The sequence below is a fragment of the Cupressus sempervirens genome, chromosome 1, assembly GCF_028749045.1.
Source record: "Cupressus sempervirens isolate cs-2001-9-10 chromosome 1, ASM2874904v1, whole genome shotgun sequence".
Classification (NCBI taxonomy): domain Eukaryota; kingdom Viridiplantae; phylum Streptophyta; class Pinopsida; order Cupressales; family Cupressaceae; genus Cupressus; species Cupressus sempervirens.
In genome coordinates this window covers 330,957,950-331,029,559 of record NC_143118.1, presented here as the reverse complement: position 1 = coordinate 331,029,559, position 71,610 = coordinate 330,957,950, and the positions used below count along the sequence as shown (strand labels likewise).

The window sequence follows — 71,610 nt, the reverse complement described above, 5'->3', positions numbered from 1 at the left end:
AGTGAAAAATGTAAAAATTGCACTTTTTGTGCAAAGTTGCATTGTTGAAAGTTGTAAAAGTTGCTCAAATTTGCAACTTAGTGGAAAAAAGGTCGTGGGATCGAACTGTCTACTCCATTAGCTCCGGGTGGCTAGGTAAACCCTGTCCTCAACCTTGTCCTATCCACTTTAGCACTTGAACGTTCTCGGGCACACTGAACTGAAATGTCCCCAAGGGTCACTAAATGCTAGAGGGCTGCGATCTTTGACAGGGCATATCTCAAAGCTTGTATGAGATATGGATGTGATTCTAGTTCCTACAAGACTGTGTTGTAGAGACCTACAATAACCTCTCTCACTTTTTGGATATCACATTCCATTTTCATTTTACAATGCCATCTCGGGTGATGTTGAAACTTGCAGTGTTGGCTAGTACAAAGTTGCCAACTACCAAATCTCTCTCACCTTTCGTCATGGGATCGAACTATCTACTCTATTAGCTTCGAGTGGTTGGGAAAACCCTATACTCAACCTTTTCCTATCCGCTTCAGCGCTCGAATGTTCTCAGGCATGCCGAACCCGAATGTACCCAAGGATCACTAAATGCTAGAGGGCTGCGATCTTTGACGGGGGATATCTCGGAGCTCGTGTGAGGTATGGATGCAATTCTAGTTCCTACAGGACCATGTTGCAGAGACCTACAATAAACTCTCTCGCTTTTTGGAGATCACCTTCTATTTTCATTTTACAACACCATCTCAGGTGATGTTGAAACTTGCAATGTTGGCTAGTACAAAGTTGCCAACTGCCAAATCTCTCTCACCTTTCATCGTGGGATCGAACTGTCTAATCTATTAGCTCCAGGTGGTCAATTAAACCCTATCCTTAACCTTTTCCTATCTGCTTCAGCACTCAAACGTTCTCGGGCGCGCCGAACTGGAATGTCCCTAAGGGTCACTAAATGCTAGAGGGCTGCAATCTTTGATGGGACATATCTCAGAGTTCGTACAAGGTATGGATGCAATTCTAGTTCCTACAGGACCATGTTCCAAAGACCTACAATAACCTCTCTCACTTTTTGGAGATCACATTCCATTTTCATTTTACAACGCCATCTCGGGTGATGTTGAAACTTGCAGTGTTGGCTAGTACAAAGTTGCCAACTGCCAAATCTCTCTCACCTTTCGTTGTGGGATCAAACTGTCTGCTCTGTTAGGTTTGGGTGGCCAGGAAAACCCTATCCTCAACCTCTTCCTATCTGCTTCAGTGCTTGAACATTCTCAAGCACGCCGAACGGGAATGTCCCCAAGGGTCACTAAATGCTAGAGGGTTGTGATCTTTGATGGGGCATATCTCAGAACTCGTGTGAGGTATGGAAGCAATTCTAGTTCCTAAAAGACTGTGTTGTAGAGACCTACAATAACCTCTCTCACTTTTTGTAGATCACATTTCATTTTCATTTTACAACGCCATCTCGGGTGATGCTGAAACTTGCAGTGTTGGCTAGTACAAAGTTGCCAACTGCGAAATCTCTCTCACCTTTCATCATGGGATCGAACTGTCTACTTCATTAGCTCCAGGTGGCTAGGTAAACCCTATCCTAGACTTCCTCCTATCCACTTCAGCGCTCAAACATTCTCAGGCACACCGAACCAGAATGTCCCTAAGGGTCACTAAATGCCATGGGGCTATGATCTTTGATGGGTCATATCTCAGAGTGTGTGTGAGGTATGGATGTTATTCTAGTTCCTAAAAGACCATGTTATAGAGATCTACAATAACCTCTCTCACTTTTTGGAGATCACATTCTATTTTCATTTTACAATGCCATCTCGGGTGATGTTGAAACTTGCAATGTTGGCTAGTACAAAGTTGCCAACTGCCAAATCTCTCTCACCTTTTATTGTGGGATCGAACTATCTGCTATGTTAGCTCCGGGTGGTCAGGTAAACCATATTCTCAACCTCCTCTTGTCCACTTTAGTGCTCGAATATTCTCGGGCACACTGAGCCAGAATGTCCCCAAGGGTCACTAAATGCCACGGGGTTGCGATCTTTGACGGGGCATATCTCAGAGCTTGTGTGAGGTATGGATGCAATTCTAGTTCCTACAGGACTGTGTTGCAGAGATCTACAATAACCTCTCTCACTTTTTGGAGATCACATTCCATTTTCATTTTACAACGCCATCTCGGGTGATGCTAAAACTTGTAGTGTTGGCTAGTACAAAGTTGCCAACTGCCAAATCTCTCTCACCTTTCATTATGGGATCGAACTATCTACTCTGTTAGCTCTAAGTGTCTGGGTAAACCCTATCCTCAACCTCGTCCTGTCCCCTTCAACACTCAAACATTCTTAGGCACACCAAACCAATTGTGTCTCCAAGGGTCACTAAATCCCATAGGGCTGCGATCTTTGACAGGGCATATCTCAGAGCTCGTGTGAGGTATGGATGCAATTCTAGTTCCTATAGGACCATGTTGCAGAGATCTACAATAACCTCTCTCACTTTTTGGAGATCACATTCTGTTTTCATTTTACAATGCCATCTCGGGTGATGCTAAAACTTATAGTGTTGGCTAGTACAAAGTTGCCAATTTCCTCAACCTCTTCCTATCCCCTTCAGCGCTCGAACATTCTCGGGAACGCCAAACCAAAATGTCCCCAAGAGTCACTAAATCCCATAGGGCTACGATCTTTGATGGGGCATATCTCAGAGCTTGTGCGAGGTATGGATGCGATTCCAGTTCCTAGAGGATCATGTTGCAGAGACCTACAATAACCTCTCTCACTTTTTGAAGATCACATTCTATTTTCATTTTACAACGCCATCTCGAGTGATGCTAAAACTTACGGTGTTGGCTAGTATAAAGTTGTCAATTGCCAAATCTCTCTCACCTTTCATCATGGGATCGAATTGTCTGCTTCGTTAGCTCCAGGTAGCTGGGTAAACCCTATCTAAGCTTCATGTGAAGCTAATACATTCTAGATTCCTTGACAAAAGGAGCAGACACCCAACATTGGTTGAGTAGTGACAAGAAATCCAAGTGCCTAAACCACATATGCTTAAACTTAAAAAATGGTTTACTACCACTGGAACTCCCCTTAGATTCAATACATAGAGAAATGGAAAAATGATCTGAAGCAACCAAACTAAGGATTTCTAAATTAATATTAATATTTCAAAGGAATCAATCATGAGAAATAAGAAACCTATCAAGTCTCTAATAATTTGGTAAAATTCTTGTCCCTTATTGGTCCATGTAAATGCCCCATTAGAAGGAGGGATATCAATGAGGGTGTTATTATTCACAAAATCAAAAAAATTATCATTTTATGAAGAGGGGGAATATACCTTCAATTTTCTCATCCTGAGATAGAATGCCATTGAAATGCCCAGGCACAATAAATTTATCATCTTGAATGCTGGAAATAGCCTAAGAATAGGAATCCAAAAGTTTTGTCTTATCATCACATGTAGAAGTAGGGCCATATATATTGAGCACTGTGAATGACATACCAAAATTAGTAACAACTACTTGCCACTAGTTAGGAAAAGATTGAATATATAGTAGTGCAAGATTTATGGTTCCAAAGAATACATGAACCACTCGAAGCACCTACAACATGAACATGAAATGAGTTCCACTTAGTCAAATTTGCAATTATAGAAGAATATGATTATTGAGACAATTTTGTTTTTTGAAGAAAAATTACATCAACACCACCCGTATCAAGTTAGATTAGAGAGCAGATCTTTTGTCTGACACTTCATGAAAGGTCCCTCATTCTTCTAAGGAGTGCCTTTTGCACTCCTTTTCCTTTTTCTATCTATCAAATTTTTTTCTAGAGTAGCTTGAATACCAAGGTCAATTTTCTCCTTAATCTTTTAAGCATTAGGTTTTCTTTGTTGTCTCTTACAAGTAGACACTTGAATTGAATCAGGCATGGGAGTTTGATGTGGAGAATAGCTTTGCAAAGGATCAAAATTCTTCTTAGAGTCCTTATTTGCAAAATAAGACTTACTAATAGGCACCTTATGCACAACCAAGTCAGAATTAGTTAAATCCTTATAGAAATTATCAACTATTATAGGACTGTAATGAATAAAAGGAAACATTATTGGGGTTACATGGATTAGTAACTATCACTATTCCCTTAAATAATAATGAACACTGTTGTATACGCATAGCCAAAAAAAAACAAAATTGTTGTTTCAAATGTTGTTATAGGGACACTAGCTAAATAGCCTAATATTTTCACAACAAAAAGTGGGTAAAGTAAGACAAACCTTTAATTGATGAGAAAAATAAGAAATCTAAGGAGGAGATGGCTTTAGTGCAACCAATTATATCACCAAGTACAAGATCAATCACATTACAAGACAAGAAAAAGATAAAAAAGAGTAGAAGAGATTAGGTAATATTAGATGAAGCTATCATACTTTCAATCTATGATCATACAAAATTGGATTCTGATGCTATGATAAATTATGGAGAATTGTGAAAGGGAAAGATGCAAAATAGAAATATAGGAAGTGAAGTACAAACAAGTATTATAAGATGTGAAGGACATCTTATTAAAAATTGTTCTAGATGCACCAGCCAATGACAAACCTCCAATGATTGATCAATTAAGTTTACTTGTAAAATAGGTAAATGCACCTGATGTTGATGTTAATGAAAATTTGATACAATTAGAAGAGAAAAGAATAGAGAAGAAGATTATGGAGAAACTAAATGAGTCCATTACTGCTCAACAAGTTGAACTTGGTGGTATTACAACCGAGCTAGAAAATATTCTTAAGGAGATAATCCACCTACTCCAATAGTTATGTGATGTACTACATTTGACACAATATATTTTAAAGAAAGTTGAAAAATATTGATGAAGATTTAAAGAATAGTGTTTCTAAGTTAACTGAGGTACCTTAGTTAATCCAGGTTGATTTAAGTAAAGACATGGACAAGATGAGGAGACAAAGTCTTTAATTTCAAGCACTCTTGATACCTTACTTGGAACTCATACAAAAGAATGTTAATAAGGTTAGATAACTTATTCTTACTCCTAAAATGTCTATTATTTAACATGTGATTGAACTTTGAATGGAGATACATCCATAACACTTAGCATTGGATGGCCACTTGGTAAATATTAAATCTATCTCTCTAATATTTGTAGACCACTATTTTGTTGGATAGAGTAATTTCAAACTACTGATTTCTTTAATGGAGTTCCTAATAAATCTCAAGGTTCTCATTTAGGTGACCAATTGCCAAGAGGTCCACGAATATTGCCTGATAAAGTCTATTGCCAATGAATATTGTATCAAAAATTCAAACTAATTAGGTATTTAATTAAACTTGATAAAAAATGATAGAGAAGGAAAACTTTAAACATGAACAAGATCATAAATCATATGACGATGACATATTGCAAATGATTAACTTATGCTTAAACAATGATAAAGTTTATTGTTAATCAATATTCTATCAAAGTTTTGAATAGATTAGGTATTGAATTTAATTTCATACATGCACATATCTAATTTAATGTCATACAGGAACATATCTAATTTAATGTCATACATGAACAAACATATCATATCATATGTCATATATGAACAAACATATCATATATTAACCAATAATGTGATAAGTCGAATAATGTAATACATCAAATAAATGTCATACATCAAATATAGAATGACATATACATCAAATATGTATCGAATATATCCATTAATGCCTATATATATACATGTCTAGATCAACTACATATTTTCCTTCCCACAAGGGGAAGGAAACAAGTCTCTCGACATCCTTTGTTGTCATGTGGAGGGAGACAGTGGAGATGATAGGGCCCTCCTGACACGCTCACTCAACCTCTTGTTGAGGCTCTTCTCTAGGTCCAATTGATACAAAGAAAGTAGATATGAATCAATATTTATTATACATTGAAATCAAATATATGTACACACAAAATCAATTATTTTCTTACTGCCAACAAATAGTCACTTTGTAAGTTCACCTCAAATGCTCATGGATGATCAGGCATGACGAGACCCTACAACAATTCAATAAATATAATCACTTATAAATACACATATCACCAACAAAAATATTGTACCCAAGTAAATATCACCAAAGTCATCTTATACCCACCAATTCCAACCCAAGTTTTGATTGTGGGTCCAAGATATTTAGAGCGTGTGAAATTTGATCTAACAACTTATTTTTGGGTTTAGAGAGAAAATACATGTCATAAATGGTAAGATAAGGTCCAATAAATGAAAGGAATTATTTGATTGAAGTTGAAATAGAGAAGCACACTTATAGATAAGGGTAACCTTGAGTTTTTAAAGAAAATGAATCAATATAGGACTTAAATAATAATTTGAAGGTCCAATGAGTGTTAGGAGAGTGTGAAATCAATGTAGGAACCCATAATGTATATTAAAATGGGGCTAAAATTAATACCAAATAAGTGTTCTTACTTTTTCAAATGATGCATGTAGTCCCCACTTTATTGGAAGCATGTGTCCACCTCATGCACACAATAAAGTAGAAGAAAAAAAGAGAAAGAGGTAAAGATTTTGGGAAAACTACAAGGAGATTAAATATCACCAAGCTGAAGGACAAAAGCTCCCAAACCAAGAATATTAACTATTACATTCATTTGCAAGGATACATAAAAGAACAACAAAATCCTAAAGCTTACTAAGATTCCAAGTCAAGTAGTTGAAGAGACATCATCAAGAAAATGTCTCAATCTCAAGCATCGTGTTGAAAAAGCTATAGCAAAAGCTTAAGTGGTCACTTGAGAAAAGAAAGAGCAAAAATAAAAGATAAGAAAATACTCAATGATTTATCCCACTAGCATAGCTATATGAGTATGAAAAGAAGAGAGAAGGACCATGAATGCAAAAGTATAGTAAGTTATCTTATCCATGTTTATTTTGTATGAGAGGAGGAGGAGGATGAAAATAAAAGAATGTAGAATTTTGTTATGCTAGTTCCATTCATCCCAAAGAAATAGTGAAGGAGAGTTGATGGTGTTGATTCCAAAAACTATAGTTTCTTTGAATCCTAAGGATATGCCTAGTTCTATTATCAAGTTCAACATTTGACTTTGGCCTATGAATAATATTAATTTAAAACACAAATTCTCCTGCACTTATGACTCTACTAGACCTAGGTGAGTATATCTAATCAGCAATAATATCTTTAAACTTGACTATTATTTATAGAAAACATATAACTTCCATCTTGTAGGTCCTACTCCTAGTTGCAATCAACTTGGAATACAACTAATCTTCTTTTCCTATCTTTACTTTTAATTTCATTATCTCCTACTCTTAGTCCTCATACCTTTATTTGATTTTCCTACTTCTTCTCTACTTCTAACTTCAATATGTGCTCCTAGTTCTTCTTTATCTAATTCTTTCACTGCCACTTCTACCTTCACTCCTAGTTTTTTGAATTAAAAGTAGCCAAAACTAGGGGGCTGACCCTTTAACAACAAACTGACCTACTATTAGCAAATAACCATTAAACAAAACTACCCCTTACCACTTAGTAAAACAAAAACAAGGTTTCGATCCATAATTAAAAGAGTATCAGTACGCCTAACATACATACTGCTTGTGTAAAAACCATAAAAGCTATAGTAATATATAAAAAAAGGTTAAAATTAGAAATTTTGAGATTAAATATTATAAACAACAACTAAAACGAAGAAAATTCTTTCATACCTCCATCAGTGGCTGTGAGCTAGCCACAACTGCAACCACTCCACTATCAACAGACTGTTGCAGATGAGGAGGTGTGTCCGACATCATGAGCTGCATGTCATACAATACACGTTACATCTAACATGAAACATAAAATAAATATAATCAAATGAATTAAATTAACATGAAACAACTGTACCTATGTGAAGCTCGTATGATGTCTATGCTCCGAGTTTGTGGTAAAGGTTGAGGGCCCTGTGGAGAACTAATGCACATGCATATTTTTTTTTGTCAATCCTTAATATGATTACGTAATAAATATATGTATTAATTAAAATGATTAAATTGATACATACCTCAGGACTCGTGGAAGGGACAAGAAATGGGCCTGGAGGATCACTACTAGGCCCAACAACACTCTGACCCTGAATTTTGAACAATGTCAATAGATGCTAATTAATTAATCATTCACTATATATATGAAATGTGACCAAATTAGTAAATTATAATTGTAATTTACCTGTGTGTCAATGCCAAATTTGTCGTTCAGGAACTAATCGGTGGCAAGCCCATCATTTGCACCACCTCTAGCATGAGTGCCAAATGTGCATAGGGATCCACATGAAGTGCACATGTGACCACGATGCAAAGAAGGATTCCCCTCAACTAATGGGCTCTTGGAATGGATGAGGGTCTATGTCAAAGCATTAATGGTCCCTAGAGTGTTGGCCTCTACATTTTCCTTCACAACTAAAGGAATAGTCACATGCTCACATTGTGGCTTGACCACAAGTGCCCTAACTACATTAGGGTCATGACATGCTCCCGACCTCTCAAATGATGACTCCTCACCTCTACCCTGGGAGTCTAATATATCAAAATAATTGGGGACCTCCCCAAGGAAAAACTCACAATATAATTTCTACAAAAAATACATGGGGACCTCGTGATTGTTGCAAGGAGGGGCATCAAAAACCATCCACCTTCTATACCAAAAATTATTTCTAATAGCATCATGTATGCACCAAGGGATGGGGAATCGTTTAGTACCCTCTCTAATAGTATTTTGCTCATCGAGTTTTCTAAATAATGCACATATACTACCTTTTGGTATTTCTTCTTTTTTAACATATTCATATGACAATTTATTTGCATAAAATCTTTTTTGTTCATCCCTCTTAACCCGCCAAATATCTAATTGACCACTAACTGAGGCTATCTGGGTGTTAATGGATTCGAGGGATGATGCCAATTGAGCCCTCATTGGATTGGTTTGTCTGGATTCTTTCAACCGAGCAATGAGTCTTTCTAATTAAATTTTGCCTCTCACTATTTCATTTATTATATTTTCTTGTGTGCCTGGCAGAGGTCTTGCAATTGGTTTGGGTTGTGGAATTTGTTGTTCTTCTTGAGGAGGGTTTTTGTTTTGAGGTTCTTGAGGTTTTTGATGTTCTTGTGGATTTTCTGGTTGATTATGGATATTTCTTGATAAAAAATCAATTGAAATCCAAATAAATAAACAAATCTAAATGAAATTTGCAAAAACCCTACAAAACAATATAAAAAACCTACAAAACAATATGAAAAACATATCAAACAATGCAAAGTTAGGTTTATATCACTTACGGCATTATCATGGGTGTGCTTGTGGTCTTGGATTTCATCGACGAGGAGGCATTTTGGCAAATGGTGGTGAAAATGTTAAGTTTTCAACTCGTGTACGCATTGCTCGTTGTAGGAGTAGAAGAAAATAATGATGAAAATGATGGGTTGTAGGTCTGCAACCCATCATATATACTTTTTATGTTTTGCTAATAGCACGTATGTGCTATAGCGCACACGCACTATGGCTTGGGTTACCCAAGCCATAGCGCGTGCGTGCTATAGTGCGTGCGCGCTATAGTGCGCACGCGCTATTTAAAATAGGAAAAAAAAACTACTTGTCACCTTTTTGGCACCACAACTCGGTGCATATGCCTGTACCTTGCCACTTATAATATCTTGCTAAAAAAATTTGATGATTTTCATCTTCTTGATCCTCTAATATTTTTTGTGCATACTTATTTGCTCTTTTTTCTTTATTTCCCATTCCCAATTCTTCTTCCAAAATTTGAAAATAAAGAAGCTGAAAATATTTCTTCCCTCCCAATTGAAATGTGAATTATTCATTTTTATTCTAAAATTAAATAAATGAATTATTTTATATATGAGATTTTTTATTTTTTAAACCCCAAAAAGATTGACTTAAGTTTTGATAGAAACTAGTTTGTCCTGCACCCACTTAACTCAATGCTTACTAGGCCTTATAGTTTTGATAGAAACTAATTGAAATAGTTTCAATCAAAACTATGTAAAAAATTTTCATATAAAGTTAGATTCTATCAAAACTAGCAAACTAGATGGCTTTTATAAAGTCTATAATATTTTTATTTGTTTTCATGGCTTCCAAGCCCAATCGCTAGGTTCAGATGGAGCACTGAAGACATTTTAGTTTGCATGACACAAGTACATAGAATGAGCTTTCTAATGACTATGGATTTGATACATTTTGAATTGTTAAGGTATAATTTTTTTTTTTACATTAATTGAATAGAGATTCAAAATAAAAAACAAACCTCTATATTGGATGCTCATGGAAAAATAGTAACTAAGAGAATAAAAAAATTGAAAAAATAATTATGGTCTTTGTATTTGTGTCCTCTTCCAATTTTTTTTTAAAAATGAAATTTTGAAATCCAGTAAATATATAATAAGTTGCATGTGTCAAGATCCATGTATGTCCAAGTTAGTGTTAGGTCAGCTTTAAACTCTGATAAAGTATGAAATTCTAAGGATAAAGACATCAAACCACCTCCACGATTTTGGTATGAATGTTAAAAAACTAAATTTCAAAGAACAACATTGATATCTATTATATAAAAAATGGTATGTGTGTCAAAAAAAATGTCACTCTTTAAAAATTAAGTTTTTGATAACATATCGATTTTCAAGGGAGAAAAATTAATTCAATCAAATCAATTCTATATATATACAAAATCTACACAAAAAATCCTAAAAGACTCTAATTTTCTTCATCTTCAAATCCCTAACCATTAAATGACTATTTGCATCCGAGAGTGAAAGTTTTCTTGAAAATTCACAGTTTAGTGTCGGTTTAGGCAAAAAAGTGCAACCCATTATTGTGGGTCCAACCTTTTAGCACATAGTTTATGTAATACCACTTGGTGGTTTTGTGGGACTTCTACTATATAAGAAGCCACAAGGGTAGTTGATGGGCCAACCTTAAACATAACACACTAAACTTTGACCGCTTAGGTAGACATGGGCCTAGTCCCCTCACCTGATGTTCACTTTTATTTATTTTGTGGACTTTCATGTTGTTGTTAGTTGCTATGTTCCCATTTCTAACTGTCTATAACTATTTCCAAGAAGCTTCTTTAACATAGATGGCTTACATGAAATTGATAGTTCACATTACTATTTGTATGAAATAAACTATAAAAATAATTCTGTAACCATTGCAAATATTCCAAAATATATTCTGCAATTAATGTTGACTGTATCAAAACACCCTTGGTTTCTTCATAGATGAGATCATTGGCATGAATACGCTGCCTTTTCTAATGAGACGCCTGATATTAGGCTTGATTTTTCTTGAACTGAATGCTTTCTTTTAAAATCTTCAAACAGAAATGTTATCAAATGCCCTACTTTAATTTCTCTTCTAATAATAATGTTGGAAACCACAATTTAAAAAATTGGGAAAAAAATTTCCATCACAAACATGGAATGGGCTGAAATATATGACTCTTAATCAAATTAGCTTTTATAAATATTAATCAAAAGTTAATCATCAAATAAGATGATAACAGAGGGGAAAAATTGAATAGTAGACACACACAACACTCAATTCAGTTGGTAACCCAAATGGGTTTATATTTTGGGTCCTACCAGAAAGATATTGTTCCCTTAAACAAAAATGGAGTGGTTAGCAATTGTACAATTGATCTTCCCCTATTGGGGTTTTATTAAGGCTCATTTTAAGTAGTTTTCAAATAAAACAGAGTTCAATCTCTTTAGACATCTGCAAAAAAGGATTGCATGTCCTTTCAATTTGGTTTGTGCCCTTACAATTTTATGAGCATCATGGATATCATTGTGCGATGAAAAGGAAAAAATTTAATCACTAAATGTCATGATGTCTATGATAGTGAGTGAAAGCACAGTCCAAGAAATGAATAGAGAGGAGCAATAGCATCATCATTAAAGGAGGTAGTCATAAAAGAGGACTAAAAGCCTTTTTATGAAGGAGATGATTATCATATGGGAGATAGAAAAATAACACTTCAATAGAAACAATGAAGGTCACAAAGAACATCAAAATCAAACACACTATCATGGAGCAGTAGATAGTCAAAGATGTCCTCATGAAGATGGAAGTTTAATCTCATTAAAGAGTAGTTATGAAAAGACAGAGGATAGTCACCTTGGAAGACTCTATCCATTATTTTTATATTGTTTTATGTTTCTTTAACTATTATGATTTTTTAATTAGTTCCAAACACAGTCCTTTTCCTAGTGGGTCAATTCAATTTCATACAAGAGGGAGTTGTGATTGCCTTCAGAGGAAAGCCATCTTATTTGTTCAACAAATCTTTTGTTCTACTCTCACAAGAATCACTTTTTGTGAGATACCATCCCTCTGAGGCTTTGTGTAAAACAGTACATGATGTTGTTGTCGATGATTCCACATTTGGCAGTAATACATTTCTTTGAAGCATTATGTCAAGCAGCTTATGTGCATTGTTTGCACTTCCACTTTTTACATGCAACTGCTGGTTGCATTCACTTAAAGCTTTAAAATTATTTTCAACACATTGTTTTGTGAATTCTCACTAGCAACCAAGACACTCCAATGAACCACATTTATTTAAACTTTTTTTTAAACACTACAAGTGTATTGCCCATCAACTCACATTTTGTAGGTATGTCTACAAGGGCATTTCCAACTACATGACTTGTTCTAGAGCTACTATTTCTATGCATGCAACAAGTATAATCCAAGGACCATAGAGATTGACATTATCCATGGCTAGAGTGGAACAATGGGACCATGTACATTGCACATTAATTTGAGGACTTGTGCTACACAACCATCAACAAATATTGACTATCTTAAAAATGTCATATATCAAATAGTTAATATGCTTTGTTTGCTCGTCCAAAGTGACAGCAACTACAACTACATCATCTGACAAAAATATTCCTACATACTATGGGGAATGCTTATATGTGACTTGGAGGCTCCCATATCGGATGCGTTTGGGAGAGTGACACCAAATATTGTTGAATCTACACTTGTCATATGCATATGCTTGAAACTTTCTAAATGTTGTTTAACAAATTGATTTTGTGCATTTCATCCAATTACATCATGAGACCAATTATATACAATCCATACTTTATGAAAACTTAATTTATTTTTATTTTCATCATAATCATGTTTATTAATCTTATCTAGACTTCACTTTGATATATGTTCCTTAAAAAAGCACATATTTGACCTGAAGTTGATTGTACTCCATTTGATCAAATATGTTTTTATTCATTTTATGTTACTTGTCTACCATTGTAAATATGGAAGGATTAACACCATATCTTTATATTAAAATTAAAATGGCAAATGGAAATTTTAAATCATCCCAAATGTGAGATTTGTCAGACATTATAGGTAAACATCTATCTGAATGATTGCTAGTAGCATTCTAAAACAGGCATGCTTTGGCCATCCATAAACTTTTACCCTACAGACAGTTTGCTTCATGGACTGATATTGGCATGCATCAAAACTATTCTATGCTCATTGAAGGATAAGATTTGATAAAAATCATCTTGAAAATAAAAGGATTTCATATTTAGTTGTATGCTTGAGTTGTCCAGTTTGAATAGCCTTTTAACTTGGTAAATTATTTGTTCAGAATTTATTCCTGATAAATGAAATGTAATATTGGAAGATTTCATATAAACTTCTATATTTTTCCAATTTCTCTTAGTGAAAACTTGCACTATTTATTTTTATTTAGCATTTTTTATTGCTCTAAAAAAATTGTAAAATAAACTAGAGCCAAGCGAATAGAAAACACAATCTAGTGGTGTAACTACCAATGTCTTCCTGAAAACATTTTAGAAAAATAAAAATTAGATATAAACATTATTGTGACACACTCTCTTGGACCAAGGACATAAAAACAAGCTACCGAGATAGTTGCGTGATATTTAAGTGCCTTGTATCAATAACTATGTTGATCCACACCTTCATGTTTTGAGTAGCAGAGAAAGAGCATTTGAATGATTGATATAGCAGCTAGATTTTACAGCAACATTCAATGGATAAATCATGTTTTGGGTTTCTTCAAGACACTATGAGTACAAAAGAGGATCTAGAATAGTAAAAGCTTCAACTGGAAAGGTAATCTCAATGTTGTCAATGTTATAATAAATAAAATATAGTTGTGGTGTCCACAAATTGCAAAGATAATGCCACTATGAGATGAGAAAAAAACATTCCATTGACCATCATAAATAGCAGTGATCCCAGGGTGTGCTAAAAGTGGTCTATAATGACCAATCAGTAGTACTATCGTGAGGATATGTAATTTTTTTGGAAAATCATGTTAAGGGATTGAGGAAATGTTGTGGAGAGTCAATAGAAAAAGGACAAGCACAACTTGGATAGAGACATTCATGTTGTGAGGGGCCTACATGTGATGAAAAAATGAAGTCAAAGATTCTAAAGATTTGCTTGAAAAAATGATCCAATGTGTTGTCACAGTTAAAGGATGAATGCACTAGTTTTCATAATGGTGCAATCAAGCTAAAGGAACAAGGCCGCTACTAGAAGGAAATTGGACAACAATGCAAAATCAGTTGTCTGAAAATGGCCTTGAATGTTCTCAAGGTTTGGTGGGTTTATAGATAAGTTTGAGGATAAAATAATACTCTAAGAAGAAGATAGTGATAGTACATGAAGCTTCTTATGATATGAAATGATAGTGAATTAAGAAGTGCTTTGCAAGATCAATAGTCATCCATAGATTGGCATGATTCAAAGACAATCCACTGGACTTGTCTTAAATAATGATAATGATTTCGAAACAACAACATGAAGGAAAGTGTTACTTAATAACTAGAGAGTAGTTGCATTGCATTCATATATACAATGTGAATGATAAGTTTCACTGCATTCAATATATTCTAATAAGGCAATGCCAATTTGTCATAGCATAACAGATCAATCAAAGAAAAAAGAATAGAAAAATGTAAAACTAACTAAATAATAGAGTGACTGGAAAGTAAAGTAATAACAGGTATTGAACAAAAATCTATTACTTATATAAATTCTATAATCTCAATCAATAAACCCTATATAGGTCCAATAAAAGAAATAGACTTACAAGTGACGTAGTTTTAGTGATGGGATCTAAAATCAAATATTGAAATCCATAACATAAGTCCATAAATGAATGGATTTGTAGATGTACCAGCTTTAAAATTTGACTAAAATGCTGAATAAAATATTAAATGCTTTCTGAAAAAAAATCTTGAGTCCTACAAAGAAATTAGCAATTCTTTATAGGCACAACTTGGCTATCCCAAGACAGAGTTAAATCTGATCTGTTACTTTTTACAAATTCTTGGAGGTTGTGAAACATACAAAGGCTATACTTAAAACTATCTATGAACCTTTCTAGCATATTTATGACTTGATATGCAGTATTACATGACAAAACTCAAAAATTAGAATTTGGTAATCCTCTATGAAATCAAACTTATAAAGTTCCTACAAGATCGTTGTCATTGCTCACCATTAACATGCCTTATGACAAATCTTTCTTGGACATTATGACAAGATCAACTCACTTTATGATATTTCATCCAATCAATTTTTATTTTAGCATTTGTAAGGACTACTTCCATGGCATCATTATATCCCATAATTTTTTGTTCATGAATTGCAAAATCATAGTTGCAGAGGACTGAAGAGTCCTTTCACAAAAAAGCTATTACATTTGATAGAAAATAGCAAAAGAATAAAAACAAATTGTCAATGTTGACAACAAAATATAACCTAACATATCCTTATTGGCTGATGGCATTTATCCCCTGCATCTCCTGACAAAAATATGAGACTATATGTTTTTCTAATGGCTATTTTATTTTATGTAAAATGGAGCCTTGATTTCTTGAGAAAATATTTATAAAATTATATTACTATACAAAACTACATAAAATGGATTAATAGATCATTCATTATCAAGGGGCTTTTGCGCTCTTTGTTGGGATTTGACAAATAGTTCATCATCATGTCATGAGGCATGTTTTCATTTCTTTTCAAGTCTTTGATACCTAATGTATGAGCTTCATCCCATTAGGGTCTGATTAATGATGCAGCTCTAATTCTAAGAAATGTAGTTATAATTTTATTTATTTTGTAAAGATCTTACCCTCTTATGCTATCACTAATCTTTTCCAATGAAGTCTTGTCTATTTCAATTAGACATCTCTTTTTGCAATCTTTTATGGATATTTTTTTAGTTTTGTGTTATGGGGTGCTTTGTGTATTTCAATTCCATGACAAAATTATTATAACGTATGGATATTGAAAGAATGCATCTATGTTATGTAAATCATTATTTGGATATGCTTTTTAATATTATCTCTATCTTTTATAAAAATAATATAACCATGATGTCCACAAATTGTAGAAATAGTGTCACCATATGATGAGAAAAAAACATAAATTGGTATGTGCAAGATCATGGTGTGCCAAAAAGTGGCAATGTGAAAAAAATAGAGTTTGAAGACATCTAAAAGCACTTCAAAATCCACTCTGACTTTTTTTCACCTATCCAGGTACCAAACCTGGAAGGTGAGGTTGAACCTTATCGGATATCCAATTTGATATCTGATAATTAGCATTTGTAACAATATGATCATTATAATTATTATACTATAATATAATATTATTATTATTATATTATAATAATATAAAAATATTATATTATAATAGTATAATATATTAATTAATATTATTATTATTATTATACTATAATATAATATTATTATTATTATTATACTATAATATAATATTATTATTATTATTATACTATAATATAATATTATTATTATTATTATATTATAATCGTATAATATTATACTATAATAATATTATTATATTATTATATTATTATAATGTATTATATTATAATAATATAATATAATATTTAATATTAAAATATATAGTAATGTAATATAGTATATATATAATATAATATAATATAATATATAATGTAATATAATATATATATAATATAATATAATAATAAAAAAGTAATATATTATAATATAATATATAATAAAAAGTATAATATATTATAAATTATAATAATATAATATAATACATTATAATAATATAATAATATAATATAATATTTTATATTATAATATATAGTAATGTAATATAATATAAAAATATATAAAATATAATATAATAGATAATATAATGTAATATATTATATATAAAATATAATATAATAATAAAAATGTAAGATATTATATGTTATAATTTATATATAATATTGCGGGCATATCAGATATCCAATATTATATTGGATATCTGATATAATATCGAATATCTGATACCTATGCATAACATTAAAAAAAAAAAAAAAAACACACCCACAGGCCTTCTTATTATGCAAATTTGGGGCCAGTATTGCAAGAGCGATCAGATATCAGATATTAAGGCATTTTTTTTTCCAACTCATTTTTAACCTAAATTCAATAGATTTTAGGATGATTTTGTTTGTTTTAGTTGAATCTAGGGTTTTTTTGAAAAAAATGGTTAAAATTAATGGTTTTTTTAAATATATATATTATGTTTTACAATTCAATAGAAATGGCTGATCAGAATGATGGCATTGAGGCAAGGACTAATATTCCTCATAACTTCCCACCAAATGATCCAGTACCCCCAAAAAATTGTCCACCAAATGATCCTCTACCCCCTCAAAACCCTTCTCGAATCAAAGATTTGATAAATGAAAATCTCACTGAGTTGAGAGGTTTGCATAGAACATATAATAATGTGTCTGCATTGGCTCCTATGTTATCCACGTTAAACACCATAGTGGATAACATTGAAACCCTTACAAACCAACAAAATGTTTCTCTTCATTGGCATGATGAAATGCACGAGATGTTTGATGATAGTTTGGATTATGATGAGGTTGTGGCCCTCAACATAAGCAAAGATGATTTGGCTAGCCTTTTTGCGAACCCGAAAATGGGTTTACCAGTCGACCCAAAAAAATCCAAACTATCGATTAAATGGTGCACAAATGATGCCATACGTGCAAACTTTTGAGATCGTTGGTGGATGGTCTTTGATATCTTTCCACATGGCAATTTAGACATACCATTTTATTTCCTTAGAAATTTATATGCAAAATTTGTGTCGAAACATAAAGTGAACTATTGGAGCATGAAGCCCAACATGGGTGTAGGACTAGGAGCTCCTCAGGATAGACCCTCTTCCTAGCAAAAGAAAGCTGGCACTTTTGTCCCCCCCACTGATGTCTTCCCCCCCCCTTGAGTGCAGCATCTAGATATTATGACAAAGGCTAGCTCTCAGACCATAAGATCCATTCAAAGGCTAAGTAGCCTAATGATATCTCAAGCTAGGTCAGTCTTGCCTCATTGTGTTGATGATGTTGGTGTCAGTTCATCATCGGCTAGCTCATCACATGTTTGTGTGCCTCACACTTGCATTATGTGCAAGAATATTTTCCTGGGTCCCATATGTGATCTTCTTGAGTATCATTTTGTATTAGACAAGGATACATCGGACACACATGCAGAGGCTACAGACCCTGATGCGAGAGAGGAGGGGAATGCAGAGGCATGGACTCCTTCGGTGTCAGTACATGTATATTTTTTTTTGTTATGACATATGCGATTTAAAGTTAATTTTTATAATAGAGTAATTTTAATTTTTAAGCCATATTGACTTTTATATGTATGTGATCTTCATTCATGTTTAGTTGATGATCGAGGAGGAGCTCAAACTGATTGATGATGCCACATTGTCGGCCATTTCATTTGGCCTTGAGACATCTACAGTACATTATGTTGTGTTCACATTTTTTTTTCTATTTGATATTGTAGCATATATGGTTGCTAATCTTTCTTTTATCTTGCAGGTACCACCTGTCCCGGGGGGACAAAGTACGGGGGGTGAGCCAGCACGCATTGACAAAGGAAAGGTTATTAGGTGCTTTCTATTTGATTAAATATTGATGCATTCTTGTAAAATGTTTGCGGTAATCCCATTTAATTACATTCTTTATTGTATTTAGGGCATGGCTACTAGCGATGAGCCTATACAGATTTCGCATCGTAGACCATCATGGATTTCCATTCACACTGAGAGCCCCATTGTATGTATAAGTATTATTTATTTTTAATTATCCTTATCTTCATAAATAAATTCAAAACTGATTTCTGTGATATTAACAACTACCATTTTGTATCTCATGGGAGACTCCTAGTGCACATGAGGTCTAATGGGAGAGTTATGTAGATTTGATGACACGGCCACTCTCTCCTGAGGAGGAGCCTACAATAGTAAGTTGTAGCTTGAATTCATGATTAAATATGTTATAAATTTAGCATGATATGAATTATAATGTTATAGTTTAAACTGTAGATTCATCTAACAAACGTATTTGAACATATACAGCCCATAATCAGAGAGGTACCAACATTGCTGAGGGCATACAAGAGGACTCTTGACCAATGCAGGAGGTCGACAACAGAGGTATTTATTATGAAATTTTAATAGTATAAATCTTCATTACAAAAAAGATCATTATGCATTTGAGTAATTCAATGTTATATACAAAGAATCATATAAATTTAGTAGTCTAACTTTGAGTTTTCCTTTTTTTGTTTATGTAGGAGGCATCTGATCGACCTAGTACAGTGAAGAGGTTGCATTTTGATCATCCACTAGCAGCCTAGGATAGTATAGTTGTCGTAGGATGCATCATGAGATATTTTGAGATGGCATATGCCACATTGTATATAGAAACATTGATATTATACACATTCTGATGGCATGATCAGCCACATTTTGCATATGGATCTATATATTTTGATATATATTTGAGTACTTTGTCTATGGATACATGATCTTTGATAAATATTTGTGTAAAATTTTGTCTATGGATACATGTATTTTGATATATATTTTTGTCGTTTATGTGCACAATGATATACATATTAATTTAGTATCTAATATTGTTCAATTTATCATGGATCATGTGTATTTTTCATGTTTATGGAATATCATTAATTTTTATTATGTTTGTTATATTCGATTCAAATTCAATAATTTTTTAATAACATTCAAAAAACCTTTATTATCAAATTTTGATGCAATGTATAATTTGAAGTGTTATTATGACATAAACACACTTGTTAACCTCCTACACAAGGTTCAGATAACCCCAAATCTGATTTTAAACTCCACCTTCAACCTTGAAACTAACTCTTGGCTTCAAATCTAATCTCAACATAGTTAAGGACTACACTCCTCAACCATGGATTCTATTCCCAACCACCAAGTCATTCATAATTCATAAGTTTTGATAACTAGCACTTCACTTTGTTACTATTCTCATTCTACAACTTTTCAATTTCAACATAACTTCAAAATATCTCAACTTAAGAGACTTGATTGGACAGTTCATCGATAGCCCTCACAAGCTTTGAGTTATTTTAGGCCTCAACATCACCGTCATGTAGCATTCAACGATTCATTGATAGCCCTCACGAGCTCCGAGTTATGACCCTTAGAATATCGACCTTGAAATGCACTTAGAGCACCATGGAGACTTCTCGATACAGGGTGGTCGTGGATGATGGATGGTCTCCATGGCCAAAATAAGGGTCTCACTGAGGTTCACCCACCCACCCAAAGCTAATGGCACTAATAATTTGATGCCAAGATCAGCGGTTTCAAAGTTACACTGTGGTGCACCTATGAACTAAGGCACACTACGAGTTTTGGCATCGAGCGAGATTGCCATGCCGAATCCAAATAGAATGTGATCTCTCAAAAATGAGATAGCTTATTTTAGGTCTCAACATCATCGTCCTGTAGCATTCAATAGTTCATCGATAGCCCTCATGAGCTCTAAGTTATGACCCTCAAAAGATTGACCTCAAAATGCACTTAGAGCACCTTGGAGACTCCTTGATACAAGGTGGCCACGAATGATGGATCGTCTCCATGGCCAAAAAAAGGGTGTGACTAGGGTTCACCCACCCACCTAGAGCTAATGGGGTTGACGATTCAATGCCAAGATCAATGGTTTTAAAGTTACACTATGGTGCACCTATGAACTGAGACACACTACGAGTTTTGGCATCGAGCAAGATCACTGTGCCAAATCCAAATGAAATGTGATCTCTCAAAAATGAGATAGGTTATTTTAGGCCTCAGCATCACTATCTTGTAGCATTTGATAGTTCATCAATAGCCCTCACGAGCACTGATTTATGACCCTCGAAAGATTAACCTCAAAATGCACTTAGAGCACCTTGGAGACTCCTTGGTACGGGGTGGTCGCGGAGGATGGATGGTCTTCATGGCTGGAACAAGGGTGTCATTAGGGTTCACTCACCCACCTAGAGCTAATGGCACTAACGATTTGATGCCAAGATCAACGGTTTCAAAGTTATGTTGTAGTGCACCTATGAACCGAGGCACACTACGAGTTTTGGCATCGAGCGAGATCACTGTGCCGAATCCAAACAGAATGTGATCTCACGAAAATGAGATAGGTTATTTTAGGTCTTAGCATCATCGTCCTGTAGCATTTGACAGTTTATCAACAACCCTCACAAGCTTTGAGTTATGACCCTCGAAAGATTGACCTCGAAATGCACTTAGAGCACCTTGGAGACTCCTCGGTACGGGGTGGTCATGAACAATGGATGGTCTCCGTGGCTAGAAAAAGGGTGTCACTAAGGTTCACCCGCCCACCTAGAGCTAATGGCACTAATGATTCGATGCCAAGATCAACGGTTTCAAAGTTAAACAGTGGTGCACCTATGAACTGAGGCACACAGCGAGTTTTGGCATCGAGTGAGATCACTGTGCCAAATCCAAATGGAATGTGATCTCTCAAAAATGAGATAGGTTATTTTAGGTTTCAGCCTCACCACCCTATAGCATTTGACAGTTCATCAATAGCCCTCACGAGCTCCAAGTTATGACCCTTAGAATATCGACCTCGAAACGCACTTAGAGCACCTTGGAGACTCCTCGGTACGAGGTGGCCACGGATGATGGATGGTCTCTATGGCTGGAACAAGGGTGTGACTAGGGTTCACCCACCCACCTAGAGCTAATGGCATTGATGATTCAATGCCAAGATCAACAGTTTCAAAGTTACACTGTGGTGCACCTATGAACCAAGGCACACTACGAGTTTTGGCATCGAGCAAGATCATTGTACCGAATCTAAACAGAATGTAATCTCTCAAAAGTGAGATAGGTTATTTTAGGTCTCAAAATCATCATCCTATAGCATTTGACACTTCATTGATAGCCCTCATGAGCTCTGAGTTATGACCCTCTAAAGATTGACATCGAAATGCACTTAGAGCACCATGGAGACTCCTCGGCACAGGGTGGCCATGGACAATGGATGGTCTTTGTGGCTATAAAAAAAGAGTGACTAAGGTTCACCCACCCACTTGGAGCTAATGGCACTGATGATTCGATGCCAAGATCAACGATTTCAAAGTTACGCTATAGTGGACCTATGAACTAAGGCACACTGCAAGTTTTGGCATCGAGCGAGATCATTGTGCCAAATTCAAATGGAATGTGATCTCTCAAAAATGAGATAGGTTATTTTAGGTCTCAGCATCATCATCCTATAGCATTCAACAGTTTATTAATAGCCCTCATGAGCTTTGAGTTATGACCCTCGCAATATCAACCTCGAAATGCACTTAGAGCACCTTGGAGACTCCTTGGTATAGGGTGGTTGCGGACGATGGATGGTCTCCGTGGCTAGAACAAGGATGTGACTAGGGTTCACCCACCCACCTAGAGCTAATGGCACTAACAATTCGATGCCAAGATCAGTGGTTTCAAAGTTACATTGTGGTGCACCTATGAACTGAGGCACACTGTGAGTTTTGGCATCGAGTGAATACATTGTGCCGAATGCAAATAGAATGTGATCTCTCAAAATGAGATAGGTTATTTTAGGCCTCAACATCACTGTCCTATAGCATTCAACAGTTCATTGATATCCCTCACAAGCTGTGAGTTATGACCCTCGAAAGATCGACCTCGAAATGCACTTAGAGCACCTTGGAGACTCCTTAGTACGGGGTGGCCGTGAACGATGGATCATCTCCGTGGCCGGAACAAGGGTGTCACTAGGGTTCACCTGCCCACCCGAAGCTAATGGCACTAAAGATTCGATGCCAAGATCAATGGTTTCAAAGTTATGATGTGGTGCACCTATGAACTAAGGCACACTGCGAGTTTTGCCATTGAGCAAGATCACTGTGCCAAATCCAAACGAAATGTGATCTCTCAAAAATGAGATAGGTTATTTTAGGTCTTAGCATCACCGTCTTGTAGCATTCAATAGTTCATTGACAGCCCTCACGAGCTTCAAGTTATGACCCTCAGAAAATCAACCTTGAAATGCACTTAGAGCACCTTGGAGACTCCTTGGTACGGGGTGGCCGCGGACAATGGGTGGTCTCCATGGCCGAAACAAGGATGTCACTAGGGTTCACACACCCACTCAAAGATAATGGCACTGATGATTTGAACAGTTATAACTGTTAGGAGTTAGATTTTGAAAAGCTGTCAAGAAAATTGCAAAAGTTGCTAAGCAACTTTTTGCAATTTTTGTGCTAAGACAAGTTTTATTGCAAATTTATTTGCAAATGGACTCTACAAACTCCTAGGGACCCTAATAATGTTCTAAACATCTAGACTTACCTAAAAAACATGAAATTTACCAAAAATCCACTTTATTGGACCAATTGATGGCCAAGGCTTATAGTTGCACCATGGGGTCTTGTGTCCATTACAAATGTAGATGGTCACAGGGAGATCATTAGATCTATCCCTAGACCTTATTAAATCAAGAAAAGAAAAATGATTAAGTCCTTTGCACTAGTGTTCCATGTATTGATGTGATAAAAAAATACATAGAATGGTTAGTGATTGTGCATAGCTCATGTATGCATTACTTGATTTATTTATTTTTCATGAGATGTGGTTGGTATGTGATCGATTAACAAGCTTTCTTAGCATGAGAATTGTTGGATAACCAATCCATTTTTCTACTAATTCAAATGGGTGTGCCTAAGGGCTCAACATGTTTGTGTGATATTGAATCCACACGGAAATCACTTGCTCTTCTAGAGATGCTAAAGGGTGTATGCAAAGGGACTAGCATCCTTTAATATTATAGAATTTCATTTGTGCATTTTTATGGATATGCATTTGGAAACATGTCATGCATTCTTGAAAATTCTTTTTATTAGATGTAGTAGGTATGTGGATGATCAACAACCCTGTATTTCATTAATGTTATTGGACTAAGAACCAATTTTCCTCTCAATTGGAAGGGTGGGCCTAAGGGTCCAACACTAATGGGTGATGTTGAACCACCTTGGTAATGACTAGTTCATTTGGGCAGGTTTGAGATTGCATGCAAAGGGATTCTTGTCGATTTTACACAATATTAGCATCATAAAATCACTTTTTGTTTCAATGCCTCATTGTGAATGAGTATTCAAACTTATTGACACCTTCCCCAAATTATTTTTTAAGAAATCAAGTATTCTAATTATTCATCCGTACTTTCTAGATTTTTCTTATTTGATTAGTTTGATAAAAATAGTTTTAATAATCATAATGTCAGCTCTATGTCAAATAAGAAAAAAGCCAAACTTGTAATAAGATATCCGCAAGCAATTATCTTTCATATAGTTATAAATGCTCTTAAAATTGTCCTTATAGACTTGTATCACATGCAAATATGATTTGCAAGAACTTGTTCGATATCTTCCTCTTATAATTCCTTACAAAGAACCTACCAAAATACAAATTAGAATGTGCAACTAATTTAACCTGTCTTTTTCATTATTACAAAAATCATATACAAAAAAAGTTTACATTTTCTATCATAATACATCATAAATCTTAGGAATTCTCCCCAACACCACTCCCCCCCCCCTCCAACTCTTCATGATGTACCTACATTCCAATATCATAAAAAAGTTAGTAACTTATTGTATTAAACAAGATAATCATTAGTTCATTGAATCATTATGAAGAAAATAACATAAGAAGTAAATATACCTAGTTGAGTGTTCCAGTAGGGTCCTCTCTCTATTTTAGGGTCTCCAACAGGGTTTAATGATCAGCATTAGCAATAGTAAAAAATTCTTTTACTTTTGGTCTTCCTTGATACTTCAACAATTTTACATTTATTGCTATAATAAGATGCGAATATATGAGAATTATTTTGTGCTTCTGATAGTCTTCGAATGCAGGAATTTCGTTCCTTCTAAGCATGTATGTCCGCAGCCATGTTCTAGCAACAACCACTGAACCAGTAGGATATGTGAATCCATCATCATCTTTGATCGGTTGTGCAAGTTTTTGTTTGCCTCTTACACAATGTGCTAACCAATAATCAGATTTCTCATCATTCCCCTATGGTGCAACCAATGCAAAGACATGTCCTTGTTGAAGTAGATTTGATAGATGGTTATGCTCAAGTGAATTTTCCATGTCATCATTTCTGATAGAGGGTATGATAGACAATGGAGTAAGATAATGTGGAGCCCATGTTTCCACCCACTCACTTGACTCACAGTGATCCCAATCACACTAAAAACAACTAGGACAAAAGTAAGCTAGCTGTCGTGTCCAAATGGTCCATGTACTAGAATTAGAGCTCCGGAATGAATGCATTTTTGATGAGTCTCTCACTATAGCACAATTTGATCTATCAGCTATTTACCCTTCCTCAACCAACCAAAAGAACCTGCATACCACTGAATCAAGAGTCCCCCCTGTGATAATGCTAGACTACACCAATCAACAATGCTACGAGCATCAAGAAGCTCTACTGCTAAAATCTTCAGTTGCTCCTTAACTAGAGCTCTCTTCACACATGCCCCTACTCCATCATATTCCCCTTTTCCATGACCGGACTCAAAAAAACTCCAAATATGAGGCACCCCTCCCTCTATGTGCTTCCTACACAACCAATAAAACATGTGAGCATTCTTGAATTGACCTATACAGTTATCTAACCAAATGATATGTCTATCCATAGCAATTGCATGCTCATGTAAGAAATCAAAATAATATGTCTATCCATTTTGTCCCTTTCCCTATATGTCGTAATGTCTTCATTAGATACCTTCCTTTTGCGTTTAGCCTTTTGATGACTACTACTCCCCATTCAAATGACAATATCGGACACCTAGGGTTATATTTTCAAACTTTTTTCGATTGATAGGGCCCCAAAATGTGACCCGTGAAAAAAAAAACCAAAAAGTGATGTTGTCGGGTCTACAAGGACATGCAATATGTTGGAAAATGATGCCAGTAATATCAGATATTTGATTTGAAATCAAATAGCTGATATGAAATTGGATATCTGATATGCCCACTAAAATATTTTGGAGGGAAACCCAAATATGTGAGTTATAGTTTGTGACTTTTCAATTATTTCAGTTATATTACTATGTAAAGATATATTATAATATATATATAATAACGTAATGTAAAGATATAACATATAATCTATTAATATATAATAATATATTATGTCATTCTTATTATAATCTATAAATATAATATATATTATTATATTATATTATTATTATTTTTCCTATATTTTTATTAAATATAATAACGTAATATATATATAAATATATATATATATATATATATATATATATATATATATATATATATATATATATATATATATATATATATATGTCAAAGGGGGTCATAGGTTGACCTATGACCCCCTTCGACCCATTACATGATGACATATGTCCTTAGGGGTCCTAGGACCCCAAGGGACATATTAGAATGCTTTTTATTCGTCGAAGGGGGTCATAGGGTGACCTATGACCCCCTTCGACCCATTACATGACAACATATGTCCCTAGGGGTCCTAGGACCCCTAGGGACATATTAGAATGCTTCATATGGGTCAAAGAGGGTCATAGGATCACCCTATGACCCCCTTTGACCCATTACATGACGACATATGTCCCTAGGGGTCCTAGGACCCCTAGGGACATATTAGAATGCTTCCTATGGGTCGAAGGGGGTCATGGGTTGACTTATGACCCCCTTCGACCCATTACATGATGATATATTAGAATGCTTTGTATAGGTCGAAGGGGGTCATAGGTTGACCTATGACCCGCTTCGACCCATTACATGATGACATATGTCCCTAGGGGTCCCCGAGGGACATATTAGAATGCTTCATATGGGTCGAAGGGGGTCATAGGTTGACCTTTGACCCACTTCGAACCATTACATGACGACATATGTCCTTAGGTGTCCTAAGACCCTTAGGGACATATTAGATTGCTTCTTATGTGTCGAAGGGGCACTTTATGACCCCCTTCGACTCATTACATGATAACATATGTCCCTAGGGGTCTTAGAATCCCTAGGGATATATTAGAATGCTTCATATGGGTCGAAGGGGGTCATAGGTCACCCTATGACCCCCTTCGACCTATTACATGATGACATATGTCCCTAGGGGTCCTAGGACCCCTAGGGACATATTAGAACGCTTCCTATGGGTCGAAGGGGGTCATAGGTTGACTTATGACCCCCTTCGACCCATTACATGATGATATATGTCCCTAGGGGTCCTAGGACCCCTAGGGACATATTAGAATGCTTCATATAGGTTGAAGGGGGTCATAGGTTGACCTATGACCCCCTTCAACCCATTACATGATGAGATATGTCCCTAGGGGTCCTAGGACCCCTAGGGACATATTAGAATGCTTCCTTTAGGTTAAAGGGGGTCATAGGTTGACCTATGACCCCCTTCAACCCATTACATGATGACATATGTCCCTAGGGGTCCTAGGACCCCCAAGAACATATTAGAATGCTTCTTATGGGTCGAAGGGGGTTATAGGTTGACCTATGACCCCCTTTGACCCATTACATGATGACATATGTCCCTAGGGCTCCTAGGACCCCTAGGGACATATTAGAATCATTCTTATGAGTCGAAGGTGGTCATAAGTTGACCTATGATCCCCTTCAACCCATTACATGACAACATATGTTAAAATTCTTCATATGGGTCGAAGGGGGTCATAGGTTGATTGATAACCCACTTCGACCCATTAAATGATGACATATGTCCCTAGGGGTCCTAGGACCCCTAGGGACATATTAGAATGCTTCTTATGTCACCCTATGACTCCCTTCGACCCATTACATGATGACGTATGTCCCTAGGGGTCCTAAGACCCCTAAGGACATATTAGAATGCTTCATATGGGTCGAAGGGGGTCATAGGGTGACCTATGACCCCCTTCGACCCATTACATGATGACATATGTCCCTAGGGGTCCTAGGACCCCTAGGGACATATTAGAATGCTTCCTATGGGTTGAAGGGGATCATAGGTTGACCTATGACCCACTTCAACCCATTACATGATGACATATGTCCTTAGGGGTCCTAGGACCCTAAGGACATATTAGATTGCTTTTTATGGGTCAAAGGGGGTCATAGGTCACTTGACCCATTACATGATGACATATGTCCCTAGGGGTCCTAGGACCCCTAAGGACATATTAGAATGCTTCATATGGGTCGAAGGGGGGTCATAGGTCCCTTCGACCCATTACATGATGACATATGTCCCTAGGGGTCCTAGGACCCCTAGGGACATATTAGAATGCTTCATATGAGTCAAAGGGGGTTATAGGTTGACTTATGACCCCCTTCGACTCATTACATGACGATATATGTCCTTAGGGGTCCTAGGACCCCTAGGAACATATTGGAATGTTTCAACCCATTACATGATGACATAGACATAATAGAATGCTTCCTTTGGGTCGACCTATGACCCCCTTTGACATATTACATGATGACATATGTCCCTAGGGATCCTAGGACCCCTAAGGACATATTAGAATCCTTCCTATGGGTCGAAGGGGGTCATAGGTTGACCTATGACCCCCTTCGACCCATTACATGACAACATATGTCCCTAAGGGTCCTAGGACCCCTAGGGACATATTAGAATCCTTCCTATGGGTCGAATGGGGTCATAGGTTGACCTATGACCCCCTTCGACCCATTACATGATGATAAATGTCCCTAGGGATCCTACCCCTAGGGACATATTAGAATCCTTCCTTTGGGTCGAAGTGAACCTATGACCACTTTCAACCCATTACATGATGACATATATATTAGAATCCTTCCTATGGGTCGAAGGGGGTCATAGGTTGACCTATGACCCCCTTCAATCCATTACATGATGACATATGTCCCTAGGGGTCCTAGTACCCCTAGGGACATATTAGAATGCTTCTTATGGGTTAAAGAATGTCATAGGTTTTCGACCCATTACATGACGACATATGTCCCTAGGGGTTCTAGGACCCTTAGGGACATATTAGAATGCTTCATATGGGTCGAAGGGGGTCATAGGGTGACCTATGACCACTTTCGACCCATTACATGACAACATATGTCCCTAGGGGTCCTAGGACCCCTAGGGACATATTAGAATGCTTCATATGGTTCGAAGGGGGTCATAGGTTGACCTATGACCCACTTCGACCCATTACATGACAACATATGCCCTTAGGGTTCGTAGGACCCTTAGGGACATATTAGATTGCTTCTTATGGGTCGAAGGGGGTCATAGGTCTTCGACCCATTACATGACAACATATGTCCCTAGGGTTCCTAGGAGCCCTAGGGACATATTAGAATGCTTCATATGGGTCAAAGGGACAATATTATATTTAATAATTATCTTATATTGTATATTTTAATATAATAATAATATATTATTAGATTATATAACAATAATAATCATATATGTTACTAGATTATAGATTTAATAATAATAATATATATCATATATATCACTATATTATATTTAGAACTATATTATATTTAATAATAATAATCATATATATTACTATTATGTAATAATAATTATAATATTAATGTTCACACATTCACGAAATATATTTTCTTCTAAAATTGTCTAAAGTTATTCTCTTAAGTCTATTTCCCTCTAAATTTGTCTCCCTCCAAATTTAAAATTTAAAAAAACTTCCCTTTTGAAATTTTCCTCCAAAAATGGGTGGGAACTTACTGGGCCATATCAGGTATCCGATTTCAAATTGGATATCTAATTAGGCCGGGCATTTACCAAGCCTACCCGGTCAACCCAAGAAACGTGTTTTAGGAGGGTTTCAGTGACACTTAGACTTCGGGTAGCCATCTGACAATGTTATTTTGATCAAAATTGAATGAAACGAAAAGAGTTTTTTAATATCACTCTCAAGATTCCATCAATGTAATTGCTGTCAAACTTTGAGTTCGATAAGTATTTATTAGTTAATTTTCAATTAATATTATTGTAAAGTATTGATTGACATACTGATTGAAAAATAGCTATAACTTTCAAATGGTATAACATTTTTTAAATCTAAAAGTTGTGTCACATTCTATGCTTCGCCTAGTATAAGAAAAATAAAAATAAAATAAAATTTGGTTAAATTTTCTATTAGTTAAGGTGGTTAAACATGGGAGTTTTTTTTTTCTGAAAAATTTTTGGTAGAAAATTCATATTTAATTATTTATTTGGAATAAAAATATTGAAAAATATGTGTCACATCTAGGCATGAGTATAATTTTTATATCTATAATTATATTTAAAAAATATTATCATTTGATTTTGATTAAGGTGGTTAGACATACACCTACTTTTTGTTTTTGCCCTAAAATTTTTGTAGTACTGCATTAAAATCCAAACTTTTGACCAATCAATTATTTTTTTCTCTTGATAAGGCCTAGTAGTTTAGAAATTACATTCAATTTACTACAGATTATTTTCTTACAACTTTTTGATATAAATTCCATAACCACTTTAAAATTATGTGTCAAGTTGACATAACCCTGATTTGCTATTTTTCACTGCCACTTAAGGCCATAGTTTGGTACACCATGATCCTACACATACCCAAATTTGTACTTCTATTGTAGTCTTCTCTTTAAAAATTAAAAAACACAATGCTCTCTTATTTTTAAATTCCTTTCACATAGAAAAGGAAGAGGGGCAATATTTTCTTTGGTATCAAATTAAAACAAAGAACACATAGAACATAAAACTATTTGAATAAATTATTCACCAACAAATTACAATATCAGAACTACAGAAGTCTTGATAGTCTTCTTACAAAATAGATAATTGGCAAGAGAAAGATCTCAATATTTTAGAGTACATAGAACAATGGAGTACGCACCAAATAGTAGTGATATACAATCAAATGCAAAACCATGGTAGTCTGTTACAAAAATACTTTTCGTAGTCACAAAGATCTTTCATTATTTTATCAATAAAGTGTTGTGCTCTTATAATAGATTCTTGGATAGTTTCAAACATGTTTAACCATGTCAAAATTATGTCCATTGTACTCAATCTAATCCTTTTATCATTCATTTTCCATATCGAGATCATCAAACCAATTTTGACACTTGCGATTTTTTGGCATTGGTGGAAAATTAGGTGTTCTATTAGAGATACTTGGCCTTCTCCTCATGTTCATGCACTCAATCAAATCTCTTTTCCAACGAACAGTGTGACCAAATCTGTCTTGTACAAGGTGAAATGGATCTACACTTGGATGGTCTAATCCAAGTTGAGATGAGACATGTCTACTCTCGATCTTATTTGACAAGTCCTTTAAATGCTTATTAATAAAAGTAAGTGTTGCCAAATTAGCTATATGAGTTGAAATTCCCTGTAACTTTTCCAACTCTTGAGTTATTTGGAGCCTCATTTCTTTCACTCTGTTATTATCTCTATTTTCAACAGTCTACAAAAAATTAATCATATTTTAGAAATTAATAATAAAATTAACAAGAATTCATATAATAGAGATGTGATTAAGAATTTACTTGTGTATGCATAGAACAATCCTCCAAGAGTTAGCAATTTCCATTATCAATAATCTCATCAAATGTAGTAGTTTCCTACATTGACATTGCAACATATTTTTTTAAAATAAGACACAATTTGCAAATAATGGTAGATCAACAAAATAAAATGTGAATGTTTGTTAAATACCAAATAGTTAGAGACATTATTGGGGGATCCTTCTTCTATAGAACCAACTGCACTGACAATATTATCACAATCTACATCCAAGTTGTTAGATATATTTTGTCTTTGTTTCTCCCTCAACAAGTTCACCTTTATCACATGCTTGCACATGTATCCTTGTATTGAAAAATTGCAAGAGCACATAGATAGACCAAATGAGGAACCACATACCTCATACCGAAAATTAGGATTGCTTTCACTTGTGACCCATGCTATGTGATCATCAATCTCATTAAATGTGACATGGTCATCCAAAATTTTCATTGCCTGAACCCAAGATGTGTTTTCAATTTTCTCAATATCGAAGTTCCTATAAAAACCATGTTTCTTGCTAACTTGCCCCCACCAGTAATAGACATAAACATGTGTTGTTAGTTGGTGCACCAACTAATCAACACGATGATTTGTAGCACGCTCAATTATTTTAAAGAATCATCTCTTTAGGTGTGAATGGTAAGACTCTATGGCACCATTTGTCTCTTGTCCTGCATGCTTTAGTGTATGGAAACAGCTAGCCCACATACTCAATCTATTAGACCATTGTCCCTTAAAATATTCAATGAAAGAGGGTTGCATATCTTTATAGTCTTCAATAAACATGTGAATCATATTCCTTGTTGAATCCTCATTTTCTAAATGATGCATGATAAATCCAAGTCTATCAAACATCTCTTGTCTAATTGCATTATCTTTGACCTTTGCAATCAAGTTCTTTATCCATGCATGTCTAACATGCCAAGTGCATAGATATAAATCACATTGAAACACTTGTATGCATCACAAATACTTTTACTTAGTATCTAATTTTATTTTATGAGGTGTATTAAAATATTTAAGAAAGCTTACAAGGATTGAATGATAAATGAAATGTACCTAATAGCTTTGATCTCAGTAGCTCTGCATCATCCACCATGAATGCATTTAGTCTCCAATCAATATTCTTCAAGTGAGCCCATTGGAGAAGAATGTGCATCCAATATGTAATATAATGTGCACATGATCTAGACATAATGACCCATGCCACAGGTACCCCCATATGCTTTGAGCCAAATGCAAGTATTATATATAATTGAAACTATCATAAGGAATAAGGTATAATGTATCAATATTATATTACATTTTAAGTGTTAACATTCTTAAGTCAACTCTACCAAAAAATACATAACATACCTTCATTGCATTTGTACCAAATGTAGAATCCATGGCCAATATATTGTTATGCCCATACTCAATCATCCAATCAAGTTGCTTTGGTAATTTAATCCCTAACACAAATGGGACCTCTCCATCTCCATCAATAGTAGCACTATACTCTTGATATGCAAACCACTTGTCAGGGTTTGCCAAAACCCATTGTTGTACTGAAAGAGCATCACTACTATCATACATGTATCTTAATGATTTAATTTTGCAATCAATATTTGTAATATCATCCATTGTAAGAAAATCATCCCTAGAAGATTGACCCTCAAATATAGTCATCTTCTCATGCACCATTTGTTTATTTTTTTTGTGTACTACATCTGCAGGCATTCCAATGCTAATAACAATGACTCAACCCATTGATGCAATTGTGTACTAATAAATGGTGTAAAGAAAGGCCTTGTTCCCAAAAACTCATTGTTTATTTGATTGTGACAAGGTATGCCTTCCTTGTTTACATGTTGAACCTAATGGTACCATATCAACACATGGTTTGGCCTACGAACCATGATTCGGGTGATAAAATGGCAGGTACAACCATATCTTGTATGTTTGTGACTAGGCCTGCTACCTTTCCCTGATTTTGGAATAGAGGAAGGATCAAATGGTGTTGCATCTTTTTCTTTATAGTCCTTTGGTCCAAATGTGCACCAATACCTATAGAAATCATAAAGAATATTCATATTAATAATACACATAGTTAACAATATTCATACACCTTCACTTTACAATGACAATTATAAACAACCTTAGCTCAAATATTACTCATACGTGTTGTAGTCCAAATAACTATTAATCCTAATTTTTGTATCAAAACTTTGAGAGTGTTTTCTTGAATGACTTTTGTGAAAGCAAGTTGGATATGAGTCTCTTGAACTTTCTCCCTCGATAAAATCTTTCAATCTACAAGCTTCAATCCAAGATGAAAGTAATTCTAATCCTTTAAGAACATACTTTTTCCATGAAAGATTTGCATAAGAATATTTTCTATTGTGTGGACATTGAACTACTTCATCCATGATGCAAGACCAATCAACATCCATCTAGTAAACAACCAAAAATGTTAGAATTTGATTTTAAAATATTTACACATGGTATAATGTACTACGATTCTAGGATTTTCATTACATCATTAGTTTACTAAAAATTCTATCAAAATAAACTAAGTGTCTTTATTGCACCAGAACTCTAGTTAAGATGCCCCAACTATCACTATTAAAACCTCTTGTTTAAATTTATGTTTTGTGTTTCACTATACAACTCATTGGGAGCTTGTTCTAAGCTTTACAATCATTTTTATTAAGCTTTGAGAAGTAGTTTTGTCTTAGATTTAGGTTGCTTCATGAACCCATGCCAACCATGGAAAAGTTCCTATAATTTAGCATTAGACCCCAGCTTGCATGATCATCCTGATCTCAAATATACATGCTACCCTATTGCAAGGTTGTTAACACTTTTCACATAATTATGACTCAATTTCCAAACAATTAGCAACTTCACCATTGAGATTCTTTTTATATTGGAAAGAGTTACTAGCCCACATCATCAACATTATTGCAACAAAACGTCCCATTACAAATACTAGTGGTCTGTATGTTGTGGATAGCTTGTTGCCAATGATACCAACAAGCAATATGGGTATTATATCACCTGTAACTAATTTCAAAAGCCACACTTTCTAAACAACTAATTTCATGGAAATGAGAACCTGTGAATAAGAGACTCCATGTTTTTGCTAAGAATGGATGAATTATTTTGCTGAACAATGTAATTGAAATGAGGATGAGGAGAGGGTGTAAAGCCTACATCAGATCCAACCTAATTGTGAGGTCTCAAAGCCAAGACACCTGGCCATTTGTCTAGCTTAATAACCCACATAGGAGCCTTCTAACCAAACAAACATGCAAACATTGGAGTAGGTAGTAGGAAACACAAAAAATCTCACCAAATCCTTCACATCTTCAACTTCATGCTCAGTGTTCCTAAGCTTCATAGAATCAAGCCAATGAGAAGCACTAGAATTTATTAGTGCATGATTAGAATTGCCCTTACTCTAAACACATTAGAAAAAACACTTCAAAATGTTCCTTTGTCAATGTAGCCTCCTCATCCTACCCAAAATATGAGCATGGAAAGCACCGTGAAATAGTTGGCATGCCAAAAGAGACTGCATAGGATACATTGGTCTTTAACATTGGTGTAATAACCATGGACATAAAGGATCCATATTGATTGCAAATTAAAAAACTGACAAAAACATCATCTACAACCAATTGGTGTGACTGACAGACATTTTTTATTATATCTGATCCCCTCCAAATGCTGCCACACATGGTTTGATTCCTCCAGTGCTTATGGCAATTAACATAAGTCCTATTGTTGTCCCCAAAATTGTATGGTTTGAAGTTGTTTTAGTTACAAAGTCAGGGGTCTAATAATTACAATTAAGGAATCACTAAAGGGTTGAATTTCCTTATGTCTATAATGGGGACTATATTACTTTTTAATAGAGAATGTGTCAAACCCATAAACTAATAATAATAAAATCTTTGAACATGTTAATGGCTTTTTACAGTTATGAAATAATTTTGTAGTATAGATTATTATAATTTTGTAATGCACTATATGTAAAAGATTTAGGTTATTTCTAATTTATATCTCTGATATAAGTTGTTTAAGTGTGCCAGTTAAATCAAAAAAATAGATTACAACAGCTTTGCAATTTTCACAAACTTCATTTAAAATATTAAATTAAATATTTTAAATCAAAAACAATAAGGAAGGATTAGAATTCATTTGGAATACAACAATGGAAAAATTAAAAATATATAAATTTAAATTATTAGAAACTAAATTTACTTACTGTGGAAAATTGAACTGTGTCCTTCCAAAGAACTGAGAACATTGAACAATGTCCTTCCAAAGAACTGAAAACACCGTAAAAATTTAAAAACTCGGCCATTTTGATAAAACGCGCGATACAAGAACTATTAAAGGGTTTAATAGAGAGTTGGTGGCAGTAGGTGAAATTAAAATAGTGATACTTAATGGTGAATATCTGGGCATTAAAAGGAATTGTGAAAGTCAAGACAACAGAATATGGTGGACCCCACGACACAGCACACTAAGGGGTCAAAGCTTAGTGTGCTATGTTTAAGCCATCCGCAGTTGTTGTATTAAAAAAAAAGGTTAAAAAGGAAAATCGAGCAAGACAGGGCTTGAGAGGTTAGTCAAGGGAGCATTTGTGAAGGTTAAAAGCATGGCATGTGATTTTGAGTCAAACTCATTGACTCATGCTTCATGAGTAGTGATTCAACATGAATCCTTCTCATTAGAATAAATAGAAAATTTAAACAAGAGTCTAAATTATATGAGAAATTTAAACCACTTTCCTTAGTTCAACTGTATTTCTTGTCCAATAATTATATACCATTAGTGTAAATAAACAGCAATGTCTATGCCGGCATCAAAATGACAATTTTAAAATAAATTTAAATTTAGGATACAATTGTAAAATGATTTTTAATTTAATTCTAAAAACAGAAATATTCTGGTTTGATTGCGACATAGACATCGGCCAAATAAACATCCATTTTTTTAAAATGTAACAGCCAGCCAGCTGCCTTTCCATTAATGGCCAACTCGGCATGATATGTCGACATAGTCAATTCGATCACATATATTTCCATTTTTTAAATTTCAAGTCAATCCACGCAGTTTCCTGTTCAAATAAATCTGCTTAGGGGCGGCGGACGAGAATTCCTCATGACCACTTTAATTCAAGAAAAGCAATGGAATAAAGAAGGGAAATGTTCTGTGTGTAGTGCAAAATTGCAATCAAACTGTGACCATGGATTTCGATGGCATAGTAATAGTGGGAGGCGGAATTGCAGGTCTCGCTACTGCTCTGGCTCTTCACAGGTCCCTTTTTTGTTTTCATCTCTAACCCTAATTTCTTATATTTTCAATTCTTTTGTCATGGCATTTAATTTTAGGGTTAGTTGTTCAGGGTGGGGATGAGAAGGATCTTAGTATTGGAAAGAGCAGAATCTTTGCGAGCATCTGGAACTGCCATCGGAATGTGGTCAAATGGTTGGAAGGCGCTCGATGCACTTGGCGTTGCCCAAACCCTCCGCCAGCAACATTGTCTTCTGCTAAAGTACGTTTTCTCATCTCACAGCAAACCCTCTCTTATATTTCATTGATATTGTGTAAAGTTGATAAGTATGGAAAGATTCAATATGTAATCTGTGAGTCAAATTTATTGATTCATGTTTCATAAGAATGAATGAAACGCTTAATACATACTGGGTCTAGTGAAATACCATTGATTCATGTTTATTCATTAATTCATGTTTCATGAGAATGAATGAAACACTTACACTAAATTGGGTCTAGTGAAGCACCATGTCAGTGACCTTCTAATGAATTGTTCATAAGACAGGACACTTACGTTTTGTGAATGTGGTTGCAAATAGAGTGAGTTTAACAGTGGAGAAAATAATATAGTTAAGTGTGCTTGAGCAAGGGAATATTGGGATGGGATGATTGACTTCTGTTAAGATCACCTACATTCAATGGAGTACTAAGTGTTTCATTCATTCTCATGAAAGAGGGTCCATGTGAACTACTACTCATAAAACATGAATCAATGAATTTGACTAAAATACAATAATTGAACTCTAATAGCAATATCACACACTATGTAAAGTGTCATCTTAAATTTAATTTTAATTAGAAATTAAATTTTCCAATTTCAATGGAAAACTAATTTAGAAATATTTTAATTTATTTTGTAACATTATTTTTTCATTTTTAAAACAGCCCTAGCTTTTATGACAAATTTTATCAAAATATTTAATTGAATTGTGTGAAGTGTGTTTTCAAATATGAATTTAAAAATTAAATTGTCCAATTTCAATTAGAAATTTTGTGTTTACTTTCAAGAAGAAACACTTTAATACATTTGCAGAAGTACAACTCCTTGTTTATTTCACGTAGCATGTCTTATATCAAAATATTTCATTAAAATTGTGTAAGTGTGATTTTGAAAATATATCTAATTTCAATCAGAAATTAAATCATCTAATTTAAATTAGAAATATAACTAGTACTTGCATCAAAAGAAATTTGACAAAAAAGTTTTTAGAAACATTAAATCAGTATGTAAAAACAAGACTCTAAAATCTTTGCCAACATCCTAATTGCTTATACCAAATGTGAGCTTTAGAAAGGAATGGATATCAATCAAAGCATTCATAAATTGTTAAAATAACCTTTTATTTTACTTTAAAATTGCTTAAGAATTGTGTATTTTATTAATTCTTCAAAACAATTAATCTACTTTTAATTATGCTTAATTTCACTTTCCAATCACACAAAATTCATTTTTAAAAATTTCTTTAATTAATTTTTTTTTTTTTTATTCACCATTAATATTTTTAAAATCTACATTTACTTTTTATTTAAAATGTTAATTTATTTAATTATACTAAATAAAATATATTTTTATATTAAGTTTTTAGTTATATAAAATGAAATTTATTTTTAATATATATAATTTTTAATAAGTTTATTTTTAATTTCTTGAGTATTTTGTTTTACTGAGAATTATAATTAGATAATAAAAGTATCATTAATTCAAACAAATCTGAAAAATAAATAATAAAACACAAAACTTAATATAATAAGATATATTGAGGATTTTATTTATTCTAAGTATATTTTTCTATCAAATTTAATCATCAGTTTTTAATTACATTTTATAAAATTTCAATCAAACGTTAATTTAGCTCTAAATTTATAAAAGCCAGATAGTTGGAAAAAGTGTTTTAAGGTTACTTTGTTCCTTACGTGCCACATGGTCTCCTTACAAAAAGAATCCACCCACCCACCTAACTGCACCATGTCGTTAATGGGAAAATATCCACCAGAACATTTTCCGTATGAGAGATCACATTTTCGGCTGAAATAATCTATAATAGTCTATCAGCTCATAATATTTTTATTAATATACTTGCAAAAGTAGTTTGCTTATTCTAGGCCAACCTACGCTTATATAATATCATTTGTTCTATCATATGTTTCGTTGGAACTGTAAAGTGTAATCTTAAATGAATGTTGATTTTTAAAAATTATCCAATTTCAGTTAAAATTTATTATTTATTATTTTTGGATGCAAGTCATCTCTGTTTGTATATGGTAGATTAAATCATGTGAGGAAGCTGTTGATTTTTTTAAACTATTCAATTTCAATCATAAATTAAAACATTCGGTTTCAATTACAAATTAAATCAGTCGATTTCAATCAAAATCTTTATATAATATTTGAGTATATATCAGCTTACATAAATGTCCACATTTCTATTCTTATATGATAGATTACAACAATATGAGCAAGCATACATTTAAACTACAAGTTTCCTTTGACTGTCAAATTCACCGAAAAATTTAAACTACAAGTTTCCTTCGACTGTCAAAGTCGCCAAAAAATTTAAACTGATCCAAGCACATTTTCTATAATTTAAATTTATTTAAATTTTGATGAATAGATTCTATATCATATACCTTGATCTTCATACTAAGCCAATTGAACTACAAGCTTTTAAATTAACCAAAAACATTTTAATGCATTTGCAACAGTACTTTCTTATCTAAGAACTACACCTACTTAATTACCCATCATCTGTTGTATCAAACTATTTAATGAGAATTGCATAAATGAAACCTTAAATACTAATTTTGATCAGATTTTTAATACTTTAAAAAAAATATTCTGAACTCCAAGCAACCCCTGTTTATATCACACATCATCTATTCTATTAAAATGTGTCATTAGAACTGCATAACACGTGATTTAAAATATTGAGCTCAATAAATTTTCCAATTTAAATCAGAACCTAAATCACCCAAAATCATTTTAATACATTTGCATAGAGCGAGAGCATATGAATTGAGCATTACCGCCCGTTTGCTTTATAATTGTCTTGCTCTGTGTATGGCAGTTCAAAGCTGATCTCTCGTTCTGATGGAACCACTGTGAACATCCCTATTGATGCTAGGTAATTAGGCTCTAACAATTTCATGGATTTATGATGGATTTATATAATTAGCATAGATATACAATATCGATAATTAGATTGTGTTGTTATGTAGGTTTCAAGAACTGAGGTTTGTGAAAAGGGCTCTTCTGCTGGAAGCCCTGGCAAGTTGTCTTCCTCCAGAGGCCATTAAATTTAACTGCAAAGTGGTTGATGTAAGGCAATGCCCGCATCCAAAGCTGATGTGGAAAATAGAACTGGAGGATGGAAGCATAATCAAAGCAAAGGTAATGTAGCTTTACTGTATGTGGATAAAATTGTGTTAGAACTTTTTAATTCAAAGAATAGTTTTTGTTGGCGTAGTGACTATATCTCTGATGGGATCCCTCTCCATCATCAGTATGTGCTTTTGGTATGATGGCAAAATCTACAGTTTTGAGACCTCTGCTGTTCAATGGATCTAGACTTCCCGGACCATTTTTTTTAGCAAATAAAAATGTCCGTAGGGGTTGGTCAATTAAACTTAAAAGATTTCCACAGTTTAGGAATGAGTAACTATAAATGTTTCTGAATTCAAACTTAACTAACTGACAGCTGACAAGCTGGTCTTCGTAGGGTTGGACTTTTCTGGGGTCATTGTAACCCTTTTCTGATCGTGTTCTAATAGACTTTCCAACAGTGTTTGGTGCTTTATTAGCCTTTTCTTGCACATCCATGTGCCAGAGCTGTAACTCTCTCATCTTTGCTAATTTCCATACTGTACAGGGTTAAGGACCATTCCTTCCACCAAGTTATGGTCTTATGAGTTTTTCCCTTGTGCGATTAGGTGCAACATGCTTGACCTCTAAAGAGAATATACCCTCATAATTCACATACTGCATCCACTCCCCCTTTTTGAAATTTTAGTGATGAATCTGTCAGAGGGGCAATCAATACATTCATATCTCCTGTAAATGAAATTTAAAGAACCCTCATTGACCCCAAGAAATTTAAAGAGCCCTCATCCACCCCAAGAAATCGATCCAAAGTATTGCCAATGGCTTAAGAAAAAGAAGTAAACCAGAATTATAACGGCAGGTTTGGGAGTCTTATCCATATTGCAATCTCTCAAAAGATTCAAAATCCAGATTGAAGTCTGAGTACCAAGGTTTCAGCAGCAGCACAAACTTGTTCTCCCAACTCAAATAGGGTGCTCACAGGATTTTCTTCCTATCCTTTTCACTGTCAAATCCTACCACAAAGAAGTCATGTGCTTCTGAATATATATGCACCTCCCCATCAAGCATGGAGCTCCAATTTGCTGAAATCCACTGGTGAAGTTCACCTAAACTAGACCAAAAACCCCTATAAATCTCCCAGCCAGCTCCATCTCTCTGAAAAAGTGTTCATTTTCAGCAACCTCTTCCTCAATCTCTTCGTCTATTCGTCTGTATAAACCGTTGGTATGACAGCACAGAGTCTCTGTTATGAATAAATGTTACGAGTATTTTAAGGATAAAGGTTTAATAAGAAAGGAAGAGTATTATGTTGTAGAGTTTAATTCTATTTATAATTGTCAGCATTATGTCAATATTTCTTGAAGAGTCAAAATTCTTGTTGTTCAGTTAAGGACTAACTTCATTATAAAACCAGACATCGGAAAGAACCCAAAGAAACTTGAGAAGAAAGAGTATAATCTGCACCTCATAAAAGTAGAAACAGAAAACATTTCATTTTAGAATGCCATACCTTTAAGAACAACAAAATACTATCTTGACAGTGAATTCTTAAATAGATCTATTTAATGGAGGGACTGTTGAACAATTAAAAACACTCAAAGTTACACAAGATCAGCACCTGACGGGAGATATCACGGGTTCTCTGAAACCCTAAGCGCGGCGCCGGAGTGAAACGGCAGCATCGTCGAGGGTTTTACACAATCTCAGTCTTAGGAAAATAGAAAATATCAAAAAGTTTTCAGTTAGTAAGCTGCACAAATATGAATATGAGTATTTCTGGATTGTTTTCAGTAATGATTTTTATTATTGCACTGTACTATGGAGAAACATTCCTATTGATACAAGAGTTTTTAAATTGGGTTGTATAATAATTTTTATCATTGCACAGTACAATGATTTTAAAACACTAACTGCATTTCTAATAAATACAAAAAAAAACATATCAAATTTAGCAAATAGAAAAAACAGGGATTTACCCAATTAATTAACAGTGGAAATATGAATATAAGCACTTCTAGATTGTATTGTCTCTGTAATGTTAATTCATAAACAATTACAACTTTAATATTACAAAAAAATTGTAGGATTGCCCCTTTTTAAGTACCCTGTAAAAAGGGATCAGCAATTGAAAAAAGGAATGTAAGTGTAACCAGGGTTTGAAAGGTTGGATAAAAATTCATAAATTCATACAATTTTAGCCCTGAAATCTCAAATCATTAGCGTTAACAACTCGCCCACTGACCAAAAGTATGTTCCCCATGTTGAACCATGCTTTGAAATATATAAATCACTGACTGTAAATTCTTGCATTGTACTTTTCCACCTGTTCAGAATATATCCATCAAACTTTCTGTCTTTATTTTTTTCTTGAACCAGAGTCGAATTGACAATCACTCAATGCCTAAGCTCTTCCAATCATTACTTACCTGCCATTTTTTTCTGAAGTTGCTCAGATTTGATGTTTGAATTGAATGAACAGGGTGTGATAGCGTGCGATGGAGTGAATTCTTTACTTGCAGAAAGCATTTTAGGGCTTCCGCGCGCAATAAGTTCAGCGCAGTGTGCAGTCCGCGGGTTGTCAAGTTACCCAGAGGGCCACCCTTTCCAACCCACACGACAACTTCATATGGCAAATGGCTTCTTGTTCGGCATGATACCCGTCACCGAAAAAGAGGTTTACTGGTTCATAAGCACCGGCTCCACTCCTCCAGGTAAACGCTTCTACTTGTATCCCTTCATGAATTTCAACAAGGAAAAGATAAATTGTGCAACCTGGAGAATATTTAAACAAATTGTGCAACCTAAAGAATTTCTTTTTGTTGAATTCAGAAAACTTGTACCTTTCAAAAACTTATACCTGGAGAGATTTGGTGAAACAGCTAGTCTGATGGAACCCATTACTCCAGCCTTCTATCAGAAACTTGCATAGTTCCTTGTAGTGCCCCTTGTTCTTGGTACCCTTTTCCAAAACATTCGTCTGCGTTAGGCACAATGAAGTTACAGAACTATGTATTACACAAAGGTTGAATTTAAAAGACATTAGACGTCTTCTTTTCAAGATCAAACGTTTAGATTTCTAACATTTCAAGTTCTCGAGCTATTTTTTTACACTCAGCACATACCCCTAGGTTACTAGTGTTCTCCTCTTCCTCTTCTTCTAGTAATGTATCTACAGTTTTCTTCTCTTCATGTTTTTTTTGGGGGGATTGTATCATTAGTGAGGGTCACTAGTTCTATCTTTGCGCTGTTGGAGATGTGAATAGAACTCTGTAGTAGATTTAACCATTTAACCAAGTGCTCAGTCATTTCAATATCATCCTCCACCCCTCCCTCATTTTCCCCTTCCAAACTTCTCATCCTTCCTTCCCCACTTGTTCTTTCTCTTCTACTTGTTCTTTCTCTTCTGCATCAATGTCATAATCAACCAATCTCAGTCATTTCAATGTCATCCCCTTCCCCTCCTTCATGTCCCCCTTTCCAAACTTCTCAGCCTTCCTTCCCTTCACTTGTTCTTTCTCTTCTGCCCAAGTATCATAATCAACCAATCTCAGTCATTTCAATATCATTCCCTTCCCCTCCCTCATCTTCCCCCTTTCCAAACTTCTCATCCTTTCTTCTCCTCACATGTTCTCTATTGCATCAGTGTCATAACCAACCAATTCTTTAATTCTTATCAGCTAAACAAGTTGCTAACATTCACTCTTATCCTCCCCCAGTTCATCCTCCTCGTCACTTATCACCTCCTGAATGGTAAGCTAAGATTTTTTTTAGCTGACTGGGAGGGTTTGTTACCTTGCCTATCCTTACCTTGCATGGGAGCGAATTTGTGTTATGGATTAAATAATTGATTATACTTTGTGATATTGTTTTCATTATTTGGGGTTAATAAGTTTGACTCAAAAATTACACAGCCAAATTCTGATAGTAATATCACAATTTGATTTGTAGTGAAAAATGTCTCCTAATGCTTAGCAATCAATTATATTTTGGTTAAATTCTAATTATATTATAAAAGATATAATAAGCTTAAATATCTCCTAGTTATCAATTAATTATATTTTGATCCTATTATAATTATATTATAAAAGATATAATAAGCTTAAATCTGAAGACGAATGTACAATCTGATTTTTAATAATTATATGTGTGTTTATCCTTAAAAGTAGAATCAAATATGATTTATTTAAACTTGTTATGTATTTATTAAATGAGTATCTTGTGATGAACAGATATTTGGGAAATCATGCAAAATCCAGTTCATATTGTACAGTGGAGTGAAGCTATGCTAAAAGATTTTCCAGAAGAAATAAGAGAAATGGTAAAGAAAACAAGAAATGATGTTATAGACATGACAGTATTAAAATTTCGATGGCCATGGAGTATGTTGATGGGGAGGTTATATGAGGGAACAATGACAGCTGTAGGGGATGCAATGCATCCAATGACTCCTTATGTTGCCCAGGGTGGTTGTTCAGCACTTGAGGATGCCATTGTTCTTGCTAGATGTTTCGTACATGTAGAGGAAGATTCAACTAACAAATTAGATGAATCAGAGAGGGTTACAGAGGCATTCAAGAAATATACAAAGGAAAGGAGGTGGAGATGGATTCGATTGATGAGTCAATCATACATCACCGGAATTGTACAAGAGGGATCTAACATTTTTCTTAGATTTATTAGAGATAAAATTATGCTTAGGATTAAGATTCCCAACCCGTCAGATTTTGATTGTGGTAGTCTCCCCACTACAACTTATTAAACTCCTCATTGTTGAATGGGTAATAAATTTTTGTGCAAAACCTTATGAGAAAAGTATTATAATTCTTTTTATAATGTGTACAAGTAGCTATAGAAACCTCAAAGAACAAATCCAACAATTTAACCCTTTATCTTTTATTGCAGTAGTCTTTTATAAATTTTCAATTTTATCTCATTATACAATTTCATCTCAATTTTGTGAAATTTTAAAAGTTTATTTTATTTTTTAGTAATTAATAAAAGCATGATTACAATATGAAGTAACAGAATAGATATTTTCTTTAATAGCATATTTAGTTATACATGTATAAGATAAGTCAAAATAATGGATCATTTTTTTTTAAAATAATATAATAATTAGTTGTCAATAACTTTTATTATTTAAAAAAAGATTCAATTGCAATAAACATTTCCATTATATATATATATATATAAAATTTTACTTAATATCAATATTGCTTTATGAAATAGTTGCAATGAAATCAAATAAAAGTGCATGTTTTTATATTAATGAATAGTAAAGTCTAGGGTGTTTCAACCCTTTACAACAAAAGTCTAGATCAAACAACTTAAAGTTGAACAAAGGCTATATGTGAGTTGCCTATAACCATGAAAGTTTGTACCTAGTACTATCAATTATGAAAAAAATCAAACTAGACTGCTAGTCATAATCATTCTAGTCTTTCCATAGGCTTGGCATAAGCAAATAACAATTCAACCACGAAGTTTGATTGTTGTAGAACATGAGACTAGAATCATCAATAAGCAATTTGAACAATTTCTCGTAGCTACCCTCCTCTTGCTCATCTTCTCCTAGAATTTTGTGTTGCATCAAATAGATAGATGTTGCCAAGTTGTACATTACATAAAGACTAAACATGGAGATGCTAGATTAAGATTTCATTGCACCTCATTAGCTTTGTTTCTCAAGATACTTACACATTCCACAAGCTAACTTGGTGGCCAAGTCCATGATTATCTAAATTGCTTCAATTGCAATTTGTGGCATTTCCACGTCTCTGTAAGTAGGTCATTACTTCACTTTGGCAGAGATGTGGGTTGAGTTATTTGATGTATCTTCACTCGAGTTACTTCTACCTTCCTCTTCCATCTTACCCTCTTCAATGTTTTTGTGCCCTTTAGAATCATAGTCCACCAAAAACTTCTTCTAGATGATTAGATCCATCAAGAGTATTGTGTTCCTCTATTTTTTCTTCATTCTTAGTATTGACCTCTTGTACCACAATTTTGGTATTTAGTTTTAGGAGAGGAGTAGGGGGGGTTTTCCCTTTCTCTTAGAAGTAGACAACAAAGTCTTTGTCCTTAGTGTTAATTTTTGGGGCTACAACATCCAAATTGAGGATTTTAGGAGTGCTTGGGCGGGAGATAATTTTACTAACCCCAACTTCTTGATACCCTTTTTTTTCTCTAACTAGATAAATCGTTAATGTTGGTTGATAGGGGGCGGGGGCTGAGACACCGAGACCTCATAAATAATGATAGTTTTGTTGATCCCTAAGGTGTGTTGTCTTATTAGTGTCAAACACTTAATCATTCATAAGGCAAAGTTGGTCATCACTGTGACTAAGTCATCCTACTGAGGTCGAGCTATGTATATTGGACTTGTTCATATTTCAAATAAATTCAAGCAATTGTTCTTGCTAAGCAATATATGGTCAAAAATTACTCCTATACATGTCAAGTGACACAGAAGACAGTATAAGCCGAGCTTTACAAGGTCAATTCATGTCAAATCATACAGTATGTGCCAAGCATATAGAAGTCGAGGGACAACATGGAGATTAGTTATGATCGAGCATTAGAGTATTCATGTGTTGAGCAAGCTGGTTTTGACATATTTGTTTGGAATGGCACGAACACTGAGGTAAACCATTTTTGGCTAACATGGATGCATGATTTAATGATTGTAGAGTAATTTAAGGAGATGATTACACATTTTGTTATGAAACTATTAAAGCGGGGTTGTCATTGCACCAAAAGACTAATTTATCAATGCTTGATACAACCACTCAATTTATAGTACACAGGGGATAATTAAGCCCTTGTCATGAATTATGAGGGGAACACTGAACAAATTTCCAACAATCTCCCCTGCAAAGTTACATGAGTGTTTGAGGATTTGAACCTGTGACCAAGCTTTAATACCACTTGTTAGAGTGGGGTTATTGTTGCACCAAAAGACCAATCTGTGAATTCCCAATACAACCACTTAACTTATAGTACACAAGAGGTAGTTAAGCCCTTGTCACAAATTTTGACGAAAAAACTAAACAAATGTCCAACACTCTCCCCCTCAATGTTACCCAAGGGTCTAAGGATTTGAACCTATGACCAAGCTCTAGTATCACTTATTAGAGTGGGGTGGCCATTGCACCAAAAGACCAATCTGTCAATGCCTGTTACAACCACTCAACTTATAGCACACAGGAGGCGGTTAAACCCATATCACGAATCCTAAGGAGAGCACTAAAAAAAATTCCAACAGGAACATCAATCCCTATGCAAGGTGATCAGCCAATCAAAAAAATGGAAGGCTTAAGCGACAAAAGTGAGAAACCTAGATCGTTGATTTGGATCTAGAAACTTCTTTAGTTGGTTATAAAAAAAGTATCCAAGCCCTAACTTTATGTATGTGCGAGAGAAGCTAAGGTTGGAAGCTACAAGCAAAGTTTGAAGAAGAATTAGACAAAGTGACCAAGCAGAGAAGTAAAGGGACAAATATAGATATATCATATTAGAGATCAAATAGGAGATTAGAAAGAGGAGATCCATAATTAGCATATTGACTGCAAACTGAAGGATCGAGTATTGATACATTCTAACAAGTGTTCCAAGGTAAATCTCTTAACAGAGTGGTCATAACAGACCTTTGTAAATCTCCTAACAAAGTTCTTACTTAGTTGTAAGTTTAAATCATTTAATCAAGGTAGACTGAATAAGTCTTGTAAGCTCACTCTTAACAAGGTAGATCATCGAAAGTGATCAAAATTGTAGCCCCAATAGGCAAACTTTGTTATTGCAGTAGTGAAGATTCGTGGGTGTTATCCCCACCCTAGTTTTACCTTCATCTTGGATGGAGGCATCTAAGTTAGGAAAGATCATTAAAAATAAGAAATTTGATATATAGCTTGTACTACAACTTGAAGCAACAAGAGAAGAACTATGGAAATCTTTAAAGAAAATAAAGGAGTTGGCAATCTAGCAAGATGATACTCAATATCAAGAGGAAGACACTGAAGATCTACTTGATGATGGAAATTCCAATGAAAGTGATGTAGTAATAACATATCTATTGGAGAGGAACAACACACTAAATGAAGAGGTAAGAGCACTAAAGAGAGAACATGAATCCAATTAGTAAGACTGTGTGAAGTGACCGAATAGAAAAAGAAAGATGAAGAAGGTAAAATCCATATGACTACAAGACTTGATGAAAGGAATAATGAAGTGAAAAATCTTATACATAATCAGTTGGACATGGCTAACATATTGCTCCTTACAACTCAAGAATTCAATAGGAAAGATGTGGAGATTGCAAATCCGAAAACTAAGAATGAACCTAAACATAAGAGAGAACACATTGAAGGATTGAACAAACCTAAAAAAGTTGTGAGATACTATGAAGAGTTGATGAGATCACAGAGAAGACCCCATGACACATCTGGACTAGGATATACTAAGCACCTATCATCTACCAAGGAAGGTGAATCATCAAAAAGTGGAGAAAAAAAGAATGCAAAACCAAAGAACAAATCCACATGCTATCATTGTGGAAAGCTAGGCCATACAAAAAACATTTGCAGAAGCAAAATTGGTAAGAAAAATCCTAAGCCCAAATTTATTGGTAATTGTTTTAACTACAAGAAGAAAGGACATCAAGCCAATGAGTGTAGATCAAAGGCTAGTAATACACTAGTGGCACCTAGATTTGAAGGATACTGTTACAATTATCAAGAGTATGAACATAGAGCTATAGAATGTAGATCTAAAGAGAAACCTAACTGGACACCTATGAATCAAGGAAATTCACCTAAGCTAGGTAACATAATCAATTGGGATTATAATACATGGTACAATTGTCAATTGTGTGGTGAATATGGTCATGTTGTATTAAATTGTATCAAGACACATTCTAGAGGTAAATCCAAGAGCTAGATGAATGAAAGTTTGGTTTGTTATAGTTGTCACAAGATAGGACATGTGAGCAGGCACTATAGGACCCGAACACCAAAACCTAGAAATGAACAAAATAAAGGTAAAAAGATGGTTGAGAAGACAAAGAACCAAATGAATCAAACCTAGAGGAAGAAGGAAGAAGCAAGCAATAATAGAAATAGGGAAGCTAAGATCACCCAATCCAATGGACCAGGTGATCACACAACCTAAAATTAAGCAAAGAATGTATGTGAGGAACTGTATTTCAAATGATTTATCATGCATCAATTCGTAACATTTGTTGTATTAAATTATGTATTTACATAAGATGAGATGCATTGGGACAGATCTAAAGTGTGACAAAGCAGAGAATAAATTTACAAAATTGATATCAAGCATCAGTATTGATGTCTATAGTGACCAAGTTACAAGCTCCCATATCAAATGAGTTGATATGTTTGATTGAGATGTGATTAAGAATAGGAATTTAGTTACGACTAAAAGGGTGTTGTAACCAAGCTATTGAATGGAAGTATGAAGGCCAAGTTGTCTTATGTGAGATGAGACAACTATCATGCACTTTGCATTTACCTACTAAAAGTACACGGCATTAAATGTAAGATCATTTTGACCATTTAAAGGTATTTAGCCAATTTTGAGATCATTTTTCATTCATCCAATGATTAATAACTCTTAGAGCGATATCAAGGCAATTACTGAAGTGATTTATGCAAATTGCAGAAGGATTCTAGTGCATGCCATTGGCTAAACTGTATAAGTGTGAAAAGTTCCTATGAACTGAGTTGATCAATTTGTGAAATCATTCAAAGTTCAAACCCTAGTTTGTAATGACATCATTTGTGTCTGGAAGTGGGAAGAGGGAAGCATTGAAGGACAAAAATGCTCATATTATGCATAATTATGCATGCCCTCCTCCAAAATTCAAGGCATATCCAGAGATTGCCATGATTGGAGACTCATCCAGCATGTTGTCATTGATTCCACCATGTGTTCTAATCGTGCATGATGTAAGGTCATGCTACCTTTGCAAGATTGGAGAAATTGGTTATTTTGTATTAAGGAATGAATATGATAAGCTCTGTGAGAATGGAGTACTGAAGGAGGAAAACAAAGTCATGGTTGAGAAAGGGTTAACTTGTGCCCTAGCTTTTCCCAAGGTATTCAAGGTGGAATGGATCAAAAAATATTGAGCAAGTTGCACAATATGAAGTTATGGCTCAAGAATGAGCTAGTTAAAATTAGAAAATCAATCATACATCAAGTAATTAGTTACCCTACCCTTGATCGAGTGAAGACCATTCATTTCCAAGCAAGAAATATAATCAAAGACCTCACAAAGACAAAGTGGAATGGGTAAGGGATTTCTATTGATACAAGCACAAATCCAATCATTGAGTTTTTAGTTTGAGTGATTGCACTTAACCTTTATCAGGTGAGCTGACTAAATAACATGCCTTGTGTATCTGTAGATATGGGATACAAACTGGTCAAGAAAGACCATAGCTACAACTTGGTTGAGCTACAATTGATTCAACCTGCACAAAACCTAGGAGCTAGCAGGAAGGCCAAGAATACATCATGTAAGTTTGGCTCACTTATATTATGTACATTCTTTTATGTTCAAAATTTGTTTTCCATGGTTGGAAATGTAGTATGGGATAAGGATATACTAGTGACCAAGCAAATCAATGAGTACATTGAACAACTAGGTGATCATTTTGAAACAAATTTGGATGGATATTTTGAAGACTTCAAAAGGAAAATGAAGAATAGGTTAAGACTACCTAAGTTAGTGGTTGATCAATATTATGATCACATATGCTCCATGGTTGATACCAACTATCATACACTCAAGAAGTTATACCGAGAGTGGCATGGATAAGGTTGATGCAATATAAGGTCAACATTGATGAAGTATTTTTTACTATTACAACTCTGTTGGCAAAAGACATTGACAAGAGTGTCAATCCATTCAGTACATATGAGACTATCAAGATTAAAATGACAATATAAACAAGAGTTCCCAAAATGGATAAGAAGAGAAAGAAAATGTTCCAAAACCCAGCTAGAGGGTAAGCTTGGAGAGTCGCCACTATACATCATAGAAGGAAAAGGTGAAGATCATGGTAGTGAAGGTGATGATGATGAAGAAGATAAATCTAAAGGAAAAGAGCTTTTTTTTTCTGAGCCTAAGGCAACCAAGGAAAAGAATATTGTGGTGGTAGGTCCAAAAGTAAAGAAGAGCCTAAAGAAAGTGGTTACACCACCCACATATACACCACAAAGGAGAGTAACCAAAAAAGGATCCAAGGTAGAAACCCCTTCAGGTGTTGAGCCAAAGAAAGGAATACTAAAGATAACCAGCCAGTCAAAGGAAAAAGTCCTAAGAAGAGGATATCTGAGGCCAAGGAGATCAAGCAAGGTTAGTAGAAGAAGAGGTTGAGGACAAAACTTGTGGTTAATTTAGATGAGGAGGAGGAGGAAGAAGCCAAGAGGATTGAATCTGATGACATGAGTTAGTTCCAGATAGTACCAAGGATATCTCCTCAATATATAGAAAAGGTATGTCAAAACATAAGAAGTTCAACATGCTTAACAACCTTTAAATGTGTAAAGTATGATACTTTAGATAAAGGTGATAAAGAGAAAGTAGGACAAGTTTTTTTGGACACAATGGTGAATTTTAAATACACACCAATAGAGTTAGGTAAGGAGTTGTATGAAGAATTATACAATAAAATTGATGCAAATTGGAAATGAGCATTAACTACTAAAAGATAAATAAGGGAAACTACATTAGCCCAAACTATGCCTAATTTAGGAAAACCTCATATGTCTATAGCCTTGAGAGACTTTGTGAAAAAAATTGTGCCTAAGACAAAGTCATTTAAAATTTTGAGAAAAAAAATTGAAGATGTTGTTCATGAAAGGAAAATTGTGTGGAAGAAATCTTTTGGGTTGATGCCAACAACTGTGGGAGATGAAAGAGTAGAATTGGACAACACTGAAGATATGTACAATGATGTTGAACAGTTAGTGGAAACTATCAAGAAAATGCCCCAAGAAAAGGAACAATAGACAGAGATGGTTATCATTGAGGATGAAACCCTACCACTACTTTTTCGTGTCTTTAGCTATCAAAGAGCTAGAAAAGATAGTGTCTACCGAGCTAGAAAAAGAGGAGCAAACTCCTAAATCTATTAAAGACACTCTGATGGACACTACCAATCTAGTTATTGTGCAAATCATGGAATATCTAAGGATTGGAGAGAGAAAAAGATCAACGGGTCACTGTGACTATAATTGAAAACATATAGTTATTGTTGAATATAGTGCACAATTACAACAAAATACATTTGTAATAGATATAAAGGAACAGGAAGTGTTGGCTATTGAAGATAAAAGAGATGGTGAGCCTACTAAGGTAGATCAAACCACAAAGAGTCATATCGATGAGATGAATGCTCAAGTAGATGATTCTACTACTAGTGAAATAAGACCACAAGTCTCAGGTCCTCTTACTAAGGGAACCAAGGAGACAATGTCATCCAGTGATACAAGGATCGAGGAACAAGGTCAAGCCCAAAAGAAAGAAGAGGAAGAAATAGGACTGAGTGTGGAACCTCCTACACAATATGAAGCTCAAAAAAATGTTACACCTTAAAAGTGGATGATTACAAATTAGAAGGAGAAAACCTCAGTAAGTATTGATGCTAGTGGTGCACAAGAGCTGAAGAGACTGAGTGTGGATGTCTCATTGCACTCACTACAATTAGCATTGTCAAGCAACAACACTACATGGTCTAAAAGGAAGAAAATGTGACACTTGATGAAGTAATTTTGACTCCAAAATTTGACACTTATAACTTAACATATGAGCAAAAGAAAACCATGCAAGAATTATTGGCACAGAAGACCAAGCGAGAGGAATTAATAAAGGAACATCAACAGACTCCAAGTACTACAAGAGATAAAAGATATCTTTGTCAATGCTTATGATATAAAAGATGTTGATGAGAAAGCCCATATCATAGCTCAATTAGTTCATATTATGGAAAAAGGTAAATGATGATGACACTGATGCAAATGAAAAGTTATTGAAATGATCTGAGAAGAAGTTTGAGAAGAAAGTTTTGGAAAAAGTTTCAGCTGAAATTGCAATAAGGCGGGTTGAACTTTCTACCCTTATAAATAATAGAGAGGAAGTTGTAAAGAATATTTTCTTTGTACAAAAATGTATCTAATGTTGAATTCTTTACAAAGGACAATCATGAGCTTATTGATAGGCAACGAGAAGATTTAAAGTCAACAAGACATTCTTTGAACATGCACACAACTTCAAGTTTATTTCATTTTGATAGATTATTATTTGCCCAAGGTAGATTAGTCAATTTGGTGGCTAATGATGGATGAATAAGGGCTAAATTGATCTCTATATAGACAATGTTGACACCTCATTTAGAGGTCATGTAGAGATAATTGATGTCAGCAAAGGAGTTAGTGCAGAGAGATCCTCATCTCTTTATTGTTGATAGTTTGGTTGATCTAGCTACTAAGCTAGAAATCAAAATTCAAGTTTTAGAATCTGTTAGAACAAATTGGGATAATGTATTGGCACATATTATATAGATTCACAAACCATTCTTAGACAAATATGGCTTGACCCCATCACCGTAGTAGCCATGAGTGACAAAAACAAGGGGAAATGACTGGACCGGGAAATGAATAGGGAAATAAACATAAAGGGGAAATGAAAATGACATGAATATGGTCAAAGGTATGATTCTTTGGAAATTTTGTAATGAATACTAATTTTGAAGTCAAAGTATGTTAGAAGTCATGTATGTATGTTGAATATATTGAAGTCTTTTTGAAGACTGATTCATAGTCTAAGGGGGAGTACTATTTTCAGTTTTTGATGTAATGATGAATCATGACTAAGTGTTTTTTCTACTAATGTCAAAGGGGGAGATTGTTGATCCCTAAGGTGTGTTTTCTATTAGTGTTGAACACTTAGTCATTCATAAGGAAGAGTTGGATATCATCACTATGACCAATCCATCCTACTAAGGCCAAGCTATGTATATTGGACTTGTTCATATTTTAATTAAAGTCGACCAATTGTTCTAGCCAAGTAAGTCTATGGTCGTTGAGTACTCCTATACATGTCAAGTGAGATAGAAGACAATATAAGCTAAGTTATACAGAGTTAGGTCACACCAAGTCATACAGTATGTGTCGATCATATTAAAGTCGAGGGACAACATGAAGATTAGTTATGACCAAGTGTCAGAGTATTCATGTGTTGAGCCAACAAGTTTTGGTATATTTGTTTGGAATGGCACAAAAACTAAGGTAAACCATTTTTGGCTGACATGGATGTATGATTTAATGATCGTAGAGTCATTTAAGGAGATGATTATGAATTTTGTTATGGAACATCAATAACTATGCAAGGTGATCAACTAATCAAAAAAAAACGGAAGGATTAAGCAGAAAAAGTGAGAAATTTGGATCATTGATTTGGGTCTAGAAACTTCTCCAATTAGTTCTAAAAGAAGGATCCAAGCCCTAATTTTATGTATGTGCAAGAGAAGCTGAGGTTGGAAACTACAAGAAAGGTTTGAAGGAGAATCAAATAGAGCAATGAAGGGAAAAATATAGATATTTCAGATTAGAGATCAAATCAAATATTAGAAAGTGGATATCTATAATCAACATATTAAGTGCAAATTGAATGATTGGGTATTGATACATTCTAACAAGTGTTTTAGGGTAAATCTCTTAACAGAGTGGTCCTAACAAACCTTTGTAAATCTCCTAACAGAGTGCTTATTTAGTTATAAGTTTGAATCCTTTAATCAAGGTAGACTGAATAAGTCTTGTAACTTCTTAACATGGCATATCCCTCACAAGGTAGATCATCAGAAGTGATAAAATTGTATCCCTAATAGGTGAACTTTGTTATTGCAATACTAAAGATTTGTGGGTGTCATCCTCACCCTAGTTTTACCTTCACCTTAGAGGGTTTCTAGGTAACCAAAATCTTTGTGTTATGTTTTGATCATTTACTTTTATGTTTATGGATGTGATTAGTTGTTATATCTAATACATCATTATAGTAAATGTTATATGATTTGCGATATTGTTGAGATATGAGTTTAAGGTGAAGTTATCAAATTTGATATTTGTGTCAAAGGGTAAAAGTTTTATAGATCCTGATTCAACCCACCCCTTCTCGGTGTCTTACTTTCCCAATAGGCTTCCAACAAGGTTTAGGGGGATAGAGGGCCACATGGAAATTGTAAAGTCTAAAAATAAGACCTTGATGCGAATTAGAAAGTTTTTTCCCTAGTGGGTGCTATCTTTTACCTCAAACACAAAGATTTCAAGAGAATTTTATAAGAAAAAAAGGAAAAAGAAATAATATCATAATTCATAAAATATAAAGTGGGTTAGAAGAGGCATATGCTAATTATAATAAACTTGAAATTGGCCTTCAAGTGTGAAGTGCTCATGATTATATATAAACCTTGTCACAAGGAGAGGGTATCTTAGCCCTCTTATATTAGCCCTACTTCTTCATTGGAGCCTCATTCCCCTTAAAAAATTGTTGAGATTTTCATTATCAATAATACATTTGGTCTTGTCCCATTTCCTATCTTCTCTCAATAACCTTCTATCCTTGGCAATGATTTCCTTGATTTCAAAGGAAATGTGTTACTACAATTATTATTGCTACTCAAAATGATGTTAATGATTATCAAGGTTAGCAAATTGAGCAATGAAAGGAATGTAGAAGAATCAGATTAGTTGTTATTTTTTCATTAATGTCAAGCTTATTGACTTAGACTAATTTATGTAAGTTGCAAAATCATTTGAAGGATGTGGTGGTTAGAAAAGAAAATGTTGATAAAAGATGGAAAATGAAATGATGAAATAATGTTAAGTATATATGAGCTTTAATGGGCAATTTATAAATCAGTCTTTGACAAGGTAATGTTGTTTGATTATTTTACATGATTTGATAAAGAGTTAGAAAGATGAAGAAGTCAATTACATTGATTAGTAAGAAAGGTTCGAAGTTATGAAGTGAAAAGACAAGGAATAAGTAAGTTCTACCGAGTTGGAAATGGTGCAATGACATTGATAGAGTGTATTGAGCATAAGTTTGAGAACTAAGTTTATAAGTGTTAAGAAAGCAATTGTTACCAAGAAAGATAATGTAACCAAGTAAATAGTGTTAATCAAGCAGATGAGGTTATTCATTAAGGAAGAACAAAACTTGATGAAGGAGAAAAATTTTGGTTAAATAAATTACGAGATAAGATCAAGTGCAAATTTGGATTACTCTAGAAGATTCTAAGGAAGATAAGAAGTTTGTTACTAAAAATACAAATGAAGTTGGTTAGGTAAGATCTGATAGAAGAGATTCAAAGGAAGGGTCGTGATCCGAGGAGAACTATAGCTAGCGTGACACTTAAAATGTTTTACCTAGTGTCAAATACATTGTATGAAGGATGAGATGTGAACGAATGGATGAGAGGAATTCAAGGAAAACATAATGAAGTAGATTAAGTAGAAAAAAAACTCCTATATAAAAGATGAGAAAGACAATTAAAGTTGTTGATTGAAGGCCGAAGGCCAATAACATAAGGGTATACTGAGTAGTTAATCATGGGAAAGAGTTGATTGAAGTTTGTGTATTGATCAACCAAGAAAAGAAGATAGCAAAGAAGAGGATTGAGTAGAATAGAGACATGAACAAGAAATGGTAGTTGCTATTTCAACAAATAATTTCATTGTCACTTTCTAACCATTATAGTAGAAAATATCTTAACCAATTGGATTTACCATTCCTATTTGTAAATCCTTGTAAGGTGTCATTATAATGAATGTTCTAAGCCCTTTAGTAATGCCACACATGAATAGGGTGAAAAACCTAGCTAATATTTGGTGAAAATCCCTTAACAAGGTCACATTAACATATGTGTATGCAACCTTTAATAGGGTTGGCTCTTAACTAAGATCACTACAGAAGAGTGAATTTCTAAATTGTTGGTGATAATTCCCATGGTTGTTTTTTCCCAAACTGGGCTTCTATGTTAAATATTAGTGTTAATGTGTTATTGGATGATTTGCGTGTTATTTCATGTATTTATATGCATAAAATTGTAATATGTTGATGGCCGGTTGATTTTTTTAGTGATTTGATTGAGTTATATGATGATAATTTTTAAAGGGTAAAACTTTATCTTAAAGGACTTGCAATAATTGATCCAGCGCCCCTCCCCCCCCCCCCCCCTTTTCAACTATCCAACAATTGGTATCAAAGCATTTGGTGCTGAGAAGGAAATATTTCAAAGACTTGAGCTAAAGATCTGAAGATGTATAAGAGAGAGGTATCCAAGTTGAACAAGAAACACCTCTTCTCATGGAAAAGAAGGATGAGGTTGTATCTATTTGAAATTGGAGACTATGCATTATATTACCTAGAAAATCACTATACTTCACCACCACTTGGTCCAATGACTATGGAGCAAATGAAGAAAAAGATGGAACACAATACCTTGATGATTGAGATAGCTTCTACACTAACTGATGTTGAATATGATGATATCAATAATTATGTTACTAGAAAGGAGATGTGGGACAAACTTACACTTTTTATGGAGGTGATCATAATGTTATGAGAGTGAAGGCCAAGAGTCTTAGAGGGAAGTTTGAGAACATGAAAATGCAAGGAGAGAACATTGCAATATTGCAACCGAATCAAGGAAGTGGTTAGTGCTACCAGAGCTATAAATGGAATCATAAGTGAAGAAGATGTAGTAAGAAAATTTCTTAGATCACTCCTACCTATATGTGTTATTAGAGTTTCTACTATTTGGGAATTGAGATCCATACCTGGTAATATTATTACTCTTGATTCTTTGATTGGTAGACTAACAATATATGAGCTTAATAATTATGATAATTATGTACACCTAAGATTCAAACAGCTTTCAAGACATCTCTAACCATTGGTAGTTCAAGGAAAGAAAGTGAAAGAGATTTACAAAGTTCAAGTGGAAGTAGCTATGACAAAATATTGTCTAAGGAGATAGAATTTTAAGAATTTTAAGCATCATTGGAAAAGAGGTTGACTAAAGGAAGAGGAAACCATCAAGATAAATTACCTCAAAAATGTTTTAATTCTAACAAAATTGGTCATATTCCATCTAGGTGTCCTAACAATGACATGAATGGTAAGAAGGACAAAAGGGAGACTAGATAACAAAAGTTCAAAGACGACAAGGACAAAAGAAAGAAGTCATGTTTGCTGAGATATTAGGTGTTACACACATTGCGTAATATTTTTATATTGTATTATTTTATTTTATTATGTAATGTTGCACCTAGATGGACATGCAACATGTAAAGATTCCCATGGGATATACTTGATGAGTTGTATAGTAACATTCTGATAATATTTCATGTAATTATTTAATATTGGGGAAAAGAATTAAAATTCCAATATTAAATGTGGGTTCAATGGGTTGGTAGCACATGGTTTATGTAATACCACATGGTGGTTTGTGGGACTTGCTACTATATAAGTAACCACAAGGGTAGTTTTTGTAGGTGTGAAGGCAAAAGGCCAAAAAGGGAAAGAGTCAAGCAGGACAAGGCTTGACAAGTTAGCCAAGGGAGCATTTGTGAAGGTTGGAAGTATGGCATGGGATGTGTGGATTCATGCATGTTCACATAGATTGTTTGGTTGTGGCTATGGATTTGAAGGCTTACATGCTTGTATTGCAATGGTGATTTTGGTGAATATTACATGGTGATGGATGCTTTTGGAGGCTGGGTTTTTTCCCTCAATGAGGGTTTCCCAAGGTATATCTTGTGTGACAATTTTTGTGGGTATGTTGTCTATTCTCTTGCATGTGGATTTTAATTGCATATTCATTTCATACCTATTATGGGTTATGTAGAAATAGTTATATTCTTTCTTTCAAGTTTCCTTACAATGTTACCTAGCTAAGGAAGGACAAAGTGATGATGAATTTGATTATTTAGAAGAAGGTGAGGATGTAGTCAATATTTATATGAAGGATGATTCCTAAAAAGGTATCTATGAAGATTTAAAAACCCCTTATTTTTTAAGTTGATAAAACTTATACATGGATTATTATAAGTGCATGTTCACATCATATGAATGGTGTGTTAGCCTGAGCTGATCATACTGAAGATAAGGGAGTTTAGAACTATAATGTATGTGGAATAGTTAGATCATTTGTTATGTTTTCATTGATGTCAAACCTGAAAAGGTAAGATATTATGCTAATTTAGTAAGGCTCCAAATCTTTGAAGGATGTAGAGTTCATTGAGGTTGGTAGAAATAATGATGATTGATTGATTAAGGAGAAACGGAAGAAAGTGTTGACAAGTATGTGAATTAAAATGGACACCTTATGAGTTAAACTTTGGCAAGATAATATTGATTTGATTGTTTCACATGATTTAATTGAGTGGTGAGATGATACACAAACAAGTTACTTTGGTTAGAAAGAAAGGAAAGAAGATATGAAGTGGAAAGACAAAAAAATTAGTTGCACTGAGCTAGTTAGTTAGATCAGTAAATGATGGACTAATGGTAATTGAGCACATGTTAAGTGATTGAAGAGTGAAAAATGTTAATCGAGCAAGTATAATGTAAATCGATCTTTGTATTGACTGAGCAAGTGTAGTGTTAACCAAGAAAGGGAAATATGAACACTTTCTAGAAGAATCAATGTATCCAAGATGGAATATGATCATATGGTTATGATTAAGCGGAAAAATAGTGGAGAGTCTAGTTAAGAAAAAATAATCTATTAATTAAAGGTATGACTGAGATGTCTACATATGTTGATCAAAGTCATTTCTAAAGGTGAAGATAGAAAAGAATACTGAGTAGAATTGGATTGCAAGATCAATCAAGTGAAGTGAAAAGTTGATGTGTGTGAGTGGATCAACCAAAGAGGAATAAACTGGAAAAATTTTGAGATAAATGGAGATATAAAATAGAAAAGGTAGTTGCATTATTTATTAGATCATTTCACTATTACTATCTAGTAGTTGTAGCAAAAAATATCTTAACTGAGTGGACTTAACAATATTATTTGTAAATTTATTTTAAGGTGACATTCTATTGAATGTTTATAATTTCTTTAGAGAAGGCCACTTAATTGGGAAGTGATAAGGTCTAGAGGATCTTTGGTGTACATCCCCTAACAAGGTCACATTAATAATGTGTATGTAACCTTTAACAAGGTTGGCTTCTAACTGAGCTCAATTCATAAGAGTAAAATAATTGGGTTATTGGTCCCAAGTTACTTTTCCCTAAACAAGGTTTCCATGTTAAAATCTTTGTGTCAAAATATGTGGATGATTGTGTTGCATGTTATTTCATGTTTATTTTATTTTTATTGTTTATTTATGCAAGTCAGTGTATGAAGAATACAATTAAAAGTCAATTGCTCAAATACTCAATATAAGCTAATAGTTTACTGGTAAAGATTGAATTGAGTATTATCGTGAAGTTTGAACTAGTTACTAAGTTTATACATTGGAAGTTTGAATAGTTAAGTTTCTAAAATTTGGTAAAAGGAAAGTGAATAAATGATTCACCCCCTCTTAGTTTTCTAACAATTGGTATCATAGCTCAATGCTTGAAGGAGAAAATTTAAAGGGACTTAAGTAAATATCCAAAGATGTATATGAGGGAGGTACCTAAGTTGAATAGAAATAAATTTTCATCATGAAAAAGTAGGATGAGACTGTACCTATTAGGAATTGAAGACTAAGAATTATACTATTTGCATAATTAGTACAATTCACCACCACTTGGACCAATGACAATTGAGAAGATGAAAGAAAATCAAGAACATAATACTCTAAGGATAGAGATTGCTTCTTCTCTTAATGATGTTGAATTTGATGATGTAAAGGATTGCGCTACTACCAAAGAGATGTGGGATAAGCTTGCACTTGTCTATGGAGGAGATCAGAATGTGTTGAGGACAAAGTTAAGAGTCTAAGAGGAAAATCTGATAAGTGTGGATGAAAGAAGGAGAAAACATTGCACAACATAGTAACTGAATCAAGGAAGTGGTACATTGCATGTACTAATTAATATTCTACATTAAAAAAAAAAATCAAACCTGTAGGATGGTTCCTAAAGAGTGAACTCCCTCATCAAATCCAAATAGATATTTTAATGAAGTTTGAATTGATTTCACATGCATCTTTACTTAGTGAACATTGAATATGGTAATGACCCCTAGTTTACCTCTTAGATAACTACAAAAAAAGGGGGGAAAGAGAAAGAAAAGGAAAAGTATAGTTACAAGGTTAGAAAACCTACTACTGATGGAATTTTTTTTTCCTTTGACATTATTGTCAAAGGGGGGAGATTAACAGGGAGAGATTAGCATGGAGAGATTGATATTATTTTGATTTTCTAAGGCAGAGAATATATTTTGTTAGCTCCAAAGGGAGAGAGATTGTCCAAGAGTGATTTCTTATAATAGTATATATTGTGGGGAGATTACCCATAGGGGGAAAAGATGTAGGAGGAGAAAAAGTGAGAAGATGGAGCAAAACAACAAACTTGATAAGACAAAGTTACAAAATATAGAACCGAGTTACAACATACAAAGAGAATGGTTGGGATGATGATTGTTAAGGGAAGTTCATTTGTGTTTCCATTTTTTAGAATAGAAAGAGGATGTGTTTCCATCAATGACAAAGGGGTAGATTTTAATCCCCAACTGATCATGCTAAAGATAAGGGAGTTTAGAACTATAATTTATGTGGAATACTTCAATCAATTTTTATGTTGTCGTTGATGCCAAGCCTAAAAAGGTAAGACATTATGCCAATTGAGTAAGGTGCCAAATCATTTGAAGGATGTAATTTTGGTTAATGAAAAAATTGATAGAAATAATGATGATTGAATAATGGAGAGAATGGAAGAAATTATTGATAAGTATGTGAATTATAATGGGCACTTGATGAGTTAGACTTTGGCAAGATAATATTGATTTGATTGTTTTACATGATTTGATTGAGTATTGAGATGATACAAAACCAAGTTACTTTGGTTATAAAGGAAGGAAAGAAGTTATGGAAAGAAAAATAAATAGTGAGTTACATTGAGCTAGTCAGTGAGATTGGTAAATATGGACTAATGGTCACCGAGCTATCATAGAAGTGTTGGAAATATAGGATAGACTAGGTTACTAAGAGGGGAGGGGTAAATTAGGAAACAATAAAAGTTATACTTAATTCACCAATTAATCCTTCATATGCATTCCGATTTAATTGCATGCATGAAAAAATGAAACCATTAAAACATTCATAACATTTTAACACAAGATATGGTGACCCGGGAACCTTCCAAATAGAAACTAAAACTATGGTGGGGGTGATACCCACAAGATTTAGTACTATAGTATAAAGTTGGCCTATTAAGGCTTACAATTGATCACTTCTGATGATCTTCCCTATTAGGAGCAATAAGGACTACTTGGTCCACCTTGTGAAAGGATTTACAAAAGATATAATGAAGTATGGACTCAATAAAGAGATTTACAAAAGACTGTTAAGTCTATCTTGTGAAAGGATTTAACTATTCCACCTGTTAGGATGAACCAGTTGCTAATCTCTTATCCACAACTCTGATTTTCTGGTTGAGATTCCCTTGGAGTGTAATGAATCACCTTGTTGTGATAGATAAATCTTTGTTGCTCCTTATACTGCTAGTAGCCTTCTTACTTCACACTTCTACTCTTATTATATTCACACATACATTCTCTATATTGTTATTTGGATATGATACAATACATTACATATATACCAATCCAAATCATAATTCAACAAAGTTGGCTACAATACAAGTTTCACAAAAATACACAGTCAACCCAACTACTGGTACTCAGGTTCTGAAGATAAACTAAGTGAGGTTTTGATACTCAGCAACCATTTTCAACACTCAGCATCGTCATGCACTCAGTAGATGTAGAAGATTGATTCATACTAATTTCTTGCAAGTAGTTTGAACTTGGTTAGCACTTGATGGGGACAACCCAAGAACAGAATGGAACCAACAGAAAGGGAAAATTATATTAACTGAGAAAATAAGCTAGTACAAATAGTAGAGAGAAAATAAACTTCAAAACATGCCCTAAGGGCTTACAATAGCATAAATCTGGAGATAAATTCTCCTTATGGTACCTCCTCTCAAACTCCACTCCGAACTGCCTTTTACAGTGCTCGAAATCTCCTTAAATAGACCCCGGAGGGTTAAGGACTAGGAGTACATTCTAGAAAGTGCTAGTAGGCATCCACCGACGAAATAGAAGGTTCTAAAAGCTGCGTTAGAAGTTGGTGCAAATCTAGAAGAATCCAGAAACGGTAACCGAACTTTTGGGAGGCATAACTTTTGAACCGTAGCTTCGATTGACGAACCGTTTACATTTTCGAAAAGCTCTCGAAGCGCTTTATAGCCCCATGGACCAGCTTTGCTCGTCCCCCATTTTTTGACCCTTTTCGAGGTCATTTAATGCCCCAAACCTAACTTTGAAGCATTCTTAGGAGGTCTCTGAAACCCGAAAAACTGCAATAACTTTCAAACCGTGGGGCCTATTGACCTGATTCTTTTTTTGGAATGCTCTAAATCATGATTACATTCATCTGGCCAATTCACACCTTTTAGTTTACCGAAATGATGGCCCAAATACATGCTCCTATTTTTTCAGGATTTTCAAATGCACTGATAGTTGAACTATGAGAGTTGGAACCTTTATTTGAGCCAAATGGGTATCCAAAAATGTAAAGACATGAAACAAAAACTAAGTCTAAGTAAAATTTTTTTTTGGGTGACAAAGGATTGCCCTTATACCTCTGGATGCTCCTGCATCAGACACCCAGGGTAGATTGAAAAGTGACCCTGTCACTTTATGGATGGTAGAGGAAATCCCAAATGGGAAACCTCAGCTGCTAAAATCCAAGTTGAGTCCTCGATTGGCCATCCTTTCCATTTGACCAAATACTCTTCATACTGCCTATTTCTGGTACTCCTACCCACACGATGATCTAGAATGTCTTCTATCTCCTCCTTCTTAGAAGTAGGAATCGGACATGGCTCTAACACCAGCTCCTCATCTGCACCATCATCATGATACTCTATTAAATCTGCAATGTTGAAAATGGGAGAAATCTGAATACCATCTGGCAGCTCTACTTCATATGCATTTTCTGAGTCATGTTTCTTCAAAATTTTGCAGGGGCCAAATTTCTTCATTTTCAGCTTGTTGTAAGTACCAATTGGAAATCTTTCTTTTCATAAGTGCACCATGACTAGATCCCCTACTTGGAATTCCTTATGTCTTCTCCTTTGATCAGCCCTAACTTTATACTCTTGATTCATCTTGATAATGTGTGCTTGAACCTCCTCATGTAGACACTTGATGTGTTCAGCAAATTCCTCAGCTTCAACACTTGTCCTCTCCCCTTGTTCTATCTTCCTCAATTATGGTGCAGTCCTTGGGCTATTCCCATATACAATTTGAAATGGTGATTTTCCAGTACTCCTATTTACAGAGTTATTATAAGCAAACTCTGCCTATGGTAGAATCAAATCCCATCCCTTGGGCTTATCTCCAACTAAACATCTTAGCAAATTGCCCAGACTTCTATTTACCGCTTATGTTTGGCCATCAGTTTGTGGGTGATGCGTGGAACTAAATTTCAAGTCTGTTCTCAACTTCTTCCACAATGTCCTCCAGAAATACCCCACAAATTTAGTATCTCTGTCAGAAACTATACTCCTTGGAAGACCATGTAGTCTTACCACCTCTTTGAAAAACAAGTCTACAATATGGACAGCATCATGAGTTTTGTGGCATGGAATGAAATGTGCCATTTTGGAGAACCTATCAACCACCACGAATACTGAGTCATTACCCTTTTGTGTCCTTGGCAATCCAAGAACAAAATCCAAACTTATGTCCTCCCATGGCCTTTATGGAACAGGCAATGGCTGATATAGGCCAGTATTTTGACTAAACCCCTTGGCAACTTGACAAACCTGGCAACTCTGTACAAACTTCTTCACATCCTATGTAATTTGAGGCCAAAAATAATGTTCTCTAAGAATGGCAATGGTCTTATCCCGACCAAAATGTCCTGCCATCCCTCCACTGTGTTTCTCCTTAATCATATTTTCCCTCATGGAACTCCTTGGAATGCACAATTGACTACCTTTGAACAACATGCCATCCTGAATCAAATAGTCTAACCACTTGGTTCTATCTATAGCAACAGGTTCTTTACAAGCTTTCCATGCTTCAGCAAAATCAGGATCCTCGGGGTACAAATTCTTGAGTTCATCAAACCCAACTACTTCAACCTGCATTGTTGTAAGCAACAACTGTCTCCTACTTAGTGCATCTGCAACCCTGTTAGATTTTCCACTTCTATGCTTCAACACAAATGTATAACTCTACAAGAATTCTACCCACTTCATATGCCTCTGATTCAATTTACCTTGGCTATTTAGGTACTGTAATGCCTGATGATCAGTATACAAAAAAAATTCCTTTGGCAATAAATAATGCCTCCATTTCTTTAAGGCCTGAACTATTGCATAGAACTCTTGATCATAAACACAATACTTCTTCTTTGCATCATTCAATTTTTTACTAAAATATGCAATAGGCTTACCTTCTTGGCTTAATACAGCCCCAATAGCGCTACCACTAGCATCACAATCCACCTAGAATACTTTTCTAAAATCTGGAAGTGCCAACACAGACTGTTCAGTCACCTTCTTCTTCAGCAATTCAAAACTTCTCGGAGCTGTTGCAGTCCATTTGAACCCTTTTCTATCCCCTCTTATTGTATCAGTTAGGGGTGCACATATGCCACTGAAATTCTTAATAAACTTCCTGTAAAAACTAACCAGATCATGAAATGATCTTACCTCAGCAGCAGACCTTGGAGTAGGCCATTCCAAGATGGATTTTACCTTCTCTGGATCCATTTTGAGACCTTCAGGTGATATAACAAATCCCAAATAGACTAACTCCCTTTTTCAAAGACACACTTCTTTAGATTAATTAACAGTTTCTCTTCCCTTAGCCTTTCAAGGACACTACGAATATGCAGTAAATGTTCTTCCAAAGTCTTGCTGAAAATTAAAATATCATCCAAATAAACAATAACAAATTTTCCCAAGAACTTCTTAAGTACCTCATTCGTGAGCCGCATGAAGGTGCTTGGGGCGTTTGTCAATCCAAAGGGCATGACTAACCACTCATAAAGACCCTCCTTGGTCTTGAAGGTTGTTTTCCACTCATCTCCTTCTCAAATCTGTATCTGATGATAGCCACTCTTCAGATCTATCTTTGTGAAGTACTGAGCTCCACTCAAGCAGTCCATAATATCATCCATCCTTGGCAAAGGAAATCGGTACTTGATGGTTATCCTATTTATAGCTCGAGAATCTGTACACATCCTCCACTCTCCATCCTTCTTTGGTGTGAGTACTACAGGTACTGCACATGGACTCAGGATCTCTCGAATCAAGCCCTTCCTCAACAGCTCCTGAACCTGTCTATTTAGGTCCTTTGTTTCAGTAGGAGTCATCCTATGAGCAGCCTTGTTAGGAAAACTAGCTCCTGGAATCAGATCTATCTGATGACTGATTTTCCTTACTGATGGCAATCCATCTGGAACATTATCAGAGATAATATCTCCAAATTCCCCTAGTAAATCTGAAACTTCAAATGGTATTTCACTACTACCTTCTTTATCTTTTCTAGGAATCAAAGCATAGCACATATGCTGATGTTTCATGCCATCTAAAAACTTCCTTTCATCAACAAGACAAATCCTAGCAGTGCTACATACCTTTTCACCTTCCTTTTTCATGGGCTTCAATTTGTGGCGAACTCCATCCTTTGTCAGAGAGTATGTGTTTGCATGTCCATCATGTATTGCATGTCTATCAAACTGCCATGGTCTACCCAAAAATAGATGGCAAACATCCATCGAAATAACATCACAGAGAACTTCATCATGGTAACTCCCAATTTTGAATTTTACTAAACATTGTTCACTTACTAGGACCTTATGATCATCTTTTACCCAAGAAATCTGATAGGGCTGGGGATGTTTCTCCCTCTTGCGCTTCAGCTTAGAGACCATCTCTTCCGATACCAAGTTATCAGTGCTACCACCATCAATGATCACATCACAACATTTATCCTCACACTTGCATCTGGTACGAAACAAACTCCTCCGATGTCCTGGTTCATTTTCACTGCTTAGTAGGACTCTTTCATTTACCAAGGTCTCTCCTCTTTCTGCATCCCATGAATGCGATGACTGTGCATCCTCATCCACATGAGCAACCCTAGCTTGGCCCTCATCTCTCCTATCTGTCCTTCCTTGTCGTTGAGGGCATTCAAAGGCATGATGACCTTCTTCATTGCAATGGAAACAGGTACCAAAGAAGCCTCCTCTTCCTTGTCCACGTCCTCTACCTCTTCCTCTTTTATTTCCAAAGTCTTGATCATGGGAGCGGTTGAAACCCTCATTCCTTTGGTTTCTGCTAGTACCCACATCTTCATTTTTCTTTTGGGTTTCATTGCGGCCTCCAGATGATCTACCACTTCCCCTTCCTCCTTGACCGCGCCCTCTTTGTCTTCCTTCAAACCTTTTATTCAGCTTCTCTTCAACTCGTAGGGAAAACTTGTATGCCTCTTCAACGCTGGTCATTCTTACCAGACTTAATTCCTCCTGGATGCTAGGTCGCAACCCACTAATATAACGAGCAACCTTCTCCTTATTTGCTTCTGCATGCCTCGCTCTAATCAAGAGTCGGTAAAACTCCTCTGTATATTCTTGGACTGATCTTCCTGCTTGCTTTAACCCATGCATCTTCTTAAACAGATCAAGCTCGTAGTCCACAGGAATGAACTGCTTCTTCAATTTGTCCACCATGCGATCCCATCTTGTGATCTTCTCCTTTCCTCTTCTAAGTCTTTCTAGTTGAACCTCTTGCCACCAGATTTTGGCATGGCCTTTCAGTTTGGCCTTTCCAAACTTAACCCTATCTGGGTCCCTTATATCCTCATACTCAAAGTATTCTTCCAGTTCATTGATCCAATCGATCAACTCATCTGGTTTCAGATTTCCTAAAAAATATACCCACTTCAATTGTAGGTCTTTTTGCAAACTTAGTAATGGCCCTAAAAAGCCTTTCCTCTACAGGATTCAGAACTTCCCCGTCAACTTCCTCTTCTGGTCCCATTACTTCCTCTTCATTGTCATCCTCACTATTGTCACCTGCGGCAACATTTTCTCCTCTACGAAGCTCCTCTTGCAATGCTTGTACCTGCCTTTGGAGGGCTCTAACCTCCTCAGGATCAATAGCTCTGGCCCTTCCGCCACGCTCTCTTTGTGGAGGTATCTTCTAACTCGAACCCACAACCACACAGTCCTGGTGCAAATTGCCTCACAGTCGGCGCTCTATCTACACACTCAGGAAAACCCGCTCTGATACCACTTGATGGGGACAACCCAAGAACAGAATGGAACCAACAGAAAGGGAAAATTATATTAATTGAGAAAATAAGCTAGTACAAATAGTACAGATAAAATAAACTTCAAAACATGCCCTAAGGGCTTACAATAGCATAAATCTAGAGATAAATTCTCCTTATGGTACCTCCTCTCAAACTCCACTCCGAACTACCTTTTACAATGCTCGAAATCTCCTTAAATAGACCCCGAAGGGTTAAGGACTAGGAGTACATTCTAGAAAGTGCTAGTAGGCATCCACCAACAAAATAGAAGGTTCTGGAAGCTGCGTTAGAAGTTGGTGCAAATCTAGAAGAATCCAGAAACGGTAACCGAACTTTCGAGAGGCATAACTTTTGAATCGTAGCTTCGATTGACGAACCGTTTACATTTTTGGAAAGCTCTCGAAGCGCTCTATAGCCCTATGGATAAGCTTAGCTTGTCCCCCATTTTTTGACCCTTTTTGAGGTCATTTAATTCCCCAAACTTGTCTTTGAAGCATTCTTAGGAGGTCTCCAAAACCCAAAAAATTGCAATAACTTTCAAACCGTTGGGCCTATTGACCTGATTCTTTTTTTGGAATGCTCTAAATCATGATTACATTCATCTGGCCAATTCACACCTTCTAGATTACCGAAATGATGGCCCAAATACATGCTCCTGTTTTTTCAAGATTTTCAAATGCACTGATAGTTGAACTATGAGAGTTGGAACCTTTATTTGAGCCAAATGGGTATCCAAAAATGTAAAGACATGAAACAGAAACTAAGTCTAAGTACATTTTTTTTTTGGGTGACACAGGATTGCCCTTATACCTCTGGATGCTCCTGCATCAGCACTGGTGACTTGGTGAACACTACAAAACTCAACATATAAACTAAATCACTTGGTTAACTCTACATAGCTCACTCAACACTAACACTACAAGCTCAATATAAATTGAATAACTTGGTTGATATTGCCTGGCTTGGTCAACACTAGATTCTCATCACTAATGTTGTGAACTCAATAAACACTGAAGACCACAGTTTGCACTGTGCAACTCGGTAAACACTAGGAAGCTCAGTTTATGCTAATATTCATCAACTCAGTAGATATTACTCAATGCAAATTGAATACTGATTTAGGAACTCAGTAGTAATTGTAGAACTTGGTAGAACTTGAATTACTCAGTTAACACTATAAACTACAAGATGAGCTTGGTAGTTGCTAACCATTTGACTAAATGTGAGTCACTAATATTTAAGAAAACTTGACCATAATGTCAAAAAGTAGTCACCAAGAAAATGTTAAGTGAGTGAATAATGAATAGTGTTAAATGATTGAGTATAATGTTAACTGAGCTTAGTATTGACCAAGAAAGTGAAGTGTTAACTTAGAAAGGAAAGCTAAAATATTTTTGGAAGAATTGATTTGAGGCGAACATTTAATGAAAATATAAATTGATCAAGAAGTTTCTAACATAAGGATGGAGTAAATGAGTAGATTTAATAAATGGATTGAATTAGTTATGATATTATGATGGAGATTAAATGATCACAAGATGAGTTCAAATTTTGAGGATAAATTGTCTTGATTGAGTGTCTAGATTTAATGTATCCAAGCTATAACATGACTAGATGGTTGTGATTAAGTGGAAAAACATTGGAGAATCTGGTTAGTGGAAATAATCTATATATTTAAAGGGTGAACAAGATGTTTATAGATGTTGATTAGAGTCATTTGTGATGGTGAAGATAGAGCAGGATACTAAGAAGAATTGGATTGCAAGATCAAGCAAGTGAAGTGTAAAATTGATGTGTGTGAGTGGATCAACCAAAGAGGAATAAAATGGACAAAGTATGAGAAAAATTGAGATTTCAAACAAAAACTGTAGTTGCATCATTTATTAGAACATTGCATGATTACTCTCTAGAAATTGTAGCAAAAAATTGCTTAATTGAGTGGACTTAACAATCTTATTTGTAAATCCTTTTTAAGGTGGTATTCCATTGAATGTTTATAATTCCTTTAGAGTAGGCCATGCAATTGAGGAGTGATAATAGATAGATGATCTTTGGTGTAAATCCCCTAATAGGGTCACACTAATAATTTGTATGTAACCTTTAACTAGTTTGGCTCCTAACCGAACTCACTACAGAAGAGTAAAAATTTTGGGTTATCATTCCTAGGTTGTTTTTCCCTTAATAGGATTTCAACATTAAAATATTTTTCTCTAAATGTGTGGATGATTGTGTTGTGTATTTTATTTCATTTTAATTTGATGTTTACTATTTATTGTTGCAAGTTGGTATATGAAGAATGTAGTTAAAAATCAATTTCTTTGATACTTAG

The 71,610-nt window shown here is 34.7% G+C and overlaps 1 protein-coding gene, 1 long non-coding RNA gene and 1 pseudogene across 3 annotated transcripts; 1 reads left to right on the top strand and 2 right to left on the bottom strand.

Annotated features, from left to right (window-relative positions):
• Positions 1-35,127: 35,127 nt before the first annotated feature.
• LOC149577517 (uncharacterized) lies at positions 35,128-36,411 on the bottom strand (annotated as a pseudogene).
• A 731-nt stretch (positions 36,412-37,142) lies between these two features.
• On the top strand, positions 37,143-45,540 carry LOC149577515 (monooxygenase 2-like). 2 transcript variants are annotated; one of them, XM_089824142.1, is made up of 6 exons: positions 37,144-37,370; positions 37,459-37,608; positions 40,454-40,510; positions 40,605-40,776; positions 43,187-43,418; positions 44,937-45,540. In XM_089824142.1, the coding sequence occupies exons 1-6, from the start codon at positions 37,300-37,302 to the stop codon at positions 45,464-45,466; spliced, it is 1,212 nt and encodes a 403-aa protein (XP_089680268.1). In that variant the 5' UTR covers positions 37,144-37,299; the 3' UTR covers positions 45,467-45,540. The 2 variants fall into 2 exon arrangements, with proteins under 2 accessions (XP_089680272.1, XP_089680268.1); XM_089824146.1 differs by lacking the exon at positions 40,454-40,510 and having other exon boundaries at positions 37,143-37,370.
• On the bottom strand, positions 42,707-44,028 carry LOC149577516 (uncharacterized). The gene is made up of 3 exons (XR_016363605.1): positions 43,565-44,028; positions 43,134-43,440; positions 42,707-43,030 (listed from the first exon to the last, which is right to left on the bottom strand). It is a non-coding gene; the product is annotated as an uncharacterized LOC149577516 (long non-coding RNA).
• Positions 45,541-71,610: the final 26,070 nt, after the last annotated feature.

Bases quoted from the DNA above. Each gene is read 5' to 3' on its own strand.
- LOC149577515 (XM_089824142.1), top strand. From the start codon at position 37,300: ATGGATTTCGATGGCATAGTAATAGTGGGAGGCGGAATTGCAGGTCTC. The intron at 40,511-40,604 runs GTAATTAGGCTC...GTTGTTATGTAG, and splicing joins AACATCCCTATTGATGCTAG to GTTTCAAGAACTGAGGTTTG. The intron at 43,419-44,936 runs GTAAACGCTTCT...TGTGATGAACAG, and splicing joins CACCGGCTCCACTCCTCCAG to ATATTTGGGAAATCATGCAA.